Below are 72,089 nucleotides of genomic sequence, written 5' to 3' on the forward strand. Positions count from 1 at the left end.
TTTGAAGAATGTTGGTTACCAATCCATCTGAAAAAAAAAAAAAAAAAAAAAAACAAGACTATCCTCTTTTTTCCCACAGAATGAAAAAAGTTAATTGATAAATTCTGTAAAATGAAAGACAACTTTTGGGGTGAACTGTATCCTTTAACATGGATACAACACAACAGTGAATGCATAGGCTAGTCTATAATTTAATGAAACATGCCATATCACAAGTATTCTACAGATTTAAATGTGGAAACTGTGCTTTTTCTGGCTCTCTCGCCATTAAAACCAGTGCATGATCAAAAACTAATGCAAAAATTATGTTTAATACAGTTTATTTTAGATGAGCAAAATGGTAAGACCATGCCATTAAATGTGTAGGATACTGATGTGAGAATTTGCTAATTAACACACTTCTGAGTGTTGTATGGGAGGGAAAAAGGAGAATGTTGCTTGATAAGTGGCATCATACACGGCTGCGAGTGATACAGATGTTCTTTTATTTCTTAATTTCTTACTTCTTTCGGCTTTATAAAAAAAAACAGTGTGTCCTTTCATACACACACAAACGCAATATTGGCTTCAGTATTCAAAGTTCATTGCTCTGCCTGCATTAGAGCCTTCATTCAAAGTAAAGCCTACCCAGATAGCAGACTGACATTGAATCAACGTGGAAATATGATATCGAAACAACGTTGATCTGACATTGTTTTGCTCATCGAATTAACGTTGAACCAACGTCAGATGCGTCATTCTTTCAAAACTAACGGAAAATCAACTTGAAATCAACGCGTTGTTTCAACGTTATGAAAGCAAACCAATTTTCGATTTCATTTAGCTTTGAAGAATGCCGCGTCTGACGTTGGTTCAACGTTAATTCGATGAGCAAATCAACGTTGTTTCAATGTCATGAGAGACGTCGTTTCCACGTTGATTCAATGTCAGTTTGCTATCTGGGTAAGTTTCAAACGTTTTACTGTTCTCAGTACACTGTATGAATATATTTGAAATATACCTACTTAAGATTCAGAAAAAAATTGCATTGCATAACTGATGAAAAGCATATCGCAGATGAAGGGTTTAAGTTAGCTTGAGTAATAGTATGATGTGACATCAGAGTTGAGAGTGCATGGCTTGATGGATGGATTCGGCAACATAGTCCAGGTTACGGCTGTTAATGGCACTAATGTTTAGACACCCGTTGGGTAACAAGTAGATGTGTTTCCTCCGAATCAGAAATTCCACCTGTTGAACTGAAGGAAAGCATGAAATTCACTGCTTTACGGTGTTAAATGCACTGTAGTATTGAGCTATACCCTTAAAGGGATACTCCACTTTTTTTGGAAATAGGTTATCTTACAACTCCCCCAGAGTTAAACTGTTGAGTTTTACCTTTTTTTGAATCCATTCAGCCGATCTCCGGTTCTGGCAGCAGCACTTTTAGCATAGCTAGCATACATCATTGAAGTGCACTTGACCATTAGCATTTCTCAGAAAAAAATTACCAAAGTGTTTCGATATTTTTCCTATTTAAAACTTGACTCTTCTGTTGTTACATCATAAATTAAAACTATACTCTCATTCCTGCATAATAATCAGGAAACTTCACTGTCGTACCATGAGTGCAGCAGGCTTAATGTTATGACGCAGCGCCTGAAAATAGTCCCCAGCTTCTAACGTGACCGGGACTAAGTTTGTGTATTCATTGCGCCTGCTGCACTGATGGTACGGCAGTGAAGTTTCCTGATTATTACGCAGGAATGAGAGTATAGTTCCTAGTCATATCAGCCTAGAAAATCGCAATTTTATATTTTTCCATCTGTCTTACCGCACGATGTAACTACAGAAGAGTTCAGTATTAAATAGGAAAAATATCAAAACATTTTGGTAATTTTTTTGGGAGAAATGCTAATGGTCTAGTGCACTTCAATGGTGTATGCTAAGCTACTGTATGCGAAAAGTGCTAATGCCAGAACCGGAGATCGACTGAATGGATTCAAAATAGGTAAAACTCAACAGTTTAACTCTGGGGTTGTTGTAAAATGAGCATATTTCCAAAAAAAGTGGAGTATCCCTTTAATATTAGCATAAGTTATGCTGAACTGCTAGCTCAAAAATATGAAGAAAGTGGAAATAAAAAAAAAAACACTGTGCATGTATTATCAACAAATTCTCATCCTTTGGCATCATATAGGTGATGCCATATGACATTTCGACGAAATACTACACACATGGCACCCTTTAGCGTCAATATAACACACACTGTTATGGGTAGGTTTAGGTCTGGGGTAGGGTCTGCGTCTCATATTGACGCTAAAGGATGCCAGTCACGTGTATGACGCCTTGGGTTCTGCGTGTTATATTGACGCTAAAGGGTGCCATGTGCGTATATTTTGACGAAATGTCATATGGCGTCACCTATATGACGCCAAAGGATGAGAATGGGCTCTGTATAATGTATACCACTCACCATTCAGTCCAAAGCAGCAATAAAGCCCCCCAGGTTTTGTTATGTGATCCCAACGCCCCTGACCACCCAAAAGCCTCAGTCTCTCACGCAGACGTTCTCGGATTAGCATGCAGTGTTCAGCAATGCCCTTCACACCCTCCTGCCTGAAAAAATACTTCAGAATCAGTCATTTACTGAATAATAAAAAGAACAGTTTTTAATTTCAGCTGAATGTTTGCATAATTAATTGGTAGCCTTGGGCATTTGTTCAAGATCAAAATCGTGCATTTATGCATGTTCACAAGTGTAATGTTCAGGTAGAGATGTTCTTAATTTTAAATGCCAATTTCAAGAGTGAAAGATTTTCACATTGCTTTTGAACATAAAACTTAAATGGCTGTGGTCAATAACAAACTAATCTATTCAGGCAGCTATTTTATGAAGAGACTGTGACAATCAGATGCTCTAATAAAAAAGTGTCAAGGACCACATAGGCCTACACATAATGTGTTTAGATACTTACGCCACACTTAAAACGTATGAATGTCTTTGCATTATATGGTAAAATGTCAAACTAAATGGCACTATGCAGAGATAATAGATGCTTTTTAAGCAAATCATTCCATAAAATAAACAATTCAATTATAAAACAATAGATGTACTGTTCAAAACTAACACAAAGTATTAATAATGTTCATAAATGTAATGTGATGAACTAACTGATTATAAGATATCTGTGTGAACTTGAGGTGAACTGACTTCATTCATCCACTAAAAATCACATTGAAAGCATCTTGATAAAAAAATATTTTCTGAGAAAAAGCATCTTGTTGCATTTGTTTGCACATGCCTTTTGGGTTTGGTATTGTGTATGCAATGTAATTCAGTGGCATTCATGCATTTAAAGTGTGACTTAAGCATCCAAATACTTTGAGAGGACATTATAACATAAAATGCTGTGTGAAAAAAAAAAAAAACCTTTACATTATTTACATTCAAGTATTTAGCCAATGCTTTTATCCTAAGAAACTTATAATAGAGGACCATAAGCAATTGATCACAGAGTTAACAATATTCATCATTCAAAAATGCCAGGGGCCAGTTGCATAAACTTTGCAACTATGTTAAAGGAGCTGTATGCAAGAAATTTATTTCAATTAATCATACATTTTCCCTGATACACATAAATAAATCATGCTCATTTCAAATACTTATATCACTGACAACAGTAGTCTGGCCAGGGTATTGTCATTTAAAAAATGAAGTTGCAGCCCTCAACTGATGTTGATGTGGTCATGTTGTGTTTTGTTATGATGCGCCACCCTCCACCGATCTACCAAGTCAGTAGTGTTGCGGCATTCGGGTTGCGAGCTCTACAGTATATACACCGCTCTACAGTAATTTGAAAGTGATTGCAGTACCAGTTTTGGCCACAATCTTGCATACAGCTCCTTTAAAACTGTGTCTTAAGAGCTAGCAGAAAGACAAGAGGTAATCCGTCTAAATTAGACTGATCTACCTTCTTATGTAACTAACTTTAAAAAGTTAGAACCAGGCATAAAGAAAAAATAATTCGATGAATAACTTTCAAGACTAGTCTAAGTTTATGCAACCGGCCACGGGTTTATTGGAAAGCAAGAATAGAAAACAAGCTAGAGCAGAATTGAAATGCAAAGAATGTACGAACATTAAAAGGAGTCATGACTTGAAAAATCTAATTTGCCTTGATTGTTTGACATGTACAAAGGCTTTGTGCCATTAAAAACAGCCTGCAAGTTTCATAGTTAAAATGTCGTTCTCATTTTAAACAAAGCATTTACCTAACTAAGCTTCAAAAATGGCTCATTTTGATATTGTGGGATTTGTGACATTACATCGGCAAATACATTTACATATGACTTCCCCCAGAGCAAGACATCAAAGAATAGTTACACATCTTTGTACCATAGAACATCGTAAATAAAATGTCTTCAGTCTTGACCCCTTCAAATAAACATTTTAATCATGTTAAGATGCATTAATGAATGGGATAAGTCTTACCACTCAATTAAATGGGCAGGATTACTTAATATAGTGGCAACCACCCTGGCTCCTTCCATCGGTGGGCAGGACCAAAGAGTTTGAACGAGTTTCTCAGCTTGAGATTGTACAGCCAGCATGTTCTGCTTTAACACGCAGAGAAGATGCCCCACTCTCTCACCTGTCAATGTCACATGCCAATATAATAGTCTAGTAGCTTAACATTAAGACATGGTTTTAGTCATTTAAACTATAACACAATTTCAAATGGAACAGTAAACACACCATAGAGGCCAAAGCTGTAAGAAAAAGATTGAGCGCAGAGCAGTTCAAGCCCCAAAGACACACAATGACGAACAGGCCAGGCGTCTTGCTCAAGTGAACCACTGCACAAGCCTTGGGCAGACATCAAGAAGAAGGGAAACAACTGCCGCTTCTAATCAAGAGAAAAGAGAAAAAAATGGGGTTGAAAGACTTCCAGATAACAGGAATTTCATTCAATGAATCCTTCTACAGTATATCAAATGATACTGACCCACACTGTGGCTATTAGTGATAAACGCTTGAACTATGCTATATATACACCAATCATAATGAGATCAAAGCAATACTCCATCCATCAATGGTCAGTCTAGTATACATCATATAGCATGTATTAAGGCCCCGATATACTCACGGCGAAGTTCTTTTTTGTTCTTCGCTTTGGGGTAATATGAAATTCAAAACTGAGCAGCGATATGCTGTTAGCTACCATCACAATGCTGCCCACACGACTGCTGAGATATTTAGATGAATATGCAAACATGTGTTGCATGCTTTCCTCTCAATAACAATTTGATTCACACAACAAAAGGAGAAAATAGCAAGCATTTTTTAAAGAAAGCAGAAGTTAAACAACTGACCATTGCAACGTGGATATATTTGCACGAGGTCTGCAATTCGGCACTTCAGTAAAGTCACATCATGTTTTTTTTATACGGAACTTTACAATAGATTGCTTAAAATCAAGCACCGTTGCAGTATTAAACATGAAAAACAGTGTCAGTGTCTCATTTCATCAGAAGTACAACTTAATTTTTATCAGGATGCAGCTGTCCAGTATGTTCATGGTCTTACTCGTGAACGTCTGATCTCAATGGATTAAACAGAAGTAATGAACCAGAGCAGAGGAGATTTCCATGTGAAAGAAGGCGGAGCCTCAGCACACACCTACCTATTACCTAATCGCCATGGACAATTGGTAGTATGAAGGTGTTTAGCAGCCGGAATTAAGTTTTCCAACAACTTTGTTTTGGACTGATTTTGTTTGAAATGCTGCCACATCAGTTCATTCTTCTATTTCGCTTGACATATATTGAGGTTTTTTTTTACCAGATATTTTTTTACTTGTTTTAACATGCATAGAGAGTGGATTGAGACTAACATGAATTATGGATCAGAAAATATGAAAGAAAGTGTTTAAAAAATCTCTCATTCTCATGGTGAGTGGTTCAGTGAGGCTGAAGTATATTTGATCTTACCCTAAGTGTCTAACTGGGCTTACACACATGATTATGAACTTTCGAAATAATTAAAGAGAAAGACGTCAGTTTTTTTAGCGTGATTTCTTGTTTAATTTCGAGATCATACCATCATGACCTCAGCTACACGTTTCCAGTCCTCTTGAGAGAGTTCTGCACCAGTAGGATGGTGGCCTGAAGCAAACAGGACCACCACACACCGTTCCGGAGCGTTCTCCAAGTCATGCACCATATTTTCCACACACACAGCATTGGATTCTGTATCCCAGTATCGATAATGTTGCACATCCTCAATCCCTGCTGCCTTAAAGGTGTCTTTCAGTGAGTCTTTAAGAAACGACAAAGAGATTACAACGTGTGCTAGTATGACTGCATGTTCTCAGCTCAGATACTCGTAAGGTTCATCTGCAGTTTTTTGTCCAAAATTACTGAACATTAGAATATAATTTCTAGATTAAAGGCAAAAAATAACATTATGACATATAGTGCACATTTTGTACCCACCATCACAGGGAGAGGAGATCAATATTGGTCCACTCCAGGAAGAACTTGTGCAGTACCAGGATCTCAGTAACTCAGCGCCCAGGCGCACTGCCCCGGTACATCCAACTGTTTGAACGCCAAACACCTACCGCATTTCCAAACAAATGTCAAATTGATATTAAGTATTTCCCACCTTTTTTTTTTTTGGTCTTAGTGTGTACCCCCTCAAACCCTCAATGACGCTCAAATACCCTTTTACCAAACCAGAATGTGAAGAAATTCATTTATTTGGCAAAAGTGGCCATTATCATTATCCTAATTTACTTTTAAAACAACAACAAAAACATTTAATAATGGGTGCAGAGATGTCATGCAACAAATGTTTTGGAGGAGCAACATTTGAAGTCTTGGGTCCCTTAGTGCATGACACTTCAAGGAACCATTCACACAGAACATGTTCTTGTGTTTAAAGGTCAATTCACACTGCATTGAAAGACAGCAACAGACACTTTTGTGTTAACCGTCGTTTGTTTTTGCCAATTGGACACCTTTGTGGAATGTCTGAGAAGTAACATACTATAATCTGGAGATTGTCCCCATTGTCAGTGCAGTGTTATCTGGCCTTAAAAACACAAGACAGTGGAATGAAAAAAGCAAGGTCTACAGAAGTGTCTTTTAAAAGTTTAAATGTTTAGTTCAATCATAAACTCTAGTTTGCACTGGCTGATAGGTCATTTAAATGCAATCAGCTATCAATCAAATACTACAGTGTTCTCAACCCTGTTCCAGAAGGCACATCAACACTAAACAGTTTCGAACACTTCCTAATCAAACACACCTAATTCAACTCATCACCTCATTAGTAGAGACTCCAATCACCCCCTATATCCTCATTCACTATATTCCCAATATACTCAACTAATATAGTCCACTTTAAGGAGTGAACGAAGTGAATTCAGACACTAAGTGCATTATTGGTATACACTAGCCATTGAGCTTGAACTCATTATTGTGGTGAATTGTGGGATTGAAGTGCACTCGTGGACATCCTCAATGGTTTCGTACACCACTACAAAATTTGTCCCCTCAAAAAATAAAATTTGAAGGGTCTAAGGCCCTGTTTACACGAGAACGCTCGCGGGTGAAAACGTAAAAAATATTTTATCGGATGTGCCTTTCGTTTATACGGCGACGGCGTTTTTGAGGCTTAAAAACGCAAAAAAGTGAAACCACCCTCCAGAGTGGAAATCTTAAAAACGCTCCACCGCCACGTTCCCGTGTAAACGGTAAGAACGCAAAGTCTGCTCATCAGTGAACGTTGTACGCAGGCGCATGGACTTGGTGTTGTTGTAGTATGCACTCCTAGCCGCCTGAAGTGCATACTACATTGAATTTCACACACTTTTGCGTCACCATTTGCACGTGGATTTCCCACACAAAACGCTCATCTAAACGCAGAATAAAAAGTAATGACGCAACGCCACTTTTGCGTTTTCTCTTCAGAATTGTTTCCGTGTCAACATAGCCTAAGGGACGATTTAGACCAGAAATAGATGGACATCGAAAATGTGCACTGTTGGTGTAGGAAAAGGGTTGGAAAGACTGTTTCACTACATAGCACTGATTCACTTGCTTGCTCAACATTTAAATAGTCTGGTTAAGTATTCGCTGAGACCTGCTATGGGACTTTTAAATGAACAGACTAAATGAATGCGCAGTGCTTGAAGTGGGCCAATACGCACTGGTACCGGAACATCTATATTTTAATCTGTAGCGTAAACTAATTTTTTACTTGGTGAACACCCTCACCCACCACTTCGAGCACTAAGCATGCAAGGGTTGTCTTGAGTTGTCAGTTCAGAGTTGTCAGTTCAAGATTGAAAACGGAACATACAATTATTATTATTTTATCAAACAAGAAAAATGGCAATTTATTGTTGCGGTTACTGATCAACATTCGTTTTCAGCATATGGAAAATAACTACTTCTGCATTTTCATTTTGATGGTGATTTTTGTCAATTTTAGACAAACTCTTTATCGTCCATTTAATCATCAAAGATATGATTTTGCTTTCAAAATCAATTCAACTCAAACAACTGGGCTTGTGGGCACACGTTGCCTCCTTTGTGAAAGACTGTGTGAAAAACAGATGCATCATAATAAAGCCAAATTGATTTGTACGAATTTTACGAGGTGGCTAATTCGTAACAATTTTTTTGTTTCGATTTTTTTTGGTTTTTTTGTTTAGGGTTTAGACAAATTGTAAGAATTCGTACCAGTGAGGTCGTATGAATTAGTACGAATTATCCACTTTTTAATCACTCGTACGAATTTGTACGAATTGGTCGTGAGATAGGGTAGATAAAGCACCTTATCTTGTTTGTCTGGCACACGTTTTGACCATACTGGGGGACAATCGTGGATAAACTTTTTTTTATGAGAATGACCAAATGAGAAATTTATTTATAAAACAAACCAGAAGTTGCAATCTCTGTTTTATAGGTTAACAACTTTAAGTCCTTGCATCACGTGGATTTGCTTGTTTCATCTGGTTGCAATAATTAAAGGAGTAGTTCAATTTTGATAAAACGTTTGCTGATAATTTACTCACCCCCATGTCATCCAAGATGTCTATGTCTATCTTTCTTCAGTCGAAAAGAAATTAAGGTTTTTGGTGAAAACATTGATTTTTCTTCATATAATGCACTTGACTGGGAACCAAACGGTTCAAGGTCGAAAAGACACTTTCAGTGAAAACTGCACACAAAGGGCTTTAAACAATCCCAGACGATGAATAAGGGTCTTCTCAAGCGAAACGATCGCTCATTTAAAAAAATAAAAAATAAACAAAGTTTAAGTTTTATAAGCTTAAATGGTCGCCTTGCTCGTTCATCAAAATGAACAAATCTTTTTCTGAATCAATTTGTTCGTTTCGTTCGTTGAATGAACCCAATGTCTTTTGGACATTGAACCGTTTGGTTCCCAGTGAAGTGCATTACATACATGGAGAAAAATGCTGAAATGTTTTCATCAAAAACCTTAATTTCTTTTCGACTGAAGAAAGAATGACATGGACATCTTGGATGACATGGGGGTGAGTAAATTATCAGTAAAAGTTTTTTTTTAATTATTTTTTTTAAAGTGAACTACTCCTTTAATGTTGACAGAAATGTGAAGACCATGTTTTTGTCAGGCCTGAATATGAACACTCAAGTATCATGCTGATCAGTTCAAAAATAGTAAAGTGATCTGTAGAGGTTAGTTTCTATTCTGCACCAATATCCCTAATGTTTGACATGGGTGACTAATCCATTTGCGTCACATCTTCTCTCCGTAGTTCAATAATACAAATCTATATGCAGTTTACAGCTTGTACTGACATTTCACGATAGTGTTGAACACGACCGGCTTTACACTATCTACAAACAAGCTACACATTGAATATACCAAGCCTCTAGTGCTATCAGTGTATTCAGCTTGCCAGTCGTTGTTGATCACATTGGTCTACACAGTGTGACGTCGCTTACTGAAAATAATTAAAGGATATTACCCTGCTTTCAACAATGGCGGGGCAATCTTTGCCCAATGCTAGTTCGGTTGCTCTCTGGGTGAATTCTGGGATCCCAAGGATAGGTGGGTACTCTGGGGTTAGAGTTGGGTCTGAGGCAATTTGCTGCTTAATTTTTCGTACAAGAGGAAGCCATGCGGTGTGTCCATGCTCTCCAACATACTCTGGTCATTGAGAGATACATTTGATTATAAACAGGCAAAGTTGTGAAGTAAGAAATATGTAGAAAAAGAGTTGTCCCTTTAAATGACCTATGGAAAAATTTGAGAATGGAATGGTTTTTACAATAAAATAAAATGCTATTGCTCATGAAAAGTAATGTCTCATAAATATGTTTGCTGCATTTTCCTGCATATCTGAAATTTCAGGTGTACAATGATCTTAGGGATTGTTCACCTACAAAAGAAAATTCTGTCATCATTTACTAACCCTCAACCTGTATGAATTTCTTCCTGTCTTGAACACAGAAGATGTTATGAAGAATGTGGGTGACCATACAGTACTACTGAAGGTCATGAAGACATTTGAGATACTGGTGTTGGCCTTCCGGAAGGACATCACATGACCCTCGGTGGATTCTCTTCAGTTTTCCTACAGAATAAACAGGTCTGTGGTTGACGCAGTCAACATGGGACTGCATTAACGTTATATCCTGTAACATCTCGATAAACCTGGGACTTGCGCAAGGATCTTTTTTTGTGGACTTCAAGGGTTAGTTCACCCAAAAATGAAAATTCTGTCAGTATTTACTCACCATCATGTTGTTCCAAACCTCTATGTGTTTATTTGTTCTGCTGAACACAAAGGAAGTTATTGAGATCTGTTTGATTAAAATATTCTTCCAAATATCTTCCTCTGTGTTCAGCAGAGGTTTGGATCAACATGAGGGTGAGTAAATACTGACAGAATTTTCATTTTTGGGTGAACTAACCCTTTCAGTTTGGCCTTTAATACCATCATCCCTGATCTTCTCACAGCCAAACTGACCCAGAGGATCATTGCAGACTAGGGGCTGAACAGCTGTCTGTCTGTTGTAGTCACAAAAACCTGGAGCTGAACACACTCAAAACAATGAAAACATTCTTGAACTCCTTCCCTTTAAGAGCAAATCAGCTACAATTCCATTTTGGATTTTATAGGGTCTTTAATTTAACCATCATCATTATAGGTAGTAGTCCGTGTCCAGTTTGAGGCAGATCTAATAAAAAATTACTCACCCCTCCCAGCTAGATTCACTTTATCGGGGTGCGTGTCTCGCTTGAAATCCTCTGTAAGCTTCATCTCGGATGATATAAAAACTGCACCATCAAACACAGAACAAGTAGACATCTCGTGCTGGTGCATTACATTGTTTTCCCACTGTAAACACAAGTCATTCTCCAGACCTGTCAATGACAACCTGCAACAGTTTGTTTACTGTCTGTTGCTTAGATGTGTGACTGTTTCCCAGCAACGGCTCATTAACACTATAAACTCTGCCATGAGTATTGATGTCATACCCCCACCAAGCTAGTTCACCGATTACGGTCACTGCTATGTAAACAAAAAAATAATTTGACAATTAACAACATTCAAAGGATAGATTAATCAGGTCACATAAACTGTGATGCACGGTATATACTTTAATTCTTGAGTCAGTTGTGTCTTTTTTTATTTGTCATTTTGCATTTCTATATCTCATTCTACAGAGATGAGGGGAAAAAAATCATATAAAATTGTGGTAATATTTACATTCATATTTTATTATTATACAAGACTGTTTTTCATTAGCATTAAAACACAAAGTTAATACAGTTTTTCCAACATTGAGCATCATGCTTTAGAAACAAACATTGATAGGGTGCACTGTCATCACACACGATCCATGGTTCAAACTGGCGAAATAAGCTCTTTTCACTGGCATTCAACCATCTTCATCCTCTTCTCCTTCAGTCATTTCAACAGGATTCACTGCAAAACAGTAGAAATTAATATTTAGCACCATTCAAAATTGAAGAGAATGCAACAGTGTTGGTTTCAGATGTATACCCCCCCCCATTCATTTAAAAACTACTCATTTACAAATGCTGACTATGCATAAATAATTTATTTTAAGTTTATTGCACAATATGGCTTGCATGGAGAAATTTATGTATTTTGAGTGCAGACTCGATTACTTCACAGTGATTCATGGGAGTGGGTGGAGCTAAAGAGGTTTTTTTATTGGGGTTTCCTTTTCTTTACAGCATCATGGGTAATGTAGTTTTACATCATGAATTCCACTGTTAAACATGATAAAAAACAGCTGAAATAATGCAGGCTGATGCCTTCATCAGAAGCAAATACCATGGATTAACAACCTTTTAGCTCAGAGCAAAACGGTCTTTAATGGGACACCAGGCAGGAATCCCGTTTATGTCAAACAGCGACCCCTAGAGTCGCTGTGGAGTACTTGTATTTAATGTTACTGTTGTAAATACCACTCACCAGGGGCGATTCTAGGATTTTCCGTTTAGGGGGGCTTAGCCCCCAATAAGTGTATGATTTAAAAAAAAAAAAAAAAAAAAGTAAAAGTTTAATTTAGGGTCTAATGCTCACTTTCATTACCATTTGCAGGGTTTTATAATCACTATAGTCCTGAATTTGAGTTGTGTCAGTCAGGGGAGTTCGGGGTTTCCCCGAGAAAATTTTGAATTCTCTGAACTATTATGTCCATTTTAAGATGTTTTGAAAGCATTTTCTTTTTCTTTTTTCAACATTTCGGGTTTGTCCATATTTGACCCAAAATTGGGTTAAAACAACCCAGCATTTTTTAGAGTGTGGGCAGCTGATTATTTTTCTGTCCTCATCAGCATCACTCTCTTTTTTCTCTTACCCTGTCTCTTCCCCTCCTAAAGTTGAGCTTTGACTGATAATAGGCTTTTCATTTTTGTATAAAAAAGCACACTTGGGATAAAGTGCTTTCTGATTCCGATTCTGATGCCTATACAGGGCTGTGGACAGGGCTTTATAATCAAAGAGGTCCTACATTTGAGGTGGAGGTTTGGGGGTTACATTTTTTAATCTCTGATTTGTGAATTTCAAGACGTTTGAAGACCAAAAAAACAACAACAAAATAAATAGCTTTAAAACTAGCCTATGTCAGTAGATTTGTCAATACCTGCTCTCTCCTCATCTCCCTTATCTCCTCATCGTGCCCTTTATCTCCCCCTCCTAAAGCTGAGCTTTTTTTTATTTACTAAAGGCTACAATTTGTATTATATTTTCAATATGTACACATTCATGATTAACCATGTACCTTACATGATGAAAACGGATTTGTTAACCTTTCTTGTCCCACAATGACAGTAAACGAATTATTACATTAGGCTGACATTACATGCTTAATTTCAGTTCAAAAGCGTGAAATTAGATAAAACTATATTAGTTTTCCTGATTATTTTTTTGTCATTCGTTTAACACATGACCTCAAAAAACGGTCAAATATATAACGTTATAAGTTTAGCTACTTACATCTCGCACTTATCTCTCGCACTTGCCCGTGCACTGAAGTCGCAGACTGATCTCATGAAGTAGCATGTGTATGACACGCCAATTCGTATTTCCATTTTTGGCGTGCTATCAAGACGCATAATCGCCTTTCAGCGCGTTTATGAACGCCGTTGACTTAACGTTATATAAATATATGACTTACCTCAATCCCGTCCCTAAACCTAACCGTCACTGGGGTTAATGGCATTTATGACTGTTCCCTTACCATCCTAGGTAAAAAAAAGATATGACTTACCTCAACCCCATCCCTAAACTTAACCATCACTGGGGTTAATGGCATTTATGACTGGAGATTTGACTGCGTGTTCAGACACGCGGAATGACGCGGGCGTTAATGGAGACATATACGCATACACGCGGATAGCTCAAAATGCGTGGAGATAACACGCCACCTGACTCGAAAGTGGCGTATATGTGTACGCAAAAGTCATGATGTCATGTTGGAAGTCGAGTAGTGCTGCTAAAATTCGCACTCAGCTTCTGTGAATGTACAGTAAAGCCCGCCTACTTTGATTTGATTGGTCACCTCAAATATTCTGACATTGACTAGCAGTGACAGACCAATGGGCTCAGATGCTCGGCGCCACTACGGATTTAAGATGTAGAACGTGTTGAATCTGATTGAAACAAGACTGAAGCGAACACGAATTTGTGTAGCATTTTAATCACAAATTTTTAGGGGGGCTAGGCATAAATTTAGGGCCTAGTGACGCCCCTGCGACTCACAGAGCGTGACTGTTACATAGTATACAATAGTACATTGATTTTAATGAGATCTAATTTATGTTGTTAGTGGGGAGAATTTTCACGCGATTAAATACATAGATCCGCCAATTATCCCCATGAACTTCTAGTGGCAGAACATTTGCCAAGTGTGTCAGAGGTTCTGGGTTCTACTCCGTAGTGGTAGTATAATTTATTTTCCTCATCAAAACCGATTTCACCGCAACAAATATAGAGAGTCTCTCAGTCCCCGCAACGGATTGAAACACGCGTCCGTGTGAAGACTGTGTGCGTCACAACAGAACACTGTATCGGCCCGCTGCACCAGGGTTGCAAGTGAGAATTTTCTGCTAACAGACAGACAAACTATTCAACCCGAAAGAAGTCATAACCATTTCAAGAACTGTTCAGTTAAGCTAAATAAGCTGCATAGTGTCTCTTTAAAGGTTTAGAAGTTATCGTTCAAAATCAATTTCCAGTTTTTACTTCCAGAACACAAATGTTAAACTCTATTGAAAATGCCTATAAATTATTTAGAAAATTTAAATGGATATAAAGAGCATGCAAAAATTTCCTACATGTTTTCTTAAACATTTTCATACATGTGGATTTAAAATCCAACATTTCAATTTTAAAGATTCCAACATTTAAAATTGTATTTAATTTTTCTGTCAAAAATTATGTTGGTTTAAGGAAACTCCTCTGTTTTGTAACCATGATCAATTTCTATGAATTGCAGTTCATTATTATTATTCTAATGCATTGCAAACTCTTACATGTGATATGCTGAGCAGAGATGAACACAGGCCCTTTACCAGAGCACAGTTTAAAGGTGACAGGTGGGATGAGCTCCAAACCAGGAAAACTGATCTGCAACAAATGACCAAAAATTCACTCATGTACGTTTATCATTAGAAGTAAGTTGTCAATCAATCAGCGAAAATAATAAATTCACCATTGGCATGCTATGGCGGAGAGTGGCAATAGGCAATGGTTTGGAAGCTCCGACACCGTCACAGACGGACACAATATGCATCTCATCTCCTGCCTCCTCACTAAGACATATCTGTAAAAAAAAAAAATCAGGCCATTTCAGATTAATACAAAACCTATGGATTTGTGTGTAGGTTATCAGGCCCATTCATACATTTTATCAATGCTTTTTTTACAGTGGCGTAGGTTTGATTTTAAAAATGGTGGGGACGGGGACATCAATAAATATATTTTAAGTTTTGATAGAAATTTTTGCTAGGGATATATCAGTGTCACTGAATATTGGTAGGGACACGTCCCTACTAAATTTTATCCCCCTGCCTTTTTTAACATTTCATCCAAAAATTTAAGTCATTATTTACTCACCCTCATGTAACACAATGCAAATGACCCGTAAACACAAAAAAAAAAGGTAATGCGAGTGAATATGGACTGGTACAATCAAACCACAAAACGACAAAAGCATCAACAAATTTTATAAACTTCTATAAAGTAGTTCCAGCCCCTGACACATTACAGTTTCTAATCACTTCTACTTCTAAGCTTTTAGCCCACCACCGCATTAAAAAAAGTATGTAGGCTATAAACAAATAATTATTAATTTATTTGTTTTAAATAAATATAAATATATATAGATAAATAAAAAAGACAACTACACGGATCCCTTAGTTTGTGTTCATGAGCATTGTTGAAAAGATTTGACTTTGAAGAATGATTCAGATGAATCGGATTTGCTTAATGATTCAGTCACAACGACTAGCAGCTCCCTTGAGAGACCCTGGAAAGCTGAATATATGCCACGGAAAAATAAAGTCATAAGAGTTTGTAACGACATGAGGGTGAGTAAATGATGACAGGTTTCATGTTTAACTTGGAGTTTGAGGCCCAAAACTGTGTTTGTGATCAGAACTGATAACGTTAGGCTACCGTTTTGATGAAGAACTGATTCTCCAGAAGATCATTTTCTGCTTGAAAGACAGCTGTGGTCTCGGAACCACTGAGTACACAACCTTTTAAAACAAACAAACAAAAAGTAAAAGTAGATATAACACTGTAGGCAATCGAAATGGATCGTGAGGGAAGTGATCTTACCCCAGTGAACACAGGCTCTGTCAGACACAGACGAAGAGCTGGATAATTCAGACAAACTGATTGAAGTTAAAGAGTCATTTTCGACATAGCAGCTTGTCATTTCAGCCAGCACAAACGCTGTTCAGGTGAAATATCGTAAGAAAAGAGTCTGTCTGCACCCTTTCTTCCCCTAAAATAGCCGATTGAGCACAGCCTTTTATGTTTGTCTACAACGAGGCGTTTTAGTAGCCTAATTCTTTTCATGAGAACAAAACAAAATACAGTCAAGATCAGTATATCAAGTAATATCTGGCACAATGATTGAACAACTATGATGTTTTAATATGAACAGTGCTATGCACATCGACAAAAACACAGCACGCAGATCACTGATCATCAATTGGATCTGTGAGTGATGAACTTCAGGTGTTTTTGCCTGAGCGTGCGATACGCTATATCAGACACCAGAGGGCGCTCGATCCCTTCAAAAAGTGTGTTGCTTGAGGATGTGGAAAGTTTGTCCTATGCAGTAGTTATTAGTTATTTCTCAATTACAACATTTTATTAATTTAAAATTGGTTGAAACAACTGTCTTTTTTTTAAAGAAGTCTGAGAATTAAGGACATTAATTGATTAATTTCACACACACATACACACACACACACACACACACACACACACACACACACACACACACACACACACATATATACAGCATATCACGTATGTTTATTCTTTTATTTTTTTTAGAAACCATATAAACTGGTTAGCACATTTTTACTTAACCCACATTAAAATCTCTCAGTTCTTTCTGTTATGTTTTCGCTATCTTTACACATTTAACCACTGGGGAAAATCTAAATATTTCAGATCACAGCCATACTTGGTAATTTATAAACATGTTTAAGTCCAGGGGTCAGAGGGTGTAATTCCCACAGAGAGATTATCATGCTATGATAATAATCTACATTTCTGTTTGATGATAACTACATTTCTTTTTCATCTTATGCTCTGACTAAGCAACAGTTTTTTCTTCCACTTTATTAAAATGTATTTATTTATGTATTGTCTAAGGCAGTTAAATACCCCTTGATTATCCACAGTCACTAACTAGATCTTGACTGGCTCAATGTGGATTTTTCTTTAATTAAAATAAAATCCTTATTAATTGAATAAAATAGATAAAGTAGCCTACGTCACTCAAATGATATTTTCAATACAATGAATTATTATTATGAATAATTGGATATTATATTATATTATATTATATTATTATATTATTATTTGGTCCTTGAATTGTTGTGGCTCGCTGTGTACTTGTTGCTTCTGCATTTTTTTTTTTATCAAATGAATGCAAATCATTAGTTTTTGATGTTTATCCATGTGTTGATGTATGAACTTTTTAGTTTGAACTAATTTGTAGTGCATTATCAGATTTACTTTTTTTTTTTGGAAATAAGTATCTTATGCTGCTCACCAAGGCTGCCTTTATTTGATAAAAAAGCAATAAAAACATAATAATTTGAATATTATTAAAATTTAAAATAAGTGTTTTCTTTTGAAATATATTTTAAAATTGAATGTATCAAAGTGGAATTTTCATCATCATTTACTACAGTCTCAGTCTTCAGATGATCCTATAGAAATCATTCTAATATCATTCTGTGCTCAAGAAACATTTATTATTATTATCAATGATGAAAATAGCTGAGCTGCTTAAAATTATTGTGGAAATCATGATCCATTTTTTTTAAAGAATTCTTTTATAAATAGAAAGTTCAAAAGAACAGCATTTATTTGAGATAGAACATTTTTAACAATTTTTAAACAAGTTTACAATAAGGTTTCAGTAGTTAATGACATTAGTGAACAATGAACAAAACATTTGGTACTGTATTTATTAATCTTTGTTAATGTTAGTAAATAAAAATACAGTCGTTCATTTATTGTTTGTTCCTGTTAGTTCACAGTGCATTAACTAATGTTAACATTTGCAAATTTTATTTTAATAATATATTTGAACATGTTGAAATTAACATTAGATTAATAAATGCAGAAGTATTGGTAATTATTAATTCATATTATTAACTAAACAAACCTCATTGTAAAGTGTTACCAAAAATGTTTTTTACTGTGACTTTTGATCAACTTAGTGCATCTTTGCTGAATACAATTATTAAGTTATTTAATAAAAATCTTACTGACCCCAAACAATTGAGCAGTATTGTATCTCTTTAACATGTGTGGAAGGACAGTGCTTTCTTGCATTTCTTTTCATCTGATCTGTGTGAGTAGTATCGTTTAGGAAGAAAGACTTCTGACATGTAGTTAACCTCTTCGAATTTTTATTGTGTGATGTTTTTCAGATATGCCTCACTGATAATGTTGCAGGGTGAAATTCTTGTACACCGACTGTTGAGTCCGACTGTTGGCGGTGCTGCTTATCAGATGGCTAACCAATTTATCCTGCTCTATGACATTTTTACCTCGTCTTTTCGGAGGAATTCTTCACATTCTCATTTTAGTAAGTCTCAATAGTGTACCCACTCACTACACACTCGTCCATGTTATCTCTGATGTCCCTGTTATCTTGGCATCGGCACCCTGCCCAGACCTGCAGTTTATTTGAGGAACACAGAAACTCATAAACAAGCACAGTATTACTTAGAATTATGAAGGAAATAGTAATTATGTTATACAGACATACTTTTGCGAGTTGTTTGGGTTAATACTATTTTAAGTCTTATTTTAAGATCTTTTTAAACGTGGTAGAACATGAATAGAAGTTATTTATAAAGTGATTCCCTTTCACCATCTAAAAATGGAATATTTAATCATTAATAATCATTAATTAAAAAATAATTGGTGGTCACACTAGTTTGACATTTTACATATGAAGAGTTCAGATGGAAAAGCCTCTAAATGCCATTTGAAATTTTCTTCTTTAATGATGATTTTTATCAAACTTGTATATTTAAGTTCAGTAATTTAACTTAAATAACAATTAATAGGTAATTATCATTGCCATTTAAGTGAAATCACTGAACTTAAATATACAAACTTGATAAAAATTATCATTCTAGAAGAAAATTTCAAATGGCTTTTGCATCTGAACTCTTCATATTTACATATTTTACAAATTAACATTTTCACTTTTAACAATGACTTTTGCCTCACATTGACTTATAATTAAATGAAATTAGTCATTAAAAAACGTCTTTAAACTCAATTTTGAATGCTACTTTTAGCAGTTGATTATTCTGATTTAGTCAAAGCACATCTGTTACAGTTTGATTGTTTCCATTGATTCCCTTATTGAATCTTGAATCCCCTACATTCCAACGTTTATTTGTTTTAGAGATTCTGAGCAGCTCTGTCCATCTTCAACCATGATCTGATATACCTCTTTAGGAAAATTCATCTTCCCTCCTGACATGATGCTGTTTATTATGGCTTTGAGCGGCATGGGAGGTTTGGAGATCAGTATCTCCTAAGATGATTTTTGTTTTTTTTTCCTCAGTACTTAGTGGAGGTCACTGACCGAGAGTAGGTACAGTGAAGTATCGTCAAATACCTGGTGCTTGTCTAAATGCCAGTTCTGACATTTTTTTCCAAACGATATTGTTTTGCCTTGTACTGTATCCACATGTTTTTGTTGTCAGCTCATCTTGTTCTGTAAATGGAGGTCCTCCTTCAATTGCTTCCAGTTGATCTGGAGCGATACGGGTGTTGTTACATCCTTCCTGGGTTGGTCCAATGTCACATTCATCATATGAACTACTCACGCATGCATACTCTATATATGTCTGGTGAGCTGTGTAGAACCTATATGTTGCAACTCATTCATTTTGTGAAATTAGTCATATGGACTTATGACACCTACATTGACATTCATTAATTTAGCAGATGCTTTTACAAATGAGGAATACAATCAGGCAAAATCAACTAAAGCAGACAATAAATATGAGAAATGAGAAGTTTCAGACCTCGATCAGAAGCTAGAACAGGAATAATGGGATAAGCATAGAAACAGATTATTGTTTGTTTTTCCAGCAGGGTGCAGTTTAGTGCTCATGGATGAGAGACATTTTCAGCTGTTTTTTGAATATTTTCAAAGGATTCAGCTGTTCGGATAGGGTTGGGTAGATCATTCCACTAGCAAGCAACAGTGAACAAAAACGTTCTTGAAAGTGATTTTGAGCCACTTTTTGACGATAACCCGAGGTGCAGCTCACTTACCGTCCAGAGTGGAGGAACAGTAAGAGGGTCCTGATCAGTTGCCGTTCTGTTGGCAAGCACCAATATCTTGAACTTGATGCAAGCCGCAACCAATAAGCAGTGCAGAGAGATAAGCAGCTGCTTTCGTGGGCTCGTTGAAGACCAGTAATGTTATTGCAATGTGGACCATTTGTAGATGTTTGATTGCGTATCCAGCCAGGCGAGAATTGCAACAGTCCAGTGGTGTGGATGCATTGTGCATAATAGTAACAAGTTACTAGTGCAATTTTAAAGAAGCACTATTTACAGTCAGAGGGAATTAACAAAATTAAAGGATTAGTTCACTTTTGAAAAAACTTTTGCTGATAATTTACTCACCCCCATGTCATCCAAGATGTCCATGTCTTTCCTCAGTCGAAAAGAAATTAAAGTTTTTGATGAAAACATTCCAGGATTTTTCTCCTTATAATGGACTTCCATGGGGTCCAACCGAGGTCCAAACGACAGTTATAACAGTTACAGATGCAGCTTCAAATGTCTTTAAACGACACCAGACGATGAATAAGGGTCTTACCATGCGAAACGATCGGTTATTTCAAAGCTTATTCCAAAAATGTAACTTTTCTAAGACAAATGCTAGCCTTTCTCCATTCTGTGAGGCGCGTTTGCAACGTCACGTAATACGTAATTACGTTCAAAAGGTCACGGGCGACGTAGCCAGAAGTACAGAGTCAGAGTGTTTACAAGTTGAACGCATAGGTTGAACGTGAAAACTAACTCAAACGCCGTTTAAAAAAAGGAATTAAAAGGAAAAACAACGATGTCGGACGATTTTGATTCTGTACTTCCGGCTATGTCGCCCGTGACCTTTTGAACGTAATTACGTATTACGTGACGTTGCAAACGTGCCTCACAGTATATTACAAGGCTAGCATTTGTCCTTAGAAAAGTTACATTTTTGGAATAAGCTTTGAAATAACCGATCGTTTCGCATGATAAGACCCTTATTCATCGTCTGATTCATCGTTTAAAGACATTTGAAGCTGCAACTGAAACTGTTATTAACTGTCGTTTGGACCTCGGTTGGACCTGGTTCCCATTGAAGTCCATTATAAGGAGAAAAATCCTGGAATGTTTTCATCAAAAACCTTAATTTCTTTTCGACTGAGGAAAGAAAGACATGGACATCTTGGATGACATGGGGGTGAGTAATTTATCAGCAAAAGTTTTTTCAAAAGTGAACTAATCCTTTAAGTATTCTGATGGTCGCGTAATCTTGTTTTTTCGTATATAAATATAAAAAACAATATAATACAATATCCTAGCTCTTCCAAGCTTTATAATGGGAGTCAATAGGCCTAAGATTTTGAAGCTCAAAAAAAAAAAATAAAAAAAATAAAAAAGCGCATCTATCCATGATAAAAGTAACCCATACGGCTTGAGTGTTAATAAAGACCTTCTGAAGCGAAGTGATGCGTTTTTGTAACTTTATAAACTGTAATCACTAGTAGGGCTGCAACAAACGATTATTTTGATAATCGATTAATCTAACAATTATTAGAACGATTAATCGACTTATCATCAATTATTTTGCCAGCTAATCATTAAGTTTGGAATGATTATTCAGCTTTTTCAATTAGTTAAAACATTGAGTTATACATATTCTTACTATAATATATATATATATAAAAAATCAGTTCAGCTTTTGAAATAGTGGTTTTAATGAACTTAGAGCCAACTAAACAGGTCATTAACTCAAATCACACACAAATGCTCTCTAAGCATTGTTTAATAAGCCCACTGCTTTTCATAGAACTGAAACAGAAAAAGGGTCATTACTTCAGGACACAAAAAGGTTAAAATATTAATCTGCAAATAGATATAAAATTACAATAGTTTTTTTTTACATGAGAATTGAGCTGACGGAGATGTTCTCCTTCACCTTTTAATTTACAGAATGAAAAAGGAAAAGTAACTGCCATGATATTATTCCTAACATCTCCTTTTTAAGTCTTCATGATTATGGAACAAAATACAGGCAAGTAATAAGACTATAATACCTAAGGCTAATAGTGTTACAATAATAAAAACAGCCCTGACTCCTAAGCTTAATCAAGCTTTATTCTATGCAAAATAAATCATCACATTACTGTAATTATATTATTATTGATGATATAATAGTATTGCATGATCTAATAAAGAGATACGTTACCACTACAGTTAGTTAGCTCCAGCTGGAGAACACTCAGGTCTCACTGGCTCCTCTTTTGCCGGGATGTTTCCTCTTTAAGTGCTCCAACATGCATGTTGTGCTCCCGTGAAAAGCAAGTTCTGCCTTGCATGTGTTGCACATGACAGCATTGTTTTGTAAAACTTTGCCAAACCTTGCTAGTTCGGATTCGTTTGCACTCCGTCATAATTTGCGCTGTTTTTTCTACCGTGTAAGCTTAAGTGCGAGTAGACGGCTCTCGCGGTTCAAACAAATAGTGCTGGGCAACAAACTCAAGCTCCTCCGACATTTCACTTTTAAATGTGACTGGTGTTTTGCTTTGCTCTATCCTCTTTGCTTCCGAGTTCAGCGTCAGGTCCGAGTTCACTCTTCAGCCAGAACTCAACTCAAGTACTGAAGTCAGTGATTCTAGTTTATAAAGTTATAAATATAGGTATTTGTCTAACAAAAATGCATCATTTGCTTCAGAAAAGGCCTTCATTAACCCCCCTGGAACCGTATGGATAACTTGAAATGATCGAAGGATGCGTTTTTTGTAACTTCAAAATCTCAGTTACCATTAACTCCCATTATAAAGCTTGGATGAGCCAGGGAATACTCAGATTGTGTTTGGCTGAAAGAAGAAAGTCATATACAGCTAGGATGGCTAGACTCGAGGGTGAGTAAATTATGGGATCATTTTCATTTTTGGGGGACATTTAGGACTTCCATTAATTCCATAATTACCTCTATTGTCTACAAAGTGTGGTGAACGTTTATGGTAAAAAAAAAAAAAAAATACTTTAATGCCATTTCTACTTAATGTCTTGTATGTCATGTATTTAAATATATTTGTTATTACACATTTGTGCGGATGAAACTGTAACTTAGCACATTTAAAGTATAAATAACTTTAAATGTAATGTGCAAATAATACACTACAGTTACAATTTTTCTCTAAACCATGACAAAAGATTATTAAAAGAATATTATAAAAAAAATACACCACTTTAAAGTAAAAGATTTGGCAAAAAACAGTCATGAAAGTGTACTCTGTTTAAGTACACTTAAATTGACTTTTATTTGATTAATATATTGTCTGCAAGTATGGTTTTTAAAAATTATATCATTTGATTACACTTGACTACACTTAATTTGATTATCCACTTTACTGACTTTCTGTTAAGTGACTTTTCAACATGTCAACTTGACTGTTAGCATACTGTTCGATTTTAGGGTTTGGAATAGTAGAATAAGTTGACAGTTTGCAAAGTTACACTCTAAAAATGCTGGGTTGTTTTAACCCATCTTTGGGTCAAATATGGACAAACCCAGCCATTGGGTTAAAATTTATTATTACATTTTTAACCCAACGTTTGAGTTTATCCATATTTCACCCAAAGTTGGGTTAAAACAACCCAGCATTTTTAGAGTGTAGTAAAATGGACTATCCAAAAAAAGTGTTTTCCACATATACAGTACGTTTAATATTTACACTACAAATGTACATTCAATACAATTAAGTGAACTCCTTTTTTTCACTATGGATGATTGGAGTCTTCATGATGTGAGTGCACATGTCTTTAAACTCATTGTAAAACTTTTAAAGAGGAAAAAGCTACCAAGTACACATTTAAATGAAAATCATTAAAATCAGTGATGAACACATTGTATTTTCATTTATGCGATGGATTTAAGCTTAAACCATCATAAATGTAGACCTATTTCTCACATTCATTCTGAGCCCACATAACGAATATAATATATTTAATAGACTTTTTTTAATTTCATAATTTTGAGCATTTTTGTCAGCTCAAACATTCTTTTGCCCCACATACATACAATTACACACAATTGTATTTACAGAGTTTGAAAGGTAGACTGATGTGCTTGCCTAAAATGGATTTAAAATCAATAACTATTCATCTGACATTTCATTTCTGGTTTCCCTTTGTAATCTCACTTAAATGTTACATCTATCTCTACCACTGTACCTGATCAAAAACCTGAACAAAAACATTTGTACCTAAAATCCTGTTCTCATATTTGTCCTGTTAACCCAACATCAAAACTCCATCCTTTGATATTATAGTGCTAATGCTGCAACAACTGTCCAATACTTGCTTGAAAGGCTTTTTGAGGAAAAGAGTGAAAGTGTCTGTGTCGACTTTCGAGGAAGTTGTCTGTATCGAATCAGTGCAAACAGGAGAAATTCAAAAACAACATTTTTGGCGAGTATCACATTAAGCATAGAAAGTGTTGTTAAACAACTACTGTAGGTGATTGCGTTCCCTCTCGGCACACTATGTCAAAAGTCAAAAATACATTCTAGAATATGAGGTTCATTGCTTGCTTATGTTGGAGGCCTATAATAATAATAATAAAAAAAAGAGATTTTAAAAAAAAATTATACAAACAGAATATTGTAATGGTTGGAGGAGTGTGAAGCTTTTTCCCCTCTTTTTTTTCTGAATTTTAAAAATAAACTAAAAAAAAAAAAATAGCAGCATTGAACATTAGCCAAAGTCCAAAAAAAAAAAAAAAATGTTGGGATGCATGGTATATTGATTATTGGATGGTACTGGAATTATTTTCAGTGGCGTAACTTTGCTTTAAAAAGTGGGTGGGGATGGGGGACTAATACAATGCTAAATCATAAATCAGATGCACACCTGATACCAATGTCCAGCAATCAAATTAAATAGTACATTTTGTTTAATTTGTCGTTTAATGAGATCTAAAACGTCACGTGTTGGTGGCAAGAATTTTCACGTGAACAAATACTTAATTATATGCATGCACTTTAATGGTCCAGTGGCAGAACTTTTGCCAAGCGTGTCAAAGGTACTGGGTTCTAATCTGCATTCGTAGTATAGTTTTTTTTTCCCTCATTAAAACGATTATGTTTATCGGTGGTTATATATCAATCTGGGACACGTTTGTGAGCATTTTACTTTGTGGTTTCACCAGAACGAATAGAGTCTCCGCAACGGATTAAAATGCACGTCCTTGCGAAGACTGCGCGGCAGCGCGAGCCTCATGAAGACACTATCCGCACCACTGGTCACAGTCAACGAGCACTTTGATCACATGGCTTCAAAAACAACTCATTTCAGCACTAGATTATGTAACAAATGAATGAAATGAATGCTCTGCTAGTTAAGATGTTTTATTTATTTGTATTATTTACATCCATGCCGCGAGATGTTTCAAAAGTGGTGGGGACTATATCGACCCTGGTTAAAAGTGGTGGGGACATGTCCCACAAGTTACGCCTAGGTATATATTTGAAGAGTTCAGATGCAAAAGCCTCTAAGTGCCAATTGAAATGTTCATCTTGAATGATCATTTTTATCAAGCTTGTATATTTAAGTTCAGTGATTTCACTTACATGGCAATGATAATTACCTATTAATTGTTATTTAAGTGAAATTACTGAACTTAAATATACAAGTTTGATAAAAATCATCATTAAAGAAGAAAATTTCAAATGGCACTTTTGCATCTGAACTCTTCATTTATTTATTTGTTGGTATCCCACACTATTATATATAATTGTGTATACTTGATTACCTTTGTCGTCATTTAACAATCACTTAAAGTTAATCTTTACATACAATCTTTGAATTTGTCAACACCACAATTTAGTCTTTAGAGAATCTCAAAATATAGATTTTTCATATTGTATATTACAAATTCACAATTAATTTGAGTTTTTACTCATTTAGACTAAATAGTGTAGAAATCTGGTCTATTAGTATCAACCAGGATTTTAATATCAAGTGAAGAATTGGCCTTTCTCTACTTTTTTTTACAACAGCAAACATATTTGAAAAATCCCATGAAAATTGGCGAAGCCGACTATACGCTCTCTATTCTCGGGAGAGTTCAGGTTTGCTTGCAACATTAGATCAGGGAATATTTTAGCTTATATTGAGGTTGCTGGACTGGGAAAAATCAGTGGAAAACACAGAAATATTAACGTGGCAGGTATTCTACACATTCACAGCTAAAATGTGGGGGTTAAAATAAATAATAATAATTTAGTATTGATATTGTACAAAATCTTAACTTTTTATATTTTAAAAAACACACTGTGCTTGGAAAGTCTATAACGTCTAGAGTTTTTGTGTCACATGAATTTGAAGAAGTCCATACTCAGAACATAGCACTGAAAAAACATGTCGGAGGACCTACTGGTCTGATTCATTTTTTTTTTTTTGCCAAACGAACTAGAACAAACCGGGCTGAAGTGGATTGCTCCAGTACTTAATAGAACGTTAGCAGTATCGGATCACTCCATGTTACACTCCTTCATGAACAGTACCAGTTCAGTCGTTCTTTCCATAGACGAGCTGTTTGTGAGAAAGTTCCCATAGTGCTTGCCTCTCTATGGTTATATCTTTGCACTCTTCTGTCTTTCAGTTTTGGAGCAGGCTCCCCTGATGGCTTTCATGGATGTTTTTTGCTGGGCCCTTGTGGTCTCTGCTGGGAAAGTCCCGCCAACTGTGATGTAAGTCAGTCCTTTTCCCTGTTTCTTCTTCCTCATCGTCCTTTCATTTCAGCCATGCTAGAGACTCTCAGCCATCCTGCTCCTATAGGTTACAGCTGGAGGAAATAAATAATAAGTGTTAAAGCTGAAGTACGTCATTTTTTTATTTAATATATTTTGTAACTTTTGAAATACTTGTTTTACTCCAACTGAATATAGAAACAAGTATAAGAACAATTTGTAGGGGCTATAATCAAACATCGGTCCCTATTTTAATGATCTAAGCACATAGTCTAAAGCGCACAGCGCAAGTGCAAGGCGTGTTTGAATCCTCTTGCTAGTGTAACGATGGGGAAAATGGTCTTCATGCCCGCCACATGGCCTTAAAAGGGTTGTCCCTATTCTTTTAATGAGTAATGGGCGTTTTTTGGGTGTAACGTGCAAAAAAAAAAAAAAAAAAATCCGCGTGTCCTTTCCCACTCCCTTTAAAACCCAGTTGCTCTCACGCCATGACAGATTCACTATTTACACTAAAACTGAACGTTTTCTCCAGAGAGAAAACATATATTTGCTCATGCGTGAGGTTAAAGCGCAAGCAGACCATCTATGGGACAAGCGGGATTCCAACCTATCTTTATGTACGCAATAATAATCACATTAATTTACATTGCAATCCTTTTATTTTTAGAGTGTACGCGCCCGCCTATAGGCACCCTTTAAATAACAAAAATAAATAAATACTGCGCCATTGACCTTAAACCAGGTTTTTGTTGGTCAATGGCACAGTCTATTTAAGTTGCCTTAAAATATCAATGCGCCTGAACACACTTTGTTTTCAGACCAGCACGCCCATCGGTGAACAAATGGGCGCACATGCATTTGCTATTTAAACAAGGTGGCGCAGGACATGAAAAAGCCCTGTGTCGAGCTGAAACTAGCAAAAAGCACTTGTGCCTGGTGCCACATTGAGCCTAGTGTATGATAGGGCCCATTGTCTGATACAGTAGTGTTAGATTAACCAAGATTGGAGTGTTAGCAATCCTGTTTGTTTCTGACCACTGACAGGGAAGTGGTCTGTTTGGGGAAAAAGTCATTTTTTGGTGATACAGAAATGACACGTCACCTCTAAGGGTTACAAAAGTTGTACAAAACAACATGTTTCGAAATTCAAAAGAAGCAGTCTGATATTACATTGATTTAAGTGGTCAAAGCTGCTGTGTCCACACTTTTAAAGTCAGTATGAAAGGCAACATTGGCAAAGACACTGGCTGCGTGTCTACATGCAAATCTTATTCTGACAGTCACTGGCTTGTAAAAGGCATTAACTTGTCAAATGCTATTTGGATGGACTGGTACCCCCTTCCCCTGTTGCATGCCAGTTCCCAAATTCAGGGTTTCTTAGCTTTATAAATCTGTTGTATATGGCAGATTCCTTCAACTCAAACTGATGGGACAGATAATAAATCTAAACCGCGTTGGCACCCTAATTATCAGTCACTGATAATTAAATTCAGTCCCAAAACGACCATTAAGGGTTAGAAAGATTTTATTACTTTTTGGAAAGAAAATACTCTTATGTAGCAACAATGCTTTAAATTTCTCAAAAGTGTCTATTCATAAAATAATCCTAAAAAAAAAAAAAAAAAAAATGTGTCAAGGGTTCCATAAAAATATTAAGCAGCACAACTGTTTTCAATAGTTGATTCTTACACTGAAAATCAGCATATTATATGATTTATAAAGGATCATATGACACTGAAGACTGGAGTAATGATGCTAAAAATTAAGCATTGCTTTCACAGCAATACATTACAGTTTAAAGTCCCCTTGATAATACCCCCAACCCCTCAATAATTTTATCTCTTAAAACTCATCTTCGATCACCAAAATCAATTTTTTTTTCTTTATGCCTTAAAATAGCTTGAATGTAACTCTACCCTTGTAGCGGTGTAACGATACCCTCATGTCACAATTCAATACTGAACTCACGATACAATATTATTACAATCCTCTCCAAGACATATGGTAAAAGGTTAATAAATATGTACTGTTGATTAAAATGCTGAATTTGGTGTTACTTTGTGGGTGTAAATGAATAGACTTGAACTCTGTCACTGACTAGATATATTTAAAATAAACTTTTTACTGATAACATAAGACATTTGGCATTATCAGGCCCCACAAATAATCCCCCATTGCATTATTATACATTATATTCACCATTATATATAGTAGTTTATTGTAGTACTGACACCCTTGCCTAATTTAGTATGCGGTTCTATGAATATGCAGACTACATCCAAAGTACTGTAGTTACAATAGAGTATGTCACGTCAGAAACACCAGCGATTTTAAACAGTGTTTTTGAGACTGTCTTTGCTTCACTTTGTCTTAAAGCATATTAAAAACACCACATATGTATATAAACAACATTAAATGCTTGATTTTCACCTCAGGGGGTCTTTAAATTATAAGAAAGTAGTCCGTTTTGATCTTCTAAATGCAGCCTTGTTGAGCATAAGAGGCTGCTTACAAAAAACATTAAACAAATATCACCCAACCAAAACATTTGAATCTTAGTGTAAGAAATTTGAACCCGTGTCACCTTTTTTTTGGTCATGTCTCATCTTGCCTTGGGCAGCAAATGAGCTATGAGTGCTAACTGGTGCATCGTCATAACAATATGTGCATCACGCCTCGGTTTGGTGGTTAATCTGTAGTAGATGGTGGTAGACATTCTGTACACTTGATCTGTGGGCGCAGCAGTTATAGTTCACAATATTACATGGCTAAAGCAGGTTTTAGACCAGTCTACGGCATGTCTCAATCCCCTTCTATTGTCATTCTCCTCTCCTTCCTCTAATGAAGACTGGCTGGCCAAGTGATTCTTTTGCCAATGATATTCTCAGTTAAGCATCCCTCAACTCATAGCACCCTCTCGTTACCCTCGTCACACTGCTGTGAGCCCTACCTCATCTTCTTCTCCACTGTTTTCTTTTGCTTTAAATGCCTGAGATTGTGATCCTATCTCGGCTACTGTACAAGTCTCCACAGGAACACATAAACAATACCAAGCATTTATGTGCTATCTGAGGGAAGAGGAAAAAACAAAATGAGAAATTGTTCTGAGAGTGCCTGGCCCCCCGCTCGATTGGAAATAAGATGACCAGATACATTTCCTAGGTAAAGGTTCTCGGTTTAATTGTCAAAATACAATGGAATAAGACATTTTGGTCCCACTTTATATAACTATGTAATAGTGTTGGGCGATATGCTCCATTTTCATATCGTCCTATCGTCAGCCTGTGAGATCGGCGATACACGATAGTATCGTGAGGGGGCGGGGCTAACATTTGATTATTAACTTGATTATTTAGCCTACTCATTCATTTGCTTGTTTTATTAGCCTACTTCGTTTTATATACGAGCATCTTTTTTTCTATTTTGCTAGCAAAGGTGGAGTGTTTATTAATAGGATCAGGTTATTTCCTGGTATAGTGAGGTAAATAAAAAGAGATCCTCATAATCCTTTTGTTTGTCAACGGGAAATTTACGGACATTATTAGCCTATCCTCATGCCGTTACATGCAGCATTTTGACTAGGGCCTATTTCTGCACGAGATGAAAACACGTTTTAATAATTTCTTGGGTCAGAAAAAGTCGGAGTTTGCGATATGTGCCCCCCTACCAGTGCGCTCTCTGCGCACTTCACATGCGCACTTCAGTAAGCACGAAGTACGCGGGTTAATGTGTTTTAAATGCCGGGAGAAACAAGAGCAAGGGCCAAACGTCTAGCTGAGTCGATCGTTTTATACTTATATTTATGACTTGACTCTGATAAAGGAAACGTTTACATGACCACATGCATTGTCAAGTTTATTCAACATAATCAGGTTAAGAACGTCGGTACGTACAGTACGTGTTCCGAATTGAGTTCTCTTTTGCATCTTCTTGTGCTTGAATGCTTTAAGGATGTTTTAACACTTGAGTCATTACTATTACCTTAAAAAAAAAAAAGGAAAAAAACTTACAATGACTTCAGTCATTGTTAGGTAATTCCAAATAATTTGTAATTCCTTCTGAAGGATTCGGTAATACTTGAATCATTATTAGTGGGTTACCATGATCTTCACTCTAGAATAATTATACATTATGCTTTGATCTCATTAAATATGAGCCACATATAGTAGTTCACATTTTTTCTTTAAGAGGTTTTAAAAAATAGTAGTTACTGGTAATAATAGCTAGCTAATAGTGAACTACCGCTTTCAACTGAGCCCTGTTACTTACTCATTCGTTAATCTGAGTTTCTTGTGAGTTAATAGTAGTAACTGGGGGTGTGTTCACTCTTGGCTCTAATAATGACAGTTGGCTATAATTATCAAAAGGTACAGTAGCTGCAGTATTACAGTATAGATATGAATACTGGTTTCCCACTGGTTTCCAGTCAGTTAAGGCAGGTTTCATTGTTCGGTTACTTTGTGAAGTTGAGTAAATACGCTAATCTCGCTGCTACTCTCACACAGACAGTTATGTAACAGTTATGTTATGTTTTTCAGATAGAGTTAGTGCAATAGCGACTGTCTACTTTTTCAGTGAGTCCCCCCCCCCCCCCCATTTATTTTCTCCATAGTGAACCACCACCTAGGCCCAGGTCAAACTTTCATTGAGCTTTGGCCATCTCACTGTTGCACTATTGTTTTGTTTCCTCGACATGCTCCATCTGCTTTGATTGGCATCATAACATGATCCATTATATTGGTGTTTGTGTTTTTCATGGACACTTAGCCAAGGCTAATGTTTCACTGTGAGCTCCAAAATGGAATAATCTCCATGGTGCATTGTCCATACATTTGAGAAAATATATTAAACAATACATAGCCTTGTCTTTTGCGACCGTTAGCCTCGTCAGTCGGAAGCCCACTTCACCCGAGCTGCTGAGGTCAGTGACAATGCAGCCTCGCTTCTGTTGCGAGTTTGTCCTGTGCTTTCAGGTTAGTCTGCGAAAGTCTGCTAATGTAAGTGTGAAACACTGGGGTATTTTTTTGAAAACTGTGTATTTAGTTTAAAATATATTTTTCTGAGTAAAGTTAGATGGTTATGTTGGCCATTTCTAGCTCTATATTGGACACTGCTTTATTTGGGAAAATGGTCCAGTGAAATGTCAGATGTAAAACATGGAGAACTTCAATGATTGATGACCTGAAAATATTTTAATCACGTCTCTCCTTGCTGCCATGCCCAGAAAGGCCACCTGGAACACGTTTTGAATTTCTTCGTTTGTGATCTCGCTAACTCAGCTTGAGCCGTTCCCTCCTGCCATGCTTCCACTGCTGTTTTTCTTACGAAGCTGTTCATTAAAACGGAGAGGTTTGGGAGTTACCTGACACTGTAGGGGTCAAAGGGGTCCGTTGTGTTATAATTTCAAATTGGGGGAGTACTATTCCCTGTGTAATTGTTCAAATTAATCATCGAATGCATGTCATGACCTGAATGCACATTTCAATATTCATCTTATCCATTCTATTATTATATCCTGTTGGCTTTGTCCGCTTATCGGAAGAGTTTTATGGCGGCACCCAAATCATTCATCTCATTAATCTCTCTCACTCTGTTATGGATTCATTTCTGATTACCTCATAAAGAATCAAAGGACCCAGGGGTATTTTTGATGCACTGAGAGAATGTGCAGCATCTGTTTGCCTGCCGCCATCCATATCCATGTGATGTGACAATGAAAAGCAGACCGCCGAGTCTAAGTGGGAGTTGCATTGCAGAGTAGATTAGAAGGTAATGCTCTTTAGCCATCAACTTTTCCACATTCAAACTGTCATTTTAAACAAAAATGGTACCACTTTGCAATAAGGTTCCTTCTGTGAACCAGACATGTGCTTAATCTTCATTTCAATTCAAATAATAATAAAATTATGTTATAATAAGTGTAACCTAAGGCAACCTAAGTTTATTGAGCCGTTGGTTCTTGCACACTTGTATGTTTCTTAGAACAATCAATTACACTTTAAAAAAGTGCTCTTTTGTAATAAAATCAAATGAAAAGTTTAACTTTAAAGTTTTAAAGTATTATGTTAATATTTTGTCATGCTTTAAAGGAGTACACTTATTTTGGTGTGCTGACTATGCATACTACAGCACATGTCATTTTAAGTGGGTAACACTTTACACTACTTCATTTTAGCTTAAGTACATTGATTAAACAATATTAATAAATACAACTTTAGAATTTGGTTTTGCACTTATTGTAAAGTGTTATCAACTATGGTAATGTACATGTCCTATGCAAGCTTGTGTGGTTGTTGTTGTTGTTAGTTCATGGTACTCAGTGCATAAACTAATGTCAATTAATTGAACCGTACTGTCAAGTCACTGTCACTCATACAGCATCTCAGCACACAATGTTATTGCACAATTTGAAATTTAGAAAAAGTCATTTTTCCCCATCCAACTCAAGTCTCTTCTTGTACTTCCACATATACAGGCACTTTTTTTGTATTTTTATGCTTGAATATGCACTCCAGCATGGTATCATACAAATCATAATGTTCTAGCTGTTATATTCATTCTAAAAATGAAAACATACTAAAAATAGCCACTTGGACCACACCTATAAAACCAAATAAAGTTTATAAAGCATAACACAGTCACATATGCACTCTCGTATCTTACTCTCCATTGAGTTTCACCTTGATTTACTGCACTCACTGGGCATAGTGTTTCCACTTTAGATTAGCACAATGTCTGTCACACACAGTGCCTGAGGGAAAATGAGCTTGCCATTGTAATAAAATGTAGACCAGGAGTGGAAATCATTATTTATATCAGGCTGATAGAAAGGTTTAGCTTGTACTGAGGGTGGAATATCAGTATCCTGTTTAGCTTTAGCCCATTTATCAAATCCATCTTTGGATGTCCAGAAGGCCTTTAATGTACAGTACAGTACAGTACAGTACATGGAATTCTTCTCATAGATGCTACAGAAGTATAAGAAACAACAACCTTCATTTATATATATAATTTCACCCTTTGGTTTCTCATAAGAAAAAAAAAGGCTATGTTTTTCTAACAAACATCGACGATTGACATTGTCCAGTATCGGAGGAAAAGGAAATGAGTGCTACACTGGGAACTAAGTCATGACAGGACCGGTTGACACTTTTGTTGAGCATTCCATCCAGATACGGCCTTTATAAAAATAAAAAAATAAAAAACTACATGATCCAATCTCTGCTTGTTGGCCCATGTTCAGCCCAATCATCTCTTCCATCAGCTCGCAATTCATGGCAATCCAATTCTCGTTTGTTTGCTTTTTGTCACAGACACATCCATCTGCTTTGTCAATGAAATTTGGAGTCATTAAATGTATACATAAATGTTTGTGCAGTCATTTTGAGTAATAAGACGTCGTATTCCGATTATGTGTTTCCATGGATGTAGCCTTGTCTCATCATTCAGCAAAATGGAGCTCTTCCAAGGCTGATTTCATGCTCCAATACCAGCTGTACCAAACAGTTAGATGCCCAAAAAAAGTCCTTTAGGTCCAACAGCTTCATAATATGCATGTTGTCCATCCAGTTTACACAGTTTAATCGTAAATGAGCTGTTAAGTCTTGAGGTTAGAGTTCAGAACACTGATATAATTTCAGCCACTTAGTCAAACCGCAGTATTGGCATGGTTGAGGAGCTTATATCACAATCGACAAATGTTCTTACAAGTTTTATTTGCTTTTACACTTAGGGCCAGATTTACTAACAGCTTGCTCCAGCACAAACCCTCTTTTGGCATTAAAAACTACTGTCAGGATTTACTAACAGGGTTATTTTTTGTGGCTGACTTGCATATTGCATATGCATTTGTTGGAGTTTCCCTTTCAGACGCAAAGTATTTAAATGAGGCATGCAAGGTGATAGTGCTGGGCGGTATACCAGTTCATTCCGAATCCGTGTTTATTTTTGCTATGATATGAATTTTTAATATACAGCAATACCGTTTTATGACACTTTAATAACGATCGGAACGCTGCGCGGCACTGTTCGAGAGGGTTCCTTTTCACTCTTGCATTCTGTAGTGATGCATGTGTTACTTGCGTGACTGTAAAGACGGATAGGTTAAACTATAATTGATAGCTGTCAAATTATTTTACAGTGCCGTTAACTACTCGTGCCCGAAAGGTAACTGCTTTTATTACACCCTCAGGGTTATACTCGTATTCCGTTATGAGTTTTGGGTTGTGAAATGCACCGACAACCTTCCAGAGATTAATGGGTGATTCTGGGTTTGAAGGGATACACTGTTTACTTGGATGACGTTATTATTTTTAGTGAAACTTGGAAGCAGCACCTTTAACAATTACGGGCATTATTTGGTCGTCTGGTTGAAGCATGCCTTACAGTTAACTTATCGAATTGTGAAGTACTTGGGACGGGGCTAGGTACGTCCACTCCAAGCTAAAATATTAATGGTTGAAGGTTTCCCTCCTCCATCGACTAAAAAGGAGCTGATGTGTTTTTTGGACTCGTTGGCTACTATCGTTTTTGCCCTAAATTTTGCCCTAATGGGCTATATGCACGCATAAGTTCCGCATTTGACGTAAGGATGCTCGTCCATTTCCGGTTGTGTAGATTAAAGCGGAGGAAAACTGGAGAAAACGGGATTATGGCAGAGTCTTCAATATTTACTGTCCTTCCATCTTTGAAACGAAACGTACATAAGTTTAGATGTAATTTTATATATAGTTATGTTTATTTAATATAATTTTAAAAAGAAGCATAAACACAACGAGGGGTGTCTGTTTTATCTGTTTTTGTGACTAACGTTTCGTTAGTATAACCATGGAGTATAAAATTCAATATAAATTCTCGGTATTGCATTGGACTCTATGATCGGCGGAAGTTATCGAGCATCCTTAATCCTTTACCGGAAATAACGCCGTGCATAGAGCCCATTGTTGTTTCCCAATTGACAGATTTGTTGAAAGTTTCTATGAAATTGGAATGGACCTTTAATTGACCCTTCGCTAAGCCACGCCCGAAAACCTCCACTAGCCAATCATGTCTTAGCAACCGTAACTATGCGCGGGAGGTCTGGCAAGCTTTCGAACGAGGGAACATGCTGAAGCATTGTGCGTATGGATTGTGCAAATCTGATACCGGTATACTAAAAGTTTGGACGGGGGAGAGGAATTATTTTCCTTCCAGAAAATCTAAAAGCCAAGGGGAAAATGATTGGCGTGATCTAGCGTCTATGTGCGAGACCCATTCACAACTACTGGTAAATGTCGACATGCTTAACAAAAACACACATTGCTTGGAAATATTGACGGTTCTTTGGTCATAATGATAACGTAAAATAAGACGATTAAAGAGACAAGACAAAGGCTCACTGACATACTTTAAAATATATTTCAGCATTTTGTTAATCGACGTCCTACTAACGTTACCCCGTACTAAGTAACTTAACCCAATCCGATCGCGGCTCTCCCGGTATTAGTGTTATTCTAGTAAGATTTATTGATAAGCTGTTTGATTTATAATTATTACGATTATTTTCACATACCCTGCTGTGTATGAACACAGCTGTTCCTCAATTTGTGTTTCCCATTTGAACGGTCAGCGTATGAGGCGCTGCTGCTTACGCTGGGACTATAACGTTAGGCTTTAACTTCAATTTTTAAGAAATTATTCTCTAATCGGTAGCATATAATGTTGTGAATATATCCCTCAAATGCATACTGTAGTCCCTTTTGTCTTGCTCTCTCAGATATTTCACTTGTTCGCCGAAAATTACTAATTATCTCATTGAAATGTCTGATACCGGGTGCATCCACACTATAATAGATGGGCCAGCCGCGAAAGCTTGACAGGCGTAGCAACAGTAACTAGGGAGGGCGGGGCTTAGCGAAGGGTCAATTGTCAGAGGGCATTTGACAATGTAAAATTGTTGCTGATGACAACCCCAGTCCTCGCGGCACCTAAATTTGATCAACCTTTTAAAAGGCAGGTTGATGCAAGTCATGTAGGAGCTGGAGCAGTTTTGTTGCAATCAGATCGAGACTGAATGGATCAACCTGTATGTTTCTTCCCGCAAAAGTTAACTGAATTCCATACAGAGTGTACAAGAGTGCTTCAGGCATTCTACGAATTCTGTGGAAATTGATAAAAGTGGCATGGGAAAACATGTTGTACCTAGAGCATGGCGCAGAGCCTGTGGAGGATTTATACCTAAAGAAAAAGATGCTACAAGCATCAGTCAGTTCCGTCCTATTTCACTATTAAACATTGAAGGTAAGATTTTATTCAGCTTTATTGCTCAGAGATTTTCTATTATCAATCTATTAAAGAATGGATTCACTGACACTTCAGTTCAAAAAGCGGGGATTTCAGGGTTCTCAGGATGCTTAGAACGCATTAATGTTTATTGGAAACGAATTCAATCATCTAAAAAGGAGAGGAAGGAGCTCCATGTGACTTTCCTAGATTTGGCTAATGCATATTGTTCAGTGCCACATGAGCTTCTTTGGGCAGCATTTGAGTACCAATGTCAATAACAATTTAGTGAAAACCTATTTTGGAAATTTAGAAGTCTAAAACGAGAATTTTTAAAGAGAAATGTCAGAGAAGCTTAAGTTTGTTGCCTAGCCCTGTTTGTTTGAACTGTGAAAGGCGTCAAAGGTTACGCTACTTCTACATCCTAAATCGTCAAGTGTTACTCTTTTGGCGTAAGTCGACTTGAGTAGGGCATCTGCCGGAAGCTAGGTTGTTTAGTCTATAAATATTTAAATATGGATATTTTTTCTTACACAAACGCATTGTTTCACTTCAGAAGGCTTAAATTAAACACCCGGAGCCATGTGGAACACTTTTATAATGGATGATTGTACTTTGATGGACTTAAAAAAATATACGTCCATTCACTGCCATTATACAGTAAAGCTTGGAAGAGCCAGGATATTTTTTTAATTACTCTGATTGTATTCGTCTGAAATAAGAAAGTCTTATCGTCACGGAACGCTCGATGACGCCTCCTTCTGGTTTCAGTTTTTTTTCTTCCTCAGCCGCCAGCCCCGACCTCTGCCAGTTCTATGTTCTATTATTGGTCTGCACCTACCACTGGCCTACCTGTATCAATAAATTACTGCAGACGGATCCGACTGCCTCAGCCCCTTCGTCACACTTATACACCTACGATGTCAGTAGATCACACGCATAATTATTCACTACCATCTGCGCTTTTTTGGAATTACGCTCTGACGCTAATTTTGCCCTGTTTTAATAAATCTGTCCCTTACAGGACTCTACAAGAATGGCTTGAACAAATGCTAGATAGTGTGTTCTTAGTGAGGCATATGATAACCGAAAGTCAGCAATTTTTTTTAAGAATTATATTTGTTCATAATTGATCATCAAGCCTGTCAGAGTTCACCTAAAAATCTCAGTTTTAATTTACTGCCTTCATGCTGATCCAGACCTATATGAATTGCTTTGTACAGTGGATTCCAAAAGAAGATATTTTGGAAGACGTTTTTGGAAGAATATGCTCTTATACTGTAAAGCCAAAGGGGCTTAGTGTTTATGTGGACCCATTGTATTAACCAAAACCTCAGAAATATTTCCCCAAAAGAGAGAAAGTCATAGAGGTTTGGAACAGGGGTAAGTAAATCATAACAGAATTTACATTTTGGGGTGAACTATCCCTTTAAGTTTGTTCTGAACAAATATTTCTAAAAGAAGTTCTTGGTAATCCTAGTCCAAGCCAGTCAAATGTTATTTAATATTTTGGTAGAGCTGACACAAAGCTGTTTCAACATTGGTAGCTGAATGACAACAGTTTGAAAAAATATTTCCAGTCGGCCCATCTGTCAATCCAGTTTCTATGGTAATTACTTAATTTTTACTGCATCATATAGCAGAACCACAGAGCTGCCCTTTGACATCCAGTGCTTATCCTACAGAGGCATTCTGCATTTCCGAACCGAATGAGTTCAGAAAACTTAACTTTTCTGAAACTTAACTGATATATATACTTTTGGGACATTCATCACAGGCAAAACTTTTTAAAAAAAACAGACGGAAAGCCTCGCAGAGCAGAACATCGAGTTTCTCACCAATTGATTTTCAGTTCTACATAGTACAAACACAAAAACAACCTTGCTGGTACATATTTTGATGAGTGTGTGATTGTCTTTGCATGGCAAATGACTGAGTCGTCAATGTTCGCCCTAAAATCATACCACAGGGTAGTGTTTACCAACTTTTTGTCTTATGAACCCTCTGACCACATCATTAAGGCTCAACCCCATGGTACGTTTCTAGAGGGAACATCGAGCACTCGGTCATTCGCCATGCAACGTCGATCGTTCACTCATCAAAACATGTACCAACAAGGTTGTTTTGTGTACTTTGCAAGAGCAACCTTTCTGGTACATGATATGATGAGTGTTGCATGGCGAATGACCAAATGCTCGATGTCCGCGGTGGTGGTGTTTACCAACTGTTTTTTTTGTCTTACGAACCCTCCTGCCACATGAATAAGGCTCAAATATGTTTTTTTACAGCAAATCTCATGTAGTATTGTTACATTTTCAAAAGCTATGCCTAATATTAGCCATTGAACATATTAGCCACCAGTAATAGAGACATTTGGTAACCTCCAGCAATAAAATCCAGGTCAGTGTGAACAAGGCTTTGATGTAAATGTCATTACCTCATAAACGGCTATAATCCGCACAGCTGCTGGCCACTGACTCAAAAATCACACTGTATCATAACCATAATAAAATGTGGCAAAGCACGGGAGCATATGTTCCTCTCTACTTTTGATGTGAAAACTCTACTCTTGCTTTTATGAAAAAATTTGGAAATGTTGAGATATTGACTTTATTACGCAGCTGTTTTGGCAGAATGAGAGAGAATAACAAAACGGGTATGCAAATCATGCCACCAAAAGATTGAATTAAGCTCAGAGCCAATGACAGTTTAAACTAATTTTGGTAAGTTTATTTTCTGTCCCAGAGGAGATTAAGTTTCACTCTCATGCGCAGTACAGTATCTCTATGCTTTAGACTCTTGACAAGAATCATGACAAAATGTGACCCAAACCAATATATTCAGATTATTTCTTCTTCACTTGTCTTTTTATAGTTAAAATATTTAAACATTTCTTAACATAGATTTGCTTCATATTGTAAAACATACTTTTTTTTTCAGAGAATTTATATTAAGGGATGGGAGGTTCAATCTTGAAGCATCTGTACTTTTAATACTGATGCTGTAAATCTAAAAAAAAAAAATATTGATGCAAAGTGATTAATTTAAAGTATTATGTATTGTATTGTAATACTGCCTGATAATGGGATTGTTTGTATTGGGTTGAAAACCTTCTGAAAAGGTGGCTTGAAAAGTCTATTGATCCTCAAGTAAATAAATTAATTTAAAATGTTTTGATATTTATTCTAGAGAACAAGACTAAGAGATGTATAAAGCCTTACACTGAAGGCAGAGTGTAAATAAGTGTAAAGCAGAAAAAAATACCCATAATCCTCTGCACGGTATCGCCTCCCCTGGCAACAGAGTACATGTGTCTAATTGTTTTATCCAGCCTTGAAATGGTTTAAGTCCTTAAATGAAGGAAAGCTAGCAGGTAGATCAGAAGGTTCTAGATGCAATAATAAAGTCTTCAATAATTACCCATAAAATTAATATTTTTCTGTTTTAGTTTCCTTTACATCTCATGAGATTTTTTTTTTCCCTTTTACTACTTTTTTCCCAAAACTGTTGTTCAATGACCAACGATTAGTGAGGTGCCTGTAATAACACAAAGTGGCCTTGTCTACATCTGCGCACCAACATATTGGGGACATTATGTAAAATTGGTGGAATTTCCTTTTAGCTGTCAAGTCTTTTTGAGTCTAGAAAAATAACTCTATTTGTTGCAACTGAACCATGGGAAATATTTACTCTACTGCCCCCACTTCCATCGCATGCTGTGTACGTGACAGCTTTGCAAAGCATCTTAAGGTGTTTACATGGGTATGGGGCCATGCCTAGATCTCTTCTTTGGGAATAAAATCCTATCCAGGTAGACTAACTACACTCTCAGACACTGATTTACACTATTTTTTGTTCCTGAGGTTTTGACTGCATTTTATTCAGTAACAGAATGTGACGTTCACAGCTGTCTGAGTTATTATTCTCCTGCTGTTTGAAAGCCCTCTCCATCATGCCTGCATGAGAAGAACTCTGATCTCAGCATGACATCTAAAACAAGCAAAACCACATCTTTCTGACACTCAGCAAATCCTTTTTTTTATTATTATTATCCTTTTAACCCCGTGACATCTCTCTCTTTTATATTCTCTAGCTGTTCGCTCAAATATCACGATTTTCATCCTCCAATATTCACAAATGATTGTTCACAAAGGCAGCACGCAATGTTTAAGATGACTTTTCGGAACAAGCTCCTGTGATGCTCAGAGTTCATTGAGTTCAGTGTCAAATCAAAAGTGCATGTTTGCTTTCCAAAATCAAGACATCTATATTATGGACTAGCTAGTGCATTATTAAACACATACTACAGTTTATCAGTGGGATGTTTTGACTTGATTTGTATATGCATCAGTATTGTAATGGGGGCATTAATGTAAAAAGACATCCACGTTTATTGCTATATTTATTGATATTAATTGCTCATAGCTTATTATTTTATATCTCAACTTTACTCTAAAATGTAAAGCAGTGTTTCTCAAACTTTTTCAGCCCAATGACCACTTTATCTTCCATTTTTTTCTGAGGACCACATAACAAAATCTCACTCCAACACGCCCCCCAAAAAACAACAAAATTGTAAGAATAAGCTAAATTTAAGTTTAATATGCAACTGTTTCAAGTCAGAAACTAATTATTCAAACACAAATGCAATAATATTATCAGAAATTATTATTTGAATTTCATTTCATTTGAAAACGTAAATGTGAAATGAGCTGCTGCTTAATATGAACTACAAACTGTATGTGAAGTGTCTGTAACAGCCAAGGTCCCACTTAATGTCAATCCAAAGAGCCATTCTGAGGTGGTGGGTATACAACGTCTATGGTTGTAAATAAAATGCTGGAAAAAAAATGCTGTTCCCCTTAATGTCCAAATATGGGATTTTATACATGAAACGACAAAAACTAGTAGCCTACATTAGAAAACTAATAGATCTGTAGATTTTATATTTTGAGATTTCCATCTAAAACTTAACAGAAATATTAATGAGACGAGTGGTGCTGCTTCTCACACACCAGTTTCTAAATGTCTGGCTCCAAAGAGCAGAGTTTGACCCCATTTACACCTGGTATTAAAATGAGATCTGTATCCCAGACAAGTTATCCGGATAATAAGTGTTCTGATCTTACCGATTCCATTTACACCTGGCCACATAAATGTGTTTTTGCAAAACGGATATAAATCCGATCTTCAACTCCCACGTTATATGCAGATTTAATGGATTGCACGCCAGCAAAAGCAACAGATATGAGCTGCATTTTATTGGTCATCAGCTAATTTCAAAATCAAAGACATCAATAAGAGAGAGTAGCAACAGCCCTGGTAAGATCATTTCGTTTCTTTACTTGAAGATGATTGTGTGTTAAGCGTCTGTGACTTACTTTCACTTTTATTTGCAATGTTTGCACGTTCGCTTGATGAATAGATGCTCAGCTGCTCATGAGGTGATGCGTGTCTCAGTAGCGCCATCATATCTGACTATAACATGACATATAGCCTATAACACGCTTTCACTCGTTTATTTTTTAGCATTTTTGGGAGGAGTAAAATATACAACCAGATTGCGTTTACACCTAGTAAAGATCCGAACATAATGCGAGCCAGACTACCTCCAGATGTGGTCAGGCAGATCCGATCACAACGCATTTACACCTTGCATTAACTCAAACTAGGGGAACAAACTTACCCTCAGAACTCCGAAGGCTTAGCTTTGTACTAAAGGCTGCAATTTGTATTATATTCTCAATATGTATACATTCATTATTACTCATGTGCCTAAAATGATGAAATCGACTTTTGTTTCTTGTCCCCTCACAACAATGACAGTAAACTAATTATTACATTACATGTCACGTTACTATTTTTTATTTACTATTTTCAGTTCGAAATTAGACAAAACTATATTAGTTTGCCTGATTATTTTGTGTCATTCGTTTAACATTTATGACCTAAAAAATGCCAAATATGAAATGTTAAGTTTAGCTACTTACATCTTACATCGCACTTGACCGGACACGTAGAGACGCACTGTTAAAATTCGCGCTCAGCAGCGTCTGTCTGTGAACATAAAGCCTGCCTACTTTGATTTGATTTGTCATCTCAAATATTTTGACATTGACGAGCAGTAACAGACCAATGAGGCTCATCTCTGCACCGCTGCGGATTGAGGACGAAGAACGCGCCGAATCTGATTATAACAAGACTGAAGCGAACGTGAATTGGTGTAGCCTACATTAATCACAAATTTTTTTTATTATTAAAGTCCTTTGTCAGCTCTGTTGGGTAGAGGTACCAAGACCATTTTAATAGTTTAATAACTATACTGATAAACTGTAATACAAAAATGAATCTCTCTTAATAGAGACTCCTACTATTGCTTTAGATTGATATATTTATACAAATGTGTTTTTACTGGAGCCAATGTGACCCCATACGCATAAAAAACAAAGACGGATTTCTCATCGATGCCACCGATGCCACCATCTTGGGTTCCACCAATGAACCAAGGGGGTAATCCATCGACCGGAAGTTGAAGCCTCACGGGAGCTGCATCTTGTAGCAGAACTTCACTTGCGTTAGCATTCCTATTGACTCCCATTCATTTTGGCGTTACTTTGACGGCAAATAACTTTACATTTGAGGCGTTTGAAGACCCCATTTGACCTTTATTTATTTCCAAAGAAACACGACAATGTGTAAAATGCTCCATTACCTTGTAGCTTATGTTATGGCCCCATAGAAGCAGTTTTAGTGAAAGTAAGCTAACGATTGCATCATACCCACGCGACTCTCTGTCGCACAGTAGTCTCTCTATTTTGTATAAATTACTGTATTTTACCGTATGGACAGGAGAAGAAGCTCGCGGGCAATCGGGGAAACGTGGAGGCAAAATGACAAAATAATTAATCAGAATTGCAAAAGTGTCTCCTGCTCCTAGCTCATGGACAGCTCCTACTCACACTCTCCGCCTCTGCATGTTTGGGAAGGAAATGATTCAGATTTCTCATGCCACAGCACTAGAAGACAGACGGGTTGCTCACGTCACATCTACGTCGTCAAGCTCTGTTTGAGTCTGCGCGTCAGGGACGGAAGTGCTAAAAAATCGCCAAAAACGGGCTTCAATCGTCTCAATGGAGTTCCAATGAGATCGCTCTGTCGTCCATGCAATGAACCTTTCAGTGAAAAGCTCTTAAAGGAACACTCCAACTTTTTGGGACTTTAGCTTATTCACCTTATTCAGCCCCCAGAGTTAGATAAGTCCATACATACCTTTTTCATCTCCGTGCATGCTGTAACTCTGTCTGATCCTACGGCTAGCCTAGCTTAGCACAAAGACTGGATGTAAATGGATACAGCTAGCATACTAATAAAATAATAAGTGACAAAATAATGCAAACATTTTCATATCTACATGTTGTAATGTGTATAGTCAGAGAGTGTACAAATAACAAGGTCATATGAGACACAGCCATCTTTTAACCATATAAATATTGGGAACTATATTCTCTGAAGGCGAAGAACTTCTATTTGGGCGAAATGATTACCACAGCACCTCAGACGCACTGCGGTGAGGAGCAGAGAGTTCGTTCAGAGTTGGAGTAGTAGAGTCCAGTTTAATTGTAAAGTTTAATTGCACCTATGAGTTGTATTTAATATCAATCACTTTTGGGAAGTTCATCTAAAAGTTGATGAGTGTGTTTTGTTTACTATATTTAGCTATCAAAATATACTCACCTAAAAGATTATTAGGAACACCATACTAATACTTTGTTTGACCCCCCCCCCCCGTTGACCCCCCTAATACTTTGTTTGACTGCCCTAATTCTATGTGGCATTGATTCAACAAGGTGCTGAAAGCATTGTTTAGAAATGTTGGCCCATATTGATAGGATAGCATCTTGCAGTTGATGGAGATTTGTGGGATGCACATACAGGGCAAAAAGCTCTTGTTCCACCACATCCCAAAGATGCTCGATTGGGTTGAAATCTGGTGACAGTGGGGTCGTTTTAGTTCAGTGAACTCATTGTCATGTTCAAGAAACCAATTTGAAATGATTCCAGCTTTGTGACATGGTGCATTATCCTGCTGGATGTAGCCATCAGAGATGGGTACATGGTGGCCATAAAGGGATGGTCATGGTCAGAAACAATGCTCAGGTAGGCTGTGGCATTTAAACGATGTCCAGTTAGCACCAAGGAGCCTAAAGTGTGGGATCCCCCACACCATTACACCACCGCCAGCCTGCACAGTGGTAACAAGGCATGACGGATCCATGTTCTCATTCTGTTTACACCATATTCTGACTCTACCATCTGAATGTCTCAACAGAAATCAAGACTGATCAGACCAAGCAGTCAAAGTTGCTCTTCTATCAGCTTGAATCGGTCAGCCTATTCTCCTCTGACCTCTAGCATCAACAAGGCATTTTCACCAACAGGACTGCCGCAAACTGGATGTTTTTCCCTTTTCACACATTCTTTGTAAACCCTAGAAATGGTTGTGTGTGAAAATCCCAGTAACCAAGCAGATTGTGAAATACTCAGACCGACCCGTCTGGCACCAACAACCATGCCAGCCTTGGTTTTGTCTTGACCAGGACCACACCCCTAAATGCTTTGAAGCAACTGCCATATGTTTGGTTGATTAGATATTTGCATTAATGAGAAATTGAAAAGGTGTTCCTAATAATCATTTAGGTGAGTGTAGTTTACAAAATAAATAATTTACCAAATAAAAGAAAAAGAAAAATCAAACAATGCGAAGTACTTTTCATTTCTAAAGAGTTTATTATACAAGGCCCTTTTTGTTGATTTTTCGAGAATAAATATAAATAACTATATCGTGAAATATATTGTTACCGTGAAATAAAATTAGTCATACTGTGAAACACAATTTTGGTCATACCGCCCATCCCTACATTTAAATAGGCAAAAAGTCAGTGATTTGATCAATATTGCAGTGGTAATTATGTTTCTAGTGGCACACTCTACAACCCGGTTCCTCAGAGACGTCAGATTCAGTGGCCTAGAGTTGTGTCGCACACACAACTTATCTGAGTCACAGTGTGTACAGGCTGCCACGCTAAAGTTTCGTAGAATTCTTGAAAAACTCGAAGACTCTGTTGGTTTATTTGTATATTTTGCATAGTAATTACAGTTATTATGTTCCTGTATATATTGCGTGAATGAGGGTTGGTGTTTGGGTAAATATTGTGTTTTGCGGTAGGTAGTATGCCATACGGAACCGCTGCCACTGAACCTACTTTAACGAAGACTGTGGGGCTCGACAGCCTTAGTCAAATGGGTTGGCGCATGGTTGGGTTGCAGAGAGAGATTGTGGTTAGGTCACATGTGAACTACGAGGAAGGAGCAAACTCAGGAGCAGGAGGAATGTAAAGGTCAGTAAGCTGGGTTGAGTTAACTGGGGGATGGAGGGGGTGATTCTGAGATGCCAGAGTCACTGTCGAACCCTCCTGAGGTGTTGTGGGACGGAAGGGGCCCACTTGAAGAACCTAGAGATGTTCCCTACTCGGCTCTATCCAGACGGTTGTCATGCTGTTAGTTTGTGCTTATCTTGGTGAAAGCCGAGTACAAATGAGTTTTTTTTGGCCGGGCATTATATTATATTATATTATATTTAGGGTTGGGCTTCGTTTGAATTTGAACGATTCTGATTCCGATTCCGATTCCTTGTTTCGATTCCGGTTCCTAACGATTCTCGATTCCGATTCTTTTAAGAGGCAGGGTCAAAAAAGTTTAGTTAACCTTGCTAACCAACGGTCTTTCTGAAGGAAATACTCCTCCTGTAAAAATACTCCTTTTGTCTCAAATTTTGCATTTTGCCGAGATTTTGTTATTTTTAGAAAAGTAAAGCCACACTTTGGATCGCCGACGTAAGGTACTCGTGTTCGACTCGCGTGGTTATGCCAACACTTCCGGTAGACGCTTCTTCGTTGGTGTTGTTCAGCGGTTTCTTCTTCTGCTCGGCGGACTGTGAATATCGAAACTAGGAATCGAAATTTTAACTTTTGAACGATTCCGGGAAAAACGAAAAGTTAGTCCCGGTTCCAATCGATACTCGATTCTCGATACCCAACCCTAATTATATTATATTATATTATATTATATTATATTATATTATATTATATTATATTATATTATATTATATTATATTATTAAAATAATCTCAAGGCAGTGACAATATGTATACTTTAAACAGTAAAAAATATTGTTAACCTTTTTCCATTTGTCTTGGAGTATCGCAATAATATCGTATCGTGAGTTCAATATTTTGATATCTACTATCGAATTGTGACATGAGGTTATTGTTACATCCCTAATATAAACTGAATGCCACAGCCTCCATTGATAAAGAGTTATGAGCTTAGATTAAGGTGTCCTCCAAAAGGGATCCTGTCCTGAATCTCATAGCAGGCAGATATAGGGTTACTTGATCTTGCTGGTTTGCTGTATGTTGTGGCTAAAAGAGCTCTTTTCCATGTTGAGTTCATATCCTGTTGCAGAGAATTACCTCATTGCTTATTCTGTCTGCACTTTTTTCTACCATTCCTCCTTTTGCTCTAACATTTTTTTTTTTTACAGAGAATAGAAGAATCATTTGAAGGCATGCTTGTACTGATGTACAACATATGGCTCAAAGCACATGTGTAGAGGGTGTTATTCGGAAACTAAAGGCCATCAGTGCATGTTCAAATATTAATGATCATTTATAAATGTGATTGCATACACTTCAAAGGACTAGTTCAATACAAAAAAGAAAAAAAAACAATTCATATAATTCTAATTCAATAGAATTATTCATTGCTTCCCCTCAAATGTTTTATGGATGCAAAAACACCATAAAGGTATAATGTTTCAAATGTTGAACCTGAGAATCAAAGCAGTCTGATTTTTCATAATTATTCATGGCTTTACATTTCCTCAGAAAACTTTAAATATAGTTGTTTGAACTACTTTTACTTTTACTCTCCAGCTTGGTCTTCATTCCTTGGCCATGTTTAAATGCGCACCAATAGTTTGATTATTTCCAATAATCAGAGTAAGGACTTTATCGCAGTAAGATGTTTTCATGACAAGGGCAAACCTCTTCACTCCAGTTTACAGGTAGTTTTCAATGTTCTGATTATTCACGAAGAACGGTGGTTATTTTTGCTATGAACTATGTTAGTTCTGAACTCCTATGGTAGATGTGTCTGGCCACTGTTTTAATCTACTTATGTTTTTATTTAAAAAAAAATAAATAAATATATTTCTATGTTTTCGACCAGCAATAGCTATACTGCAATATATTCATGTCACACAGAGTTATCAACATATGCATTTGCATGTGTGTGTGTGTGTGTGTTTTTATATATACAAATTATTATAAACCCAAACACAAACACAAAATATAAACACATAAAATTTTATTTTGGATGCGATTGATCGTGATCAATTGTTGCCCAGCACTAATTTAAATACATATTTTATTAAAAATAGATATTATAATAAATAGAAATACATTAAATATATATATTTTATTATGATTGCTATGACTATGAGCTTAATCACATCAATGTGATAGAAGTATTGCATTTACATGAGGTAAAGTTTAATTGTAATAGCATAATGAGGGTGCTTGTAAATATACTCATTGTATTTGCATGCCAAAGTTTTAGAACGAACCAGTAGCTTATTTCTAAAATTTCTCTTTTTGCATTCAAATGGAGGAAAAAGTCAGGTGAATTTGGAACGACACGAGAGTGAGTAAATGATGACCAGTTTTGAATCGCTGTGGCTGAAGTATCACTTTGAATGGAACAGAGAAAAAAAGAAAGCGTTTGACTGCCTCTATTCTGCCGCTTCTTGATTTGAGATCTCAAACCGAAACCTGTTATTTATCAATCAAGAGCCAATCTTAGCTCCCCTTTCTTGTAAGCATCAACAGTAGCCAGAGAGCGATACCAGTAGCTGATGGGGGCGATAAACCTCTGATCTGTGGAAACATGGTGTCCCACTGCTACAGCAATGAAGGCGATGAGAGCAGATAAGCCATTATGCCAGCCTCGGCTTGTCAGCTGTATTGTGTTCTTCCTCATAAACCTATTCAGTAATTAAGCACCTGTTTGTTAAGTCAAGCTCCAGGAAAATACGCACACAGGTGTCGGACAGCCGTATAACAGCCCGATTCGCAAATGGTTTTTCAATCAGTGGAGTCATGATCGGATGGAAGTTGGAACCGACATCCTAATTTGTAGAATGTCATACGGCATGATGAAAATGTTTTAATTCAAGGAAGGGAAATTTCCAGTCTTGCTCATAATGAAAGAATATCCTGATTTAAAGCTGTTCCATTTAAAATAAATAACTGGTAATTTTAAAAGTAGAACATTGTAATCCTATGGAGTAATGCAGAGAGAATACTCTCAAGTGTAGATCATTTTTGCCCTGTCTAGTCTTATAACTCAGTTGATTATTTTACCAACAAAACTTTACTTTTGATGTGTCCATCTAACTTGCACTTTGCATGGTTAGGTGAATGCAATTTGTTTCTTTTGGCCAAACATCAACAGAGAACAACTGGACGTGCTCCACTCAAAACAGTCTTCGACTTATGCAAATGTTTTAGAGGAGTAAGGTCTGCGTTCACGACTATGTTTAGTGAACTTTGATACTTGCTGATAATATAGAGCACAGACCTCTAATCAAACAGAATCTCCAGATAACTAAAATAGTTGCAAATGGGACAAAAAAAAAATGCAATAATATTTGAATATGTAGTCAACACTATACTATGATAGTCGGGAAAACTTTGTGCACATTTGTATTAGGTTTCATCAAAGATCACCCTGATAGCATGCATAATTATCTTTCAGCACGGAATGACAAACAGCGCAAGAAGATGACTGTATTAATCTGAACTTTTTAATAAGTCTGTCAAGGTTTTTGAAATAAATTAACAATAGAATTTTAAAAGTATACATATGAAGAGTTCAGATGCAAAAGCCTCTAAATGCCATTTGAAATTTTCTTCTTTAATGATGATTTTGATCAAACTTGTATATTTAAGTTCAGTAATTTCACTTAAATAACAATTAATAGGTAATTATCATTGCCATTTAAGTGAAATCACTGAACTTAAATATACAAGCTTGATACAAATTATCTTTCTAGAAGAAAATTTCAAATGGCACTCTTCATATATTATTATTATTATTGCATATTTAATATTATTATGTATTTTTTATTATTTAAATTATATTAGTATTGCACATTCAATATTATTATGTATTTTTTATTATTTAAATTATATTATTATATAATAACAACCCTCTTAATCAAGTAATCAAATGGGTTTCATCAAATGGCATTTGGCTTGAAAAAAAAAGTTTTTGTTAAAAATATATGTTCCTCATTTTCATGATGAAATTGAGGTATTCTGTTATATGTTTGCCTACTATCTTGCCTTTTCTTCGGGCATTGGCTGTTCTCGCTCTGTTTAGGTCGTAAACAGCTTCTCCTTGAAGGCGGAAGTGTTGCGTTTCAGTGATAAGTTTATCAGCTCCTGGGGGTGTTAGAGAAGCAAGCAACAGTGGGGCCATAAAACTTGCCAAAAAAACACTACAGAAATCACCTCATTCTCACCCATACAAGTTAATTTGGAAGTAGCAACATAAATCCATATTTAGCTTGTACAGCAATAATATACAATTGATGCATATAAAAAGAGGCGTCCTTATGAAGTTCTTTCTCACGGAGGGTTAATCAATTTACATAGCCTTTTCTCAGTGCGCTCACTGAAACACAAAGCAATCATTGTGGCTTCATTTGTGTGTTTCTGCCGCCAACACATAATGCACTCATCAGCAGCACGGAGCAGCAAAATATTGACTTCCCGTTAAACAAAACACATTATCTTCCATCTGTCATTATTTGAATTACTTATGCCCACAAACGCAACTTTCCTGATACACATGCTCTAAAAATGCTCATTTTTTTGCTAGACATAATTTTCTAGCTGCACCCGTATGAAATAAAACTCACCGGAGACCTGGTCACGGTGTACGGAAAATGAAGTACACAGTTTATGTGAAAGGGCTTCAGACATCACAGGGCTGATCAAATTTTACTCAATGTACTCATAAGTTGGTGAGCTTTACGCTGAATAATGTGATTTGTTTGTTGAAATGGGCTACCTGACACCAGTGAACTCACAGCTTCAAGCATTCTGAGATTGAAGTCGCTCAGAATTACTTTAAGTTGTTCCTTTCTCTCCGCCTGTGCTGTTTGGTCTCCACTGCAACCTTTTTACTCACATCAAGTCTTTCGTGCTCCTTGTCCCCAAGAGAAAAAAATTATCTGTACATTTGTGATGTCAAATGTGCGTATATAGATACTGTTTCATCAGTTAAGACTCTCACGCTATAATATGTAAAGAGTTAGTAATGCTTAATTCTATGATTAAAAAAATGTAATGCACAACAAACGTGCCCTCTATTCAGTGGGACTGTGTTGAACCAACCAACAATTTTTTTGGCCATTTATTTAGTTTTCTGATGTGAGAAAGATGGCATTATGCTCTCTTTTTATTCTCCTCAACTCAAAATGCAAAACACCTAAGATTTCTCTGTCCTGTGGTGTACATGGCTGTTATAATGTGAGATGTGTGTGTGTGTGAGATGTGTGTGTGCATTGTTTCCACTTCATTGTGGCTAGGAAATATCTCCAGGGCTTGCCCACCCAGTCCCTAACAGCTGCTGTAAACCCTGTACTGTGATAGTCAAGTGTGTCTCCCCCATTCTAGGAAAAGGATTTCCTGAAAAGCTTCTATATACAAAGCAAAACCAATTCTGATATCCAATTCCTATTTTAGTGAATCAAAAATCCTATAGTCTTTTTTTTTTAAATATATATATTTTTTTAATCTGTGACATCAGAGCACTGACAGTGTTTTAATTTCAATAAAACATTTTTAAAATGTTTTGTTTTTGTTGTTAGGAAATACATACTTATTAAATATTCCACATTAAATATTCCCTGTGTTGCAGAAGCTCTGTGTTTGTACAAAAGAAAACCCACAAAAACATCTTAAAATTTGCCTCTTCCAGCGAGTCATTAAAGTAACTACAATATTTTCTGGATAAAACCCTACAATTATCCGATCACTATTTACATTGTTTATCCGACAGACTAGAAAATGTTCCAAATGCAAACACATTATGAAACTCCAATTGTGGACACTGATGATTATCTTTTTGGATAATTTAGATCTTCAATGAAACAAGAGATTGATATTAAAAAGTGTGTGTCTGTTTGTGTTGGGATGGGGTTTACATTTGTAAACTCTTTTTTTTTTCTTAGTTGCTTCTATTTTTGATTTTTAGGGAATGCACTGTTATTCTTGCTGCTAATTGTCTAGGTGACACTCAAAAGCTACACAGAAATAAGTATTAGTGTTGTGACTATTTCAACAGGTACATTTCAAGATCATATTTTTTAGAGTCTGTTTTTCATATTTGTACAAGTAAAGATATTTTATATAAAGAAGTTACTTAATCATTATCAACAATTTAAACTCCAACCAAATAAACAAATAGGCAAGTGTGTCTCTTTTTAGATGGTCGGTTCTCTTGGGCATTTAAGAGAAAGAGCTAGATTTAGAGCACATGGTTTCTCTTTCATATCAGAGCTTGTGTCCTGTCCATTCCTCATACCTTTCTGCTGACATGCGTTCTTTTAAAGATAATGCCGAAATGTTCAAACCAGAGCAACAAATCTTCCTTTATGCCCGTTTTGCTAATACAAATGAAGTGTTGTAGCTCCCCAGAGGAACCTAATTAGGTTTAACTGGCCCTCGTTTCTGTGTATCCCAGCTATAAACACAAGGAATTATTAGCTTAAACCTTGTATTTCTTCCCACTACACAAACTTCATCTGGCTGTTTTACAAACCACCATTAGCAGTACCATAACAAGCCATTTATTTTTGCGTGAAATGTTGTACACATCCAATCGCGCTGTAACCCAAGACAACTTCAACATTGCCCTGCTCAGCCTTGACGCACTTTTCACAGGGCTGTATCCCCCCAGAGAAAAGTCACCACAAGCGCATTCACAGGTTTAGGTCACCTGATTACAGCAGGTTTAAAATTCACTGGACATGTGATATTGAGCAATCTGACCCTACTGACATTGATTCAGGGAAATTGATTTAAGTCCTAATCCTGGATGCGTAATAAAGGAGCACGTACAGTTTTGCTCTTCTGAGCTTCTTGGAAAATTTATCGGACGCATTGTACAAACTAAAATAAATCTCAACAAGGTGAAGTATAAAGGAAAGTGTAACACTCTTTATCCACAGGTAGTCTTCACGTATACACTTGACGACACAGAAGTAAGAGAATGGGACTCACAACTCCGTCTCCGGCTCGGAGAAATCACTGAAGAACGTGCGTCCGTTGGAGTGCGGTGGTCCCGGCGACGGCTCCTCGCTCCTGTAGCTGCTCTGGCTGCTCCCTTCCCCAGGCAGTGCCCCTGGGGATGTGGGGGGCTTCTCGAACGATCCAGGCATTCCCGACTCTGCGGAACCCAGGAAGCAAGCGCATCGAGTCCGAAGCTCCTTGTAAAGGAAGTTCATTCTCAGCGAGGATACCCAGGGACAGCCGAGAAGGTTCTTGAAGGCCGCACGAAACTCTGGGCTGCGGCAGTAGATGATGGGATTGAGGCTGGAGTTGATGTAGCCTAACCAGTTTAAATATCGAAAAACATACATGGTTAGCAGATCTCGATTAAAAACATTGATGATGTTCGCCACGAAGAAAGGCAGCCAGCACAGTGTGAAGATGCCCATGATGATGCCCAGCGTCTTGAGGGCCTTGTGCTCCTTCACAGCGGTTAATTTGGACGGTCGCCTGCGGGAACTTTTCCGCCTTGCCGTCATCCCACCGACGTTATTGCACATCGAAGGCAAGTTGTTGTTGCCATGGACCTGATTTCCTATGCACTCGTTTTGGAACCTCAGACGGTTATTGCCAATGAGCTGTACCTGTCTTGTGGCGACGAGGAAGACGCGTGCATAGACAAAAATCATGATGAGTAGTGGGATGTAGAACGAAATCCCTGATGAAAATATAGCAAAGGCCATGTTTGTATCAAAAGCACAGGTGTCTTTGTAATTGTCTGTGTCATTTTTGTTTCCTGTATCGGCCCCAGCATGCCAGTCGTTCATGATTGGGACGAAGGAGATTAGAGCTGAGAGCAGCCACACGACACAAACGATAATTCGAGCCCTGCACTTATTCAGGAGCACTTTATACCGCAGTGGCCGCATGATCGCAATATACCGATCCACTGCGATGATGCAAAGGGTCTCTATACTGGCTGTGACACATAAAACATCAACCGATGTCCATAATCTGCACGGTACCTCACCAAGTGTCCATTCCCCTTTTACAACAATCATGGCAGCCAGTGGCACCACCACCACCCCCATTATGAGGTCAGCACATGCCAACGACATAATGAAGATATTCGTCGTGGTCTGCAGCTGGGAGGTGCGTGCTATGGCGATGATGACCATAAGGTTACCCACAACGATAATCGCGATGATGATGATCATGATGAACAGCTGAAATGATGTCCACCCTTGAAGAGGTGCACTTGTTGGCACAGGGGTTGTTTGAGAGCTGTTTGTCAGAGATTCCATGTTTCAGTATTCAGAGATCAATGTTTGTGGTTTTTCAAACTGTATGTCAGAAACGAGCAGCGGCAAAGAGACATAGCTAGGTGCTATTCGGTCTTCAGTCGAGTGATTGAGATACCATGACGATGATGTATTTAATCTTGCATTTTATACCACCATATCTCCAAATGTTGAGCAACAGCATCAATTCCTTTTGGGATATTATTCAGTCATCCTGAAAAATAGTGCATATCCAGCAGTCCTGTGGCGTTTGAAGCAAACATATATGCCATGTTCCACACATCTGAACTGAAGATGTAGGAGGAAAGAAAACAAAAAGTCCCTTTTATTCTGAGTTAAAACTGGTCCGAGAGAAATGGGGGAAATAAAAATATTTTAACTTTTAGAAAAGCTCTTGAAACCAGCAGAGAAAAGGCAGATAAGCAGCCGTCGTGTTGAAGTAGTCCGCTGAAGTGGAGTTTGAGCTGAAGTGGAGGAGGTTCAGTCAGCGTGTTAACGCCGCGTGTGTGGAGCGAGCGAGTGAAGGTGCTTCTACTGCCAAAAGCTCAATGGAGCAGTGACACTGCCGACAGTCAACAGTGGGAAAGCACTCTTCCTCTCTGATAATGCTCTCTCTCTCTCTCTCTCTGCCGTTTAGAGTTCATGCTTTAGTTGCAGTCGCATTTCACCCAAGAGGGGTGGAGCTGTAAAGAGTGCCTCACTCCCAATATTCACACACACACACTCTCGTTCTCTCTATCCAAAAAGTACACAATCGGAAAACATAAAACACTGTTTATCTTGTCTGTCACACATCAGAAATAGACATCAGTTTTATGTACATGCAATAATTTATATGTCCAAAAAAAGGAAACACATATCATTTTAAAGCAGAGTGAACCTGTTACAATGTTAACAACATTACAATTCACTGTAAAAAATGATTTTTTTGGTGAAGTAAATACTAGTGAAAAAACCCAATGTAATTTACTTGAAAAAGTTAGTTCAGGCAAGAATTTAAAAAACTAAGTAAATTCCATATCACTAGCCTACTTAAAGGACAACTCCGGCGCAAAATGAACCTTTGGTCTAATTACACATTGCTATCTAGTCAACCGTTTTCTGAGATTTGTTTTCATGATTGCCGAATGTAAATAGTTTTATCTCTAAAAACAGTTTAGCCTATAACGCTAGTATAATGCTAGTATTATAGGGCATAGAGTAATGACAAATAAAAATCGCTTGTTATTACCACTAACAAGGCTCAAAATAGCCCCACACCAACACGACAGCATAACAAGGATCCCTACATTCAAACCGAAGCATTGAGAACGTTGTTAGTGTCCATAAAGTTTAATAAGAAGATATTTTATACACACAGTCAACTTCGCGAATACAGGAAGAAGCCATCTTTGAAAAAAAGTCTCTACCAGTCGATCAACGAACACCGATCCAAGTGCGCTGAACTGTGCAGAATCTCCTAGGGTCCGTTGTTTCCAGTAGAAACACAAACACAAACCGTTTTCTTCTCTTCAATATATACACGTAGCCTACTGTTCGCGCTCACCTTATCACCTTATTCACATCTCACCAGCGCACTTGGATCGGCGTTCGTAGATCGACTGGTAGAGACTATTTTTCCAAGATGGCTTCTTCCTGTATTCCCGAAGTTTACTGTGTGTATAAAATATCTTCTTATTAAATTGTATGGACACTGACAAAGTTCTCAAATGCTTCGGTTTGAATGTAGGGACCCTTGTTATGCTGTCGTGTTACTGTGGGGCTATTTTGAGCCGTGTTAGTGGTAATAACAAGCGATTTTTATTTGTCATTAGCCTACTCTATGCCCTATATACTAGCATTGTACTAGCGTTATAGGCTAAACTGTTTTTAGAGATAAAACTATTTACATTCGGCAATCATGAAAACAAATCTCTGATAACGGTTCACTAGTTAACAATGTGTAATTAGACTAAAGGTTCATTTTGCGCCGGAGTTGTCCTTTAATTCAAGCGAGTATAAATGAAAGTGTAAATATCAATTAAATAAAATTAAGTAAATATTACTCAACTTTTCTGATACTGGGGTTCCCATCATGCACTGGACCTTGAATAATTAATGAGGCTCATTTTTCACTGGTTTTATCATTGATTATTGTTGTCAGTATTAGTAAATTGTCATTTTGAGACATTTCTAGTAAATCTTTTGCTCAAAACGACACATTCAAACACAAAAACGATCCATCAAATGTTACCGCCATTGTGTTTTGTCTACCAAGTATTGAGGTGTTTGCATTCACATAAGCCTTAATGTCTGACATGATGTATATATAAATCACTTAGATGTTCTAAGTAAAGCACATGCTATAAATGACTAATAAAATTCAAGATTATTGTTTTAGTAAAATGTAATACAAAGGCAAAGGAAATCGGTATTAATCAACCTTTTACAAGCCGAGTTAAAATTACTTTTTTTTTTGTGGAAAGTTTACTTAATTTCATATTCTAAGTAAATTTAACTTAAAGATTTCTAATTAAAGCTACTGATAAATATGTTTAGGTTTTTACTTGGCAAATCTTTATAAATTTACTAGCATTTTCTGAGTGTGATAGTTTAGCAAGGTTTTTTCAAGTAAATCCTACTCCAGATTTTTTACAGTGTTGTAACTGTAACAACATTACAATTATAGCAGAATTACAAGATAATATATACATTATAGCTAGATTATAATATCTGGCAGTGATTCTACCAAAAGGAAGTCTTTTTTAAAAATGGTGAATATAGCATATTTAACTCTATAGTAAGTAAATAGTAGTTATAGTATTACTAATTAATATGACTTTATTATTTGAGTAAGTACAATATAACTATTTTACAATATAACTATTTTTTATTTTACTTTATTATTTGAGTAAGTACTATATAACTATTGTTTTATAACTAACATTACCTTAAAGTGTAACCTTATATAATATGATATTATTTAATACAAGTATTAATTAAATTGACATTAAATTAAAGTTATGATTTAATTTATTCACATGGCAGATCATTTTATCCAAATGCAGCTTAGTAAACGTTTTATCAATATGTGTTTTCTCGTGGGTATTGAACCTGTTGTTGCAAATGCAAACACTTAGTTTAATTCAATTAAGAGTAAGAGGATTTTAACAAAAATCTTATAAAATTCAGGATAAATGCTTACTGTTGTCAACTTTTTTAAACTGATTAATTTGAGACAGTTAACCCATTAGCAGTTGCCAAGTGAAGATTACACTAAAAATGAGAAGCATTCAGAATTACAATTATATAAATCAATTTGTATAATGGTGTTGAAGTAATAAAAAATTACTTTATATAACAGAAGCAAATTGTTTCCAGGGTTGGCAATGTCTTGGTCATGTCTTGTCTTGTCTTGGTCACCTTCTCACCCTGACAGTATAGTCACTGCAACCAGTCAGGCCTGTTCAGACTGAGCAATATCTGTTCATACCAATCTTTACTGCCTTGTCCTGGTGTTCAAAGAAACTCAAAATTGTTGTCATATGTCAAGAATTTAGTCACAAGGCTAAAGCTCTGTCAATCATGCTGTGCTCCGATCAGTTGGAGTCAAACTGATGGATGATAGTGCGTATCTACTAGAAAATCACTTTTTTTGAGGGGGCTGAACATAATTTGAACATAATAAGTTGGGATGTGTTCATGAATTATGTTACATTAGCTCAATTTAATTACCTATATTTAAAAAAAGCACAAATCCATTTTTTTTTTTTTTTTTTTTTGAAAGATGAGCTGCAAAGTCTTTCATGTTTTCAGTCATCCCACTGATATGACATTCCATTATCACATTCTCCTGTGTTCTTTTGCAGTGTTTGTCGATATGAACTGGATACCAGCTCCCTCTGGGCCGTTGTTCAGCACTAAAAATAATAGATGCTTATCTGGCCTGCGACTCACGCCAACCCGGTCGCAACCAGGAAGAACAATCAAGACAAATGCCTGGCGTGCCATTCAGCTGCGAGAATCTGGGCAGAGTTTTTACCAAGGTCTGTGTCATCAAGTACTTCCTTCCTTCTTCTGTCTCTTTCCTCCTCTCTCTCTTTCTGCCTGACATTCTCCCATTTTATTCGCACCACTCAATGAACAAGTGTGATTTCTTAGTTGCAAACCACTGTGAAAAAATAAACATTAAAAAAATACTTTAAGTGCAAATTCAATGTAATGTTCAACCTAATTGCATGTTAAATGCAATTGAATTACAATGTGTTATAGTTTAAATTACAATAAGTTGAACATGGTGTGTTTTTTGACCCACTTAGTAGGATTTAAGTACATATTTGTATGCAATTCCATAATTACTTCTATTGCATATTATGATTAAAGTGCACTGCTGAATGCAAGTGATGTATTTGTTTAAAATTGATGTTGCAATTTAGTGCGCATATTAACTTTAAATGCAATATTTAAGAACACAACAGATAAATGTGTGCATCGGACAAGAATATATCCTCTCAGACTGTCTTAACTTAATAACATTGTCAACAAAATTATACTGCAATATTGAAAACAAGGTTTACAATTAGTTCTGGTCACATGGTGCTTGATAGATGAATATAGATAAAAACAAACTGTGTTGTATTTTCTCTGCTTCCCCACAGAGTTGGCAGCATTATTCTTTCATCAGTTAAGTGAGGTTTTATTGCTTTTGCTGTTCTCTGCAGTACTTGGCAAAATTGACAGTCTAGGACATTAAGTTAGAATTTTTATTGACATGAAGAAATTTTAAAATATCAAAGTGATTTAATGCAGCTAAAGGTCTACACTAGACTAAACTGATATGACCTGACGTGTATTATATCTCCATCGAGCATCTGAAAGTATGTCGGTGCTCATTACCTTCAGAGAAATTCTTCTGTAAACCCTGATGTGACTTTATTGCTTTATTAGATTTCAAAATGATCACTTAGCCACAAGCTTCATGCCATTCTAAATGAATTTGGGCTGAGGCTATATAAACAGGTAAAACACTATCCTCAAAAGATCTAGCGCTTTATAGTTATTTTAGACTTCTACTGGTGCCTTTTTGCTTATTGCTCAAAGATATATTGTTCAGACCTGCAGTCATAAGATTAAACATGTTTGTGTCAGTGTTATTTTAGTATCCATATATATATATATATATATATATATATATATATATATATATATATATATAATAAACATAAACACACACACACACACACACACACACACACATATATATATATATATATATATATATATATATATAAACACACACACATTATTAGTAAGTTAACTTTTAGTAAGTTAATTCTTTTGTTCAAAATTGACAAAATTTAGAGAGGCATAATGGTTTTCACCCGTGCATGTCTCGTCATATACGTAAAAAGAGAATGGTTTCGCCGGCTACTTTGATGTCTAAGAGTGGCATTGTTGTCATAACGAGCGAGAAGGGTCGACATGGAGCAGGTAAAACTCTTGAGGGAATCTCCAGTTTTATAAAACACAAACAGATGAGAGTTAGCTGGCAAAAATTTTACGTGACAGAGCTCATAATAAAACTAGCTTGGCTTTGCAGAGAGGGTGAGAATTGAGAGAATTGAAATGTAAAAGAAATGCAGAGATGGGTTTTTTTCTTACTCAACATTTTATTAAACTCAAAAATTGCCATGTAGGCTAGTTTATTAAAATATTTTAAAGCATTATCTATTATGAATGGCATTTTTATTATGGCTTGTAATAGAGCAATGCTGGAGTTTATTTTAAAGGAAGTACCATGTTTATTAATGGGTATTGCTGCAGTATCGTTCAACTAGTCACCTTGAGATCCTTTCAATCTATTTGATTGTTTGGTCTGTTTGGTTGCACTTTATTTCGATAGTCACTTTAGACGTTCTACTAATTATAAGTAACTTTTCAACTACATGTCAACTAACTGTCATTAGAGTATTAGTATATTATAGTAGACTGTCAGTAGACTGGTAGGTTATGGTTTGGTGTTAGGCTTTGGGTTAGTAGAATAAGTTTACTTGTTGTCGCCAAGTTACTTACAGTCAGTTGAATGTCTGTTGGGGGACCAACAAAATAAAGTGTTAGCAGATATTAAGCTGACAGTCTATTAATACTCTAATGACAGTTAGTTGACATGTTGAAAAGTTATTTATATTTAGTAGAATGTATAAAGTGGACTATTGAAATAAAGTGTTACTGAATGTTTTATGAGCAGTAGGATAATCTCTCTCTTTTTTCAGTTATGAGACAAAAAAAAAAAAAAAAAAAACAGTCACATGCACACTCACGCAAAGCGCAGAAGCACGACCAAAACAATGTTCTTCTGTAAAATGAATGTTGTTTTGTTACATAGTGTACCATTAATTTTTAGTTTGTTTATTTATTAATGATTATTTTTTTGGTTCTTCAACTTAAACAACACAAACATGACAACTACTGTATCACCATGTCAACTAGATGGCTTTTATTTAATACCAGTTAATGTTTATTTTATTTCAAGAAATGAAAGTATTTTTGTTGTTAGTTTCATTTATTTATTTTTGTTTTACTTAGTGAAAACTTTTTTTTTTTTTTGCATTATGGTTTATTATGAAGAAATTAACTGATTGCACTAACATAATTTTCCTCAAAAAAGATTTGACTGGTAAAAAAAAAAAAGATTTTTTGTTGAAATGTGCACTGACAAAAATCTCTTTGTAAAAATGACTAATGGATATAATGTTTGGCATTCAAAATCATTTGGACATGAATTATGCTCAAAATTACAGTAAGTAAATTTAAGTAAAAATTTTTTTGGTAAGAAATCTACTATTTTGTGTGCTTGCTCTGCTCCTAGTTGAACTTTATTTTTACACACCAAAATAATTTTATCTACCAACTTGAGTATTTGGCGTGGTCATTGTATGGCTTTTCAGCCGCTTTTTCAGAATTTCACAAAAAAAAAAAGAGTCAAGGTTTGTAGAATTCGTTATGTATCTTTGTTCTCACAATATTAACTAAACGGCATCGGATATGTGGTTGTGAGTTTCAATTGCTGTCTCTGAGTGCAGTAGCAAAAGGGGTGATAAATGTGCCGTGGAAGTGGAGTGACTCATTAGCGAAAGGCTCAGCTGAACTTGTTAAGGGCTTAATTGAATCAAGCAATACAAGCTCATTTACAGTCTCTTATTTTGATTGATTACTATGCACAAGTGCACCCTCCCTCCTGTGTGTCACTCTCTCTCTCGCTCTACTTTTTTTCCTCTCTGGGTTTTAAATGCGATTTCAAATTTAATAGTGTGGTTTTAAACTCGGGCTGTGAGCACAACTCCACATGTAGACACAAACTTGCGAACTTCACCATTGTTTTAAACTGTATTGATTGAGCTTCATCAAGTGGGCGAGTGAAGTTTAGTTAGACAGACCCTAAACCCCTTGACAAAGGGAGCGAGTCTGCTCAATATACTTCAGGCAAACACGATTGTAATGTCACGTAACGTCAGGCTTAATTTACCTCCCACCACACAACTCTAGTGTATGATATGGAGGTTATTTTGACATTTAACCTTGACTTGACCTAACCCTAACTTCTAGCTACCTTACCTTACCTTTTTTTTTTTTACAAAGTTATAGTTTATTGTATTGTTATCATTTTCATTTGTGTATGTTTTAATATTTTCTCCTAAATCCCAAGCATGCATTCAGGCCTATAGAATGGTGCGTAAAACAAATTTATAAGGAAACAACTGTTAATAATAAATCAGCTCAATTGAGGAGTCCAGTGATCAAAGGCTTAAGGCATTCCATTTAAACACTTTGCAAGGGTTCCGCCAGTATTGGGCCCTCGTGCAACAAAAGCAATGCTGTATACGAGACAAAGGGAAATTACCAAGGGAAAGGCATAAAAAATGACTTATGCAGCCTCAGCTGAAAGGACACTCCAAAGGTCATAGGGAATATAAGTGCAGATGAGGACATCGCCCACCATGGGTCAGGAGCCTAGCCAGCCTTCATTTATGCCCACAACAGACCATCAGCCAAAGCCTACAAAGGTGTTTGTATGCACCTCGGGCCTCCCGTTCATCAGCTTTACCTTGGTTTGAGGATCCCTCAGCTCCACCTCAAGTTTCCGAGCCCTGGATTCCACCTCGGTTCTCCGACTCATCGGCTTTACCTTGGGTCCACACTCCCTCACGTGGTCTGTCATTCCTCAGGCTCTGCCGGGCTCTCTTGTCTCTCTGGCTCCACCTTGGTCAATCATCAACCTGGCTTCCTCATCTCCAGCCTTGCCTCAACCCTCCCCGCTTGTGGCTCTGCCGGGCTCCTCTTTCCCTCTGGTTCTGCCATTGTCTTCAGTCCCACCGACTCTGCCTGTTCTGCAAAGCCCAAGTCTGCCTTGACCCTCAGGACTTCTGTGTCACCCTGGGTCTTCATCTCCTCGGTTTTGCCTGGGCTGGGTCTTTACAGTACCTTTCATGTCTCTACCTATTGGTCAGGTTCCTGGCTAGCGGTGACAGAAGCTGACTGTGTTCTGACCTAAGCTGACCTGAACCATAATAGGACTGCAGATACACAAACCTTAAGCAAAGCAGCACTTGGTTACCATTTTGAATATTAATCACGCTGATCAATCACTGACAAGTTTGAATGTTGATGTATTTAAAATTACGATTTTTTTTTTTTTAGTAAAGGGAATTTATACAAATGTTATTAGATATTGTTCTGTGTGCAGAAAGCAGCAAACACTGCAAGTATATGTCAAATGGAAAGCTTCTGTCAGCACTCTTTGCTCCCTTTTTGGAGGACGATGGATACTCCCTTTGAAGGAAACAGTGAAGTGAAAAGCCCTGATAAGGGGCAGGGCAGTATTTCTCGAATGGGAGAGTTTGAAGGGATTTCCTCTGTGACTCCATATAATGGAGTATTTTGCTGTTTTCATCATATATAGAAGCAGTACATATTTGTAAGTGTGTTCTCATGCATCTGAATGTTTTCTTGTTCTGTGTGTGCTTGTTTTAGGGTTGTCAATGGGAACCGCAGCAGTAAGTGTCAGAGCTGACAGACTTGGCAGGTGGTCATTAGTCTGTGCGTGAGAACATGTGGTAGTAGTCCAAAGGGCTGGGGTGAAGACTGGCACAGATGAGGTGTTGAGAGTTCACCTCTCTGCTTTCATGCCCACATAAACTTAGAAGCAGTATGCTTGGCTTGTCAACTAACAGTCAATAGCTAGTGTTAATGACAGTGAATATTGCCAAAATGACACTTTAACCTAGTTAGTCTTTGTCCATTGATCAAATGAGCCTTTGATCGAAATGGCTAAATTGAATGTTTGTTTTATACTAGTCTAATGTATACTGATTGGGGTACTTATTGACACATTGTTATCGATTGGATAACACTGACCAAAATATTCTAGCCATTAGTTACCATACTGGGTTGTTTTCTGAGCCAATGACTTATATAAGGACAGAAACTTTCAATCACCTTATAATCTCTTGGCAAAATAAGTCAGATTTCTTCAAATGTATTGGTCATGGCAATTTAATGGTCATGGAATGTAGCAGTTTTAGTGATGCAATATTTGTCCTGTTTCATAAGTTGGGTGCAGTAGTGAAATACCTACACTACCTTTAAAATTTATCATGCGTTGAATGATCGTAATCTATATTTTTCGAGTTTTTGTCATCAGAAACTACATTACATGATCAAAAGTATGCTTTTTTGCCGTTACTTGCCATTTTAGTTACACCCTTTACTAACAAGCATTCAGGAAACCAAAGTGCACACCAAAGTTCACGATTTACTGAGGGAAGAACTTGACTGCTCAAAGCCTAGACCTGAACCCATATTGAAAACTTTTGGTATGCATTTGAACACTGGGCCATCATTCAACATCAGTGACTGATCTCACTGATGCTCTTGTATCTTGATGAGATCAAATCCCAACAAGTCACATACCAACAACTGGTTTAAGTTGAAATATTTAGTTCACCCCAAAATTGTGAAACTGATTGGCTATATTTATTTGTTGATCAATGCCAATGTGTAAATATTAAACCAGTTCATCATATAAAGCAATGTCTCTTAGGAAGATTTGGATTGAAAAGCACAGATGATAGGAATTTGTTTTCTTTATGAACTTTTTAAAGCGTGAACATAATGGACATTTAAAAATATCTTAATTTGTGTTTCAAAGATGATTGAAAGTCTTACGGCTTCGAGAGGTAAACATTTATTTTCAATTTGGTGTGAAAATACACTCAATGTTTTAAAAAATTATGTTCTGCACTTAAACACCAGCAAAAAGGATCTTGATTATTAGTCAAGAAGCTTGAGCCCTTGAGAGCCGCCCTTCCAGAAAATTCACATCATCTAGCCAGTAATGACTCAGGAAAAGCTCTTTATCACTGCGGGCAAACTCAAAGCTATAATCTCCTCAGTATACACATAGTCTCGATGCCTCGTAAATTTGTTTTGCTCTGTTTCCTTGACCCTTTCCAAATCTATCCGCCTCCAGTCTCTAAGCATTGCCTTAGAAGAGCCTAGCCGGATGGTAAGAAGTTTACAAGACTACAACTCTTTCCTTCAAAGAGTGGGAATGCCGTTTACAAAGAGCAGGCCTCCTTGAATTAGTTAGATTCTATCAAGCCTGGCCGTATGTTATGAGCACAGTCAGAATGCCTTAGCCTGCCTGTTTATCATACATCAGCCACCAATTTGTTTCGGGATTGTTTCATTAATTGCCATGGAAACATCTGCGTACATTGGGATCAAATTAGAGACGGTCCTCTTTGCGGAACAGTGACATGATCCCGTTCTTTGAGGGGGGAAAGCAAAGTGAGAAAAGGGGAATTAAGGATGAAAGGAAAGTTCAAATCCAATTTAGAGAGTGAGATTTCTTAACTTGAATGTGTGTCATGTGGTGTTGGTCAAGAGCTGAGGAAAAAAAAAAGTACTGGCAAGTAGAAACTACAAATGGGGTGAGATGAAGGGACAGACTGAAAAACAAGATGAGAGGAAGACATCTAAGCAAATTGCAACTAACTCAGGCTACTCTTGGGCATGGCTGGAATTTAGCCTCTCTGGGAATATAGCAGGAAAATCCCTACACTGTGTTCATATATGGCAAATGTAATGAAAACGGTGTCATATTTTACTAAAATATGTCCGTCGGGTGATTGCTCACACATCCAATAAGCCGCATATTGCAAAGCAAACAGAAAAGAAAATATCATATAATCTGGAGAATTACATCTCAGGTCTGAATCAAAAGAAAGTTGGCAGCAAGTGATTTTGAAGGGTTTGTTTGCATAAAATCTTTCCTAATATTTTCATGTGTTGCTCTTCTCAAAATCAATTGGATATAATACCAAGAAAAATAATGTATATTAATCCATGTCAAACATTAAAATGCTTTCCTTAAACAGCTGTAGTTATTAAAAACAATGTTTCCACATGTCCAAAAGAATGTCGGCTTGAAACGTTGGACACTGTTTTAATATTTCTTTCTTTTTGGACTTTCAAGTCTGCATGTCGTGACTAGCCTGTTTGTGTGTAATTTAGAATTGCCCTGTCTCGGTTTGTTTGAGTGGCATTTTCTTAACACAGGAAATTCTCCATTAGCATGGGAGGCTAATCAAGAGCGCTGAAGGAAATAGGAAACGTTCAGAGCAAAACATCGCGTCCCTCCCACTCAGCAAAGGCTATTCCAATAACATTTCTTTTTTTCTTTATATATTTTTAATGTACTATTTAACTATACTATTTAACTTATGTAAAGCTGATCATTCATAAATAAAATATTAATTTTAGTGTGTGCTAATTAACTTATATATATATACAGTATATACATGTATATATATGTGTGTGTGTGTGTGTGTAATGTTTTCACTCACTTATTTCAATAGTCCACTTTAGTCCACATTCTACTGACTGTAAGTAACTTTGCAAGTACATATAAACTTCTGTCTTTTAACCCTAAACCTAACCTAACCTGTCTTCTTATACTCTTCTGTAAGTTCGTTGACATGTAGTTGTAAATTAACGAGAGTTAAAAGTGCAGTATGTGAGATTGAAAGCCAGCACTTAAAATGGGTACTGCAGTCCAAATTCAAAATAGTTTCCCCTGCCCCCTCCTGCTCAGATTAGACGCTCATGCGGGTTGCCAAATTGATGACATGCAACAGCAACGAGCGCAATTGACAATGGAATGCGAGGAGACTTACTTAAGATGATTTATTGATTTACGATGAGTTGATATTGCGTTATGCTCCCAGATTTTTAGATGGTTGCAGAGGCTTTTTAGGTCGGGTAGAATCTGCAATCTCGGTCCCAGTTTGTTTGCTGGCTTTCATGGCTGCAATATGCTGTGTTTTCTGCCAGCTGGCAACTTGTGGTCGCAAAATACTATTATACAGTCTAATGGTAGAAAAAGGCTACATAGTGGCGTAAAGGAACATTTATTACAGTTATGACTTACAATTATCACAATCAGTAAGTACTCTATCACATAACATTACTTCACATTAATTCTGTTTGGCTCTTATATGCAAACTGAATTATGTATAAGACAGACATTTTCAATACATAGTTGAGCTAGAGGTTCCACATCACATCTGACTTCGGTCCTGCTGCATTTGCGTGCCGCGAACGTTATAGTCTGAAGTCATGCGCAGTTGCGCACAAGAAAGTCAGCAATCATTGGACGTTTCAATCAGACAACATTTTAAAGAAATATTAACACACAGTAATAATCATGAAATATTTTGAATGTGACTCGAGTTGACTCGGGAATAAGTCAGAGTCCTAATATGTTCAAGTACGAGTCAATTCCGAGTTAAAATGCACACGAGTCCATGACAAGTCCGAGTCTTGAGTACACAACACTTCCAATCCGTTTTTTTTTCTTGTTTTTTTTTTTCTATAGGCAGTACTCACAAAGCTATAACAATCAAGATTAACTTAACTTAACTTAACCTAAACTTAACTTAACATTTTACATGACCACCAAAGCAGCATATTAGAATGATATCTGAAGGATCATGTGACACTGTAGACTGGAGTAATGGATGCTTACAAAAAAAAATAATAATAATAAAAAAAAAATCAGCTTTTCCATCACAGGAGAAAATTGGTTTTTTAAAGTATACTTAAATATAATTCACATTGTTATTTGTTTCACTGTACGCACACGTTGTTCAGCTGATAGAGCTAACAGTGCCATGGGAGGATGGGGTAGATGAAGCATATGAGAGGAAGAAATTGCGGTATGCTCATCTGGACTCTGAGGCAGAGCAGCGAGGAAGGAGAGTCCAAGTTTATCCAGTGGAAGTGGGTTGTCGAGGTTTTGTGGCACACTCTACAACCCGGTTCCTCAGAGACGTCGGATTCAGTGGCCAAGAGTTACGTCGCTAAGAAGAAAGAACTTATCTGAAGCAGCAGAAAGGAGCAGCAACTGGCTGTGGTTGAGCCACGCCACGCTACGGTTTCGTAGAATTCTTGAAGAGTCTGTTTGCATAGGTTGCACTGAAATTACAGTCATTACGTTCCTGTGTATATTGTTTGAATGATGGTGGTTGGCCAGATATTGTGGTTTGCGGTAGGTGGTATGCCATACGGAACCGTTTGCCACTGAAACTGCTTTATAATGCACCAGTTGGCGCATATGGTTGGGTTGCGCGTGATTGTGGTTAGGTCTCTGTCGGGGTCAGTAAGCTGGGCTGAGTTGAGTGGGGGACGGAGGGGGGTGACTCTGGGTTGCCAGGGTCACTGTCGAGCCCTCTTGAGGTGTCATGGGCTAGTCGACGAAACACTGAGGACGGAAGGTGCCCACTTGAAGACCCTAGAGATGTTCCCTACTCGGCTCAATCCAGACGGTTGACGTGGTGGTCCAATAGGGAGACCACACTCTAGTTGCAGCCGTCGTGTGTGCTGACACGGCAAGTACACTGCAGCCGCCCGACAGAAGAGGAGTCACACCACCATATGGTAAGAAGCGTAAATGGATGGAGAAGCATAGTTTACTGTAAAGCTACGTCTTAACTTACCTTGGCGAAAGCCAAGTATAAATCAGCATGATTTTAACATCTACTCTTGTGTAATGGAAATCATGAAGATCTGGATACGTCCACTGACTGCAGTGAATAGTGCTGCTGGCAACAAGGGAACGACCTTGTGACAGCCTGGAGAGACAGCTGACAGGAGGAAAAGACCCCAACGGGGCTGGTAAAGGTTAGCTAACCTTGTCGGCAGTATCCAGCTCCTTGTTTACAGGATGCTGGAGACACCCGCCAAAGGCTTCTGAGAAATTAAAGAGGAAAATACCCCTAGAGTCTGCGAGAGCGATGGAGAAAGATGACTACGTGTTGGACAACATGGTTAACGACTTAGGAATGGAAACGATTATGAGTATGGAGAGGAAGACTAGCTCAAGTCCTGCAGTTAGTAAAGTCATTGAACTCCAAGTTTGTGTCTGTGGCTGGAGCAAGGCGACAATGGTCAGAGGTTTGAAGGTTCATCAAGGGAAAATGAAATGCTTGAGGGAGAAGGGACAAGGGCCTCGCATTGATCAGTACTTCTCACGAAGCCAGTCAAGTCAGTCGAATGAAATCCAGCGACAGGAAGCAAACCACAGCTCGCAGGATATCAGCACCCCTGTCATAGAGGAGAGGAGGGCTTGCACAGATAGTGTTGAACATATTAATACGTGTGAACCCGGTCAGACTAACCAGCATGAGAGAGAAAATAACCTCAACGGGCATAGGCCTGGAGTTAGATGGCCAAGAGCTTGTGAAAAAGCTGCAAGGGACACGGTAAACACAGATCTATGCTTTGCATTGGAAAGATTACCTGGTACAGTTGAAAAGATGCTGGATAAATTTGGAGACATCATTTACGCTTATGGAAGTGAGAGGTTTGGTGTGGAAAAAAGGAAGGAGAAAGTACAAACAACTCCTGTAATGTCTGGACGGCAGCAGAAAATCGAAGGGTTAGTTAGAGAAAGGAGACAGCTGAGGAAGCAATGGAAAAGAGCAGAACAAAGCCAGAAGGAGGGACTACATCTCTTACAAAAGGCCACAAAAGACAAGCTAGCAACATTACGGAGAGCTGAGCACCTACGGAAACGCTACAAAAAAGGGAATGTGCGAGGGCTAATTTCTATAAAGACCCATTCAAATTAATAAAGAAGTTGTTCACCAGTGAGACGAATGGCACTTTAGAAACATCTAGGGTTGAACTAGAGAGATATTTGGAGGAAACGCATACAGATGCAAAAAGGCATGAGCCTATGTCAATTCCATCAGACATACCACCTACCAACCCACCAGAATACCAAATGGAGGACTGTGCACCTAAGTGGAAAGAGGTAGAGCAGGCTGTGAGAAAGGCAAGGGCTTCATCATCTCCAGGGCCTAATGGAGTTCCGTACAGAGTGTATAAGAATGCTTCAGGAGTTCTACAAATTTTGTGGAAATTGATGAAAGTGGCATGGGAAAAACAGGTTGTGCCCAGAGCATGGCGCAGAGCAGGTGGAGTATTTATACCAAAAGAAAAAGATGCTACAAGCATCAGTGAGTTTCGTCCTTTCACTATTAAATGTTGAAGGTAAGATTTTCTTCAGCATTATTGCCCAGAGATTGTCCACCTACATATTAAAGAATGGCTTCATTGACAGTTCAATTCAAAAAGCGGGCATTCCAGGGTTCTCAGGATGCTTAGAACATATCAATGTTATCTGGCAACAAATTCAGTCAGCAAAAAAGGAGAGGAAGGAGCTCCATGTGACATTCCTGGATTTGGCTAATGCATATGGTTCAGTGCCACGTGAGCTTCTGTGGGCAGCATTCGATTTTTTCAGAATACTAATTTCAATAACAAATTTAGTGAAAGTCTACTTTGGAGATCTCAACTCCAAAATTCAGCACTGTGTGGCAACGCTTAGAGGTCGGAATAATGGCAGGATTCACCATTTCTCCACTGCCTTTTACTATGGCAATGGAAGTAATCATTAGGGCATCAAGATGGGTAGTAGGTGGAGAGCGCTTGGCTTCTGGGATGCGACTACCACTAATCAGAGCATACATGAATGACATGACAATCATGACTACAACAGCAGCCTGCACTAATCGGTTATTGGGGAAGTAATAATATCGACAGATAATATCGAATGGGCACGAATGCAATTTAAGCCCTCTAAATCAAGGAGTATCCCGATAGTTAAAGGAAAGGTAGTAGATAAAACATTCTTCATTAATGGTGGGGCAATACCAACAGTTTCTAAGAAGCCAGTGAAGAGTCTTGGGAGATGGTACGATGGGGATCTAAGGGACACAGTTCGAGTGGGAGAAGTTAGACGGCAAGCAGTGAAAGGGTTGAAGAGCATAAACAGCTGTGCTCTACCAGGTAAACTAAAACTCTGGTGCTTTTAGTTTGGTCTGCTGCCGAGGTTACTGTGGCGACTGACTGTGTACAAGGTTTTCTTTGACAACAGTGGATAAGCTGGAAGCGTTAATAAGTTCATACATCAGGAAATGGTTGGGAGTTCCACGCTGCCTCAGCAGAGTGGGACTTTATAGTAAAGGAATATTGCATCTGCCAGTCTCTGCTTTAACCGAGGAATTTAAGTGTGCCAAGGTCAGGTTGGAAATGACCTTAGTAGAGTCACGTGACAAATGTATAAGGGAGGCAGCACCTGTGTTAAAATCTGGTAGAAAGTAGTCAGCAAAAAAGATCTGTAGTAGAAACAAAGGCTGCCTTTCAAATTGGTGATATCTTGAGACAGCATGGAAGAGGGGGTTTTGGCTCAGTTTAGCTCCTCCTAAATGGCACAAGGCAGGCCCAGCTCAAAGGAGGAAGC

At 37.1% G+C, this 72,089-nt stretch overlaps 3 protein-coding genes across 4 annotated transcripts; all 3 read right to left on the reverse strand.

The window, feature by feature from the left end:
- Positions 1-214: 214 nt before the first annotated feature.
- Positions 215-11,456, reverse strand: got1l1 (glutamic-oxaloacetic transaminase 1 like 1). 2 transcript variants are annotated; one of them, XM_039682054.2, is made up of 9 exons: positions 11,243-11,323; positions 10,455-10,616; positions 10,008-10,189; positions 6,478-6,601; positions 6,083-6,300; positions 4,739-4,889; positions 4,475-4,634; positions 2,456-2,598; positions 215-1,238 (listed from the first exon to the last, which is right to left on the reverse strand). In XM_039682054.2, exons 2-9 carry the CDS (start codon positions 10,519-10,521, stop codon positions 1,099-1,101), a joined length of 1,185 nt encoding a protein of 394 aa, XP_039537988.2. In that variant the 5' UTR covers positions 10,522-10,616; positions 11,243-11,323; the 3' UTR covers positions 215-1,098. The 2 variants fall into 2 exon arrangements, with proteins under 2 accessions (XP_039537988.2, XP_039537980.2); XM_039682046.2 differs by lacking the exon at positions 10,455-10,616 and having other exon boundaries at positions 217-1,238; positions 11,243-11,456.
- Positions 11,457-11,746: 290 nt separating this feature from the next.
- Positions 11,747-16,732, reverse strand: npm2a (nucleophosmin/nucleoplasmin, 2a). The gene is made up of 5 exons (XM_039682115.2): positions 16,365-16,732; positions 16,200-16,282; positions 15,235-15,345; positions 15,056-15,149; positions 11,747-11,975 (listed from the first exon to the last, which is right to left on the reverse strand). The coding sequence occupies exons 1-5, from the start codon at positions 16,462-16,464 to the stop codon at positions 11,929-11,931; spliced, it is 435 nt and encodes a 144-aa protein (XP_039538049.1). The 5' UTR covers positions 16,465-16,732; the 3' UTR covers positions 11,747-11,928.
- Positions 16,733-24,921: 8,189 nt separating this feature from the next.
- Positions 24,922-55,865, reverse strand: adrb3a (adrenoceptor beta 3a). The gene is made up of 2 exons (XM_039682035.2): positions 53,955-55,865; positions 24,922-27,378 (listed from the first exon to the last, which is right to left on the reverse strand). The coding sequence occupies exons 1-2, from the start codon at positions 55,244-55,246 to the stop codon at positions 27,366-27,368; spliced, it is 1,305 nt and encodes a 434-aa protein (XP_039537969.2). The 5' UTR covers positions 55,247-55,865; the 3' UTR covers positions 24,922-27,365.
- Between the last annotated feature and the right edge of the window lie 16,224 nt (positions 55,866-72,089).

Source organism: Pimephales promelas, chromosome 14, assembly GCF_988280905.1.
Source record: "Pimephales promelas chromosome 14, fPimPro1.hap1.1, whole genome shotgun sequence".
Taxonomy (NCBI): Eukaryota; Metazoa; Chordata; class Actinopteri; order Cypriniformes; family Leuciscidae; genus Pimephales; species Pimephales promelas.

Excerpts from the sequence above, each read along its gene's own strand:
- got1l1 (XM_039682046.2), bottom strand. The coding sequence starts at position 11,369 with ATGCACCAGCACGAGATGTCTACTTGTTCTGTGTTTGATGGTGCAGTT. Across the intron at positions 4,635-4,738 it reads TTACAGCTTTGGCCTCTATG|GTGAGAGAGTGGGGCATCTT; the intron begins GTGTGTTTACTG and ends TGACATTGACAG. Across the intron at positions 1,239-2,455 it reads TTGCTGCTTTGGACTGAATG|TTCAACAGGTGGAATTTCTG; the intron begins GTGAGTGGTATA and ends GCTTTCCTTCAG.
- npm2a (XM_039682115.2), bottom strand. The coding sequence starts at position 16,464 with ATGACAAGCTGCTATGTCGAAAATGACTCTTTAACTTCAATCAGTTTG. Across the intron at positions 15,150-15,234 it reads TCCGCCATAGCATGCCAATG|ATCAGTTTTCCTGGTTTGGA; the intron begins GTGAATTTATTA and ends CATTTGTTGCAG. Across the intron at positions 11,976-15,055 it reads CTCTGCTCAGCATATCACAT|TGAATCCTGTTGAAATGACT; the intron begins GTAAGAGTTTGC and ends ACTGTTTTGCAG.
- adrb3a (XM_039682035.2), bottom strand. The coding sequence starts at position 55,246 with ATGGAATCTCTGACAAACAGCTCTCAAACAACCCCTGTGCCAACAAGT.